Source organism: Ammospiza caudacuta, chromosome 6, assembly GCF_027887145.1.
Source record: "Ammospiza caudacuta isolate bAmmCau1 chromosome 6, bAmmCau1.pri, whole genome shotgun sequence".
In the NCBI taxonomy this organism is placed as follows: Eukaryota; Metazoa; Chordata; class Aves; order Passeriformes; family Passerellidae; genus Ammospiza; species Ammospiza caudacuta.
In genome coordinates, this window is record NC_080598.1 from 43,544,634 (window position 1) to 43,616,554 (window position 71,921).

General features: G+C 41.6%; 1 protein-coding gene across 1 annotated transcript; it reads left to right on the plus strand.

The window, feature by feature from the left end:
- Positions 1–5,873: 5,873 nt before the first annotated feature.
- On the plus strand, positions 5,874–45,239 carry GPATCH2L (G-patch domain containing 2 like). The gene is made up of 11 exons (XM_058807398.1): positions 5,874–5,898; positions 6,517–6,661; positions 6,767–7,437; positions 13,667–13,731; positions 17,060–17,236; positions 17,610–17,689; positions 19,778–19,845; positions 20,664–20,703; positions 22,845–22,930; positions 32,342–32,433; positions 37,396–45,239. The coding sequence occupies exons 3-11, from the start codon at positions 6,779–6,781 to the stop codon at positions 37,566–37,568; spliced, it is 1,440 nt and encodes a 479-aa protein (XP_058663381.1). The 5' UTR covers positions 5,874–5,898; positions 6,517–6,661; positions 6,767–6,778; the 3' UTR covers positions 37,569–45,239.
- Positions 45,240–71,921: the final 26,682 nt, after the last annotated feature.

Here is a 71,921-nt window from a genome sequence, read left to right on the forward strand (position 1 = left end):
GTAGGATTTGTATTGCTATTCAGTGCTCAGCACTCAGTACTGGAAGGAGGATTCGTACACACCAGGTCTCACAAACCCCCTGGCTCCCCTCACTTCAGCTCACTCTGTCTCCACCAGGCAGACTTTGTCGATCCACTGCCTCATGTGTGAAGGCAGGCACCAGTCCCAGAAGGTCCAGAGCATCTACTGGGGCAGAAAGGGTGGAGGAGGATTTGGTAGACCCTACTGGCCTTCCAGTGCAGGGGAGCAGTGTTAGACCAGAGAAGATCTGATTCAGTGAGTCTGAAGAAAAGATACATGTTTTAAAACACAAAATCAATTTGTTGTTGTACAGTGTGAAAAACTCTTCCTTTTGCTGGGTACAAGTGAAGTCTTTTGGCCTCATGTAGAGGTGCTGTGGGAAAACAATAAAACCAAAAATGCAGACCACATTTAATGGAACTAGGCTGACTCACTGCAAGATCAAAATACAACTTTTGCAGACAAGCCAGGCCCACTTTCTATATTACTTCATGTTCATAACTAGAAAGTTCTTTCAGACATCTCTGTGGAGTGTATGAGGGACACTGGAAATTAAACACAGGCATGTCAAAGGATGTTAGAACACAGGTCATCCCTAATCATCAGGACTATCAGGAAGCCTTAAAGTCCACATTAAATGGATACCAAAGATGCTGGCAGCCTAAATGTAGGCCTGAGTTTCACTTCACTGAACCTTTAAAGACACTTGGGAACCAGAGCATATTAGGAAAATACCACCTCATGCTTGTAGAACAATAACCAGAAATAAACTGACTCTGTCTGTTCCACAACTTCAGTTGGGCTTTTGGCCCGACATCGGGCAAGAATCCTGATGTTGGGCCAAAAGCAAGAGCTTTGACTGTAGAGAAGAAAGTATTTATGGCTGTGGTCTGTAAAAGAATGCAAACTGGATATTTGCCCTGCAAATGATACCAAAAAGAGAAAACATTTTTTTCCCCTACTGTCTCTCTCCACTTCTGTCCTGACTCCCTCAGCAGCTTGGTTTCTCACTCCCTTGTTTTCTGACTCCCTCAGCACCATTCCCAGTGCTGCCAAACAACTCCCTCAGATCAGCACACAGTGATATTGGTGGTGTTGGGGTAACCTGTGTCACAGGAGCATGTGGTGACTCATTTTTCCACGCCCATAGGAGTCATAAATTTGAACTGTTACTGGCTTCTTTGGCAACACCCATGGAATGATATGGGAATGTGAAGCTAGGATATGACCCACTCTGTAAGGGAAGGACACAGAGCTGTCTCTGAAATTGACTGATTTACTTGAGCTTCTGCATTGAAGTTCCTGGGTTCTCTGCATGTGGTTTGTTCCCTTCCCTCAGTGTTTCTCACTGTTGCCAAATTGATAATCCTCAGTGACATGGTGGAGCCACCTATCCTAGTGACAGTGGAATTCTTCCCCTTTTTCATCATATTTGGTAGTACTAAAATATTCTTAATTGATAGTGGCTTGCCCAGTTACTCAGAAAGAGCTACCATGAGGTCCACTATTAAAGCTATCACTAGATCAGTTTGCATGGCCTTCACTAGCAGAAGTTTGAATGAACCCAGTGGTATGAAACACCAGGAAAAGAAGCTGAGCTCTGTCAGTGTGTTTGGATTGTCCTCCCTAGCTATGTTCTTGGGGCTGGTATTCAGTGATTGTTGCCTTACACACATAGCCAGAGCCTCCATGACAGCCTCCTCCCCCTCCTTGCCATTTTCACCCAGCTTTTGACACTGAGCTGTCCATGCTGAGCCAGCCTGGCATCACCTCACACAAATGTTGGTGGACTGGCACCTCCAGATGGGAGCAATCCAAGGCAGACTGTATCAGCTCTTAGGGAGAAGTTCCTAGAAGGGTCTTGACATGTGCAGAACCTCCCAGATACCATTTCTGTCACTTTCTGGTGCTGTTTTAACTTGGACTTGGGAAAATGTGCTTTGAAGGCATCTGAGGGAGTGTTCTTCCAAGACAAGTAGACAGTGCTGGTTAGTCACACCAAGATGCTGGTGAGTGTTTGATGCACAGAGAAGGTCTCTCCCTCTGGCCAATGTACACCTATTTCTGGTAAGGACTGGATCTCTGAGAGTGGGTACATCCCAGCACACCCACACAGCTGGACCAAACTGACAGCCCAAGATTTTCCAGAGGGCAACTTGCAACTCGACTGCCAAAGTCTTCAGAAACTCCTTCCAGGTGGTGGAGCAGGAAGGAAGTGTGGCAGTACAGCCTTGTCCACCGTGCACTTCTCCCTCCCTCCCTCCCTCCCTCCCTCCCTCCCTCCCTCCCTTTCAGCCCTGTCCTTTCTCAATACCCAGGAAAGATTAACTCCTCTTCGCACACCAGAGAAAGTTATTATCATTAATGAAGAATTAAAAGAGAGTGATTAATAAAGGGCCCTTATCTGGCCATGAGGAGGAGGCTGGACAATGGAAGGAAGATGGAGAAAATGAAAAACAATAAATATGAAGCGTAAAAGGAGGCGAGCACTGCTCCCACTTGTTAGATCGCAGCTGCATCTCCTGAGGGGGGAAGGCTCCAAATTGCTAATTACTGCCTCTGAAAAGACCTCGCTCTGATATGTTTTCTGCTGAAAGGTTCCCATTAATGAAGCAGCGATGATGCCGTTTCCCTTTGACTTGCCTTCAATTCCCTCCCTGAGCTTCCTCCCAAGCCGGGAACAATGAGGCCCTGGGAGCTGGCGGCTCCCACAGGCCTCTCGGAGACTAGGCCGGGGGCAGCCGAGTGAGGGGAGCCGAGCTGGCTGTGAAATATGGAGGGGGGAGATAAGGCAAAGACAGAGGAAAGAGGCTCACTCCCAGGAGCCCAGGGAAAATTTGCAGTTATTATGAAGGAGATGAGACAGATTAAAAGCCCTTGTGTTCTGCGCTGCCCTTTTATTTAGTGGCTTCATCTCTGAGATGAAAGAAGTTGGAAATGACTTTCTCCGCATTTTGCTGCAAGAAGCTTCACGGCACATTTTTTGACTTTATTCCTCCCTTTGTCTCTTGTCCCCTTTCTGTCTCTCTTTTTCCTTTTAACCCCTGGAAGGTTTTGCTGTGAAATGTCATGGGACGAGGCAGAGCATTTGCTGGGGTAGAGCAATGACCCTGCTGCTCTCCCCATCCTACTGGGCTGAACGGCTCCTGCTGCCCAGCAAGGAGGGAGCTGGGCCAAGGTGCTGCCATGACAAGCAGAGAGCATCCAGCCAAGCTTCCTCTCCTGCTTGCCTCAGAAATGTCCCTCACCACTAACACACCCTCTCCTGCCTCCAGGCCCAGCAGCAGTTCAGCACAGGTGACGGCAGCCTCTGAGCAGGAAAAAAACCCACCCTTACAAAGCCCAGTGATGGATCCATGTGGGGTAAGAGTGCTGAACATTTTGTATCCCTGGAGCATTTAATGAGCAAAACTAGTGCTGACAAGTTGGGACAGTTCCCATTCAAGCAACTTACAAAGTGCACAGAGAGTAAACAATTTGCCAGGGATGTGGGATGAAGTTCAATGCAGACAAGGATTCAAAATTAACTTTTGCTGATCTATGTCAGGGTGAATCTTGTAAGATCGCACAAAAATACCATAAACTGCTCAAAACCAGATTATCCCAACTGCCTCATTATATTTCTTGAACTATTCCAAATTATAATCCTCATTAAATTTCTTGAACTTCTATTCCAAATTTTTTTCCACATCAGTGCTCCTTTGTGGTACCCATTTAGTTCTTGGGACCCTTGCAATTGCAAGAGCTTTTTCATCCTGTCTCTTGCTTTTGCCCTATCTCTCTCAAAGAAAACCGACCCCATGTGCCAGTATGTTGTCTTTACTCAGGCCAAATGCTGGCAATATCTGCAGAAATTTGGGTTTGAGTGTTGAATGTGGAAAAAAATAATGGACAAGTGAATTAAAATTTATACCAGTTGAAAAACATTTTGTTGACCTACAGAGAACAGAGAACTAGTTGGGAAATGAGGGGAAAATAAGAGAAATTAGAATGGGCATCTGCTGCCATCTCCCCAGGACATCTGAATACAGGATTTCTTGTACACAATTGTTTGTCTGGTTTGTCATCCTGCCTGGAACAGCAGCCAGTATTGAGTGCTTGAAATGAAGGGGTAAGAAGCTCTGAAGTGATGTTTACAGAATAACCTTCCCATCAGGGGAGTTTCTCTCTAACCCAGACATTTTGTAGCTGTTTTATATCCTGAAGCATGAAAAAGGATTGCAGCGGTGAAACAGGATTAGATTTTAGGAGGGATTTTCTCTCAGATCTGAGAGTAAAAAGAAAACCCCTGTATTGGAAATAGGAAACTGGCCAGGAAAACAAAATGCTGCTAACAAGTAAGGTGAGTTACTGCCCCAGAAAGGGTTAAAAAACCAAAAGGACACAATTTTTTACAGGCAAGTTTGTGCACATAAAGTAACTTTAATCAAGTCAGCTATTGGAAATGGGATAAAACAAAATCTACCTATTGGCTGCTTTTCTTTTTTTTTATATTTATTTTCCAAGGAAATAATAGAGAACTACAAGGAAATGAAAATGTTAACATGACAGCTCAGACTGGCACGAAGGACTGGTTAGATAAACATCAGGAAGAAAGTTCAGCAAAGCTAAATGAAGCTTGTCCTATTGGGGTGTAGGAATCAATGGCAAACTCAAGGATTCAGTTATTTTTGAAGTATCTTGACAAACTAGGGAGGGTGCCAGAGGACTGAGGAAGAACAAACACAGCACCAGTCTTTTGTGGTGGGAGTAGGCAGCAGTGGTCTTGGCAAATATCACCCTTTCAGAATAACTTCTGTTCCTGGCAACGTGATGGAATAAACAGAAAAGGGGGGGAAAGTAAGAATACAAAAGATAAAGAGATCTGTGAGCAATAGGCAGTAGTATATATTTCCAGAGAATAAATCACATCTAAATAAATCTGATTACTTTATTTTGATTTAATTTACAAAATTAGTGAAGAGAATAACTCAAACATAATATAGATATGGACTCTGGCAAAACTTTCAATATGCTGCACTGTAAAACATTACATGAAAAACGAGCCAGTATTGGCTTGAATGTGAGTGCAGCTATGTCAGTTAAGAAAACCCCAAACACCCTTCTGGGGAAAAAAACCCCAAAACCAATCAGAAAAACCAAAACCAAACAAAACCCCACTCTCAACCTCCATCCAAAACCAAACAAAAACAAACGAACAAAACCCCCAAACAAACAAACAAACAAACAAAACCAACAAACTCCAAAAACCACCCAAACAAAAAAATCCAGAAAAAAAATTCCCGAAAATAAACCAAAACAAAACGACGATGAAAAAAAATCCACTCCAAACCGCTGAAGAAGCATCATGAAAGCTGAGAAATAAACGGAATGTTATTCAAAACTGGATGGTGGCAGGTTCACACCTAGCTTTATTCTGATGGCTGCTGGTGATGTGTAAGCTGGCACGATGGGAAAAGAGATGCAAGCCTTAAGGAGAGGGGAGCAGCACTGTGAAGTTTAATTTAGGATGCACACAACTAGCGTGGCAGCAACGAAACGGAGGTGTTTGAGTACCAAGTTTATTTACTGTCCATTACAAATAAAATACGATAACCAAGCAGCTAAAGGTTACGTATAGGCAAGGGCGCCCGCTGGCAGGTGACGGCTCTGCAATGGCTCCACGGGCGGCACCAGCCAGGCGTCAGCGCACAGAGGAGCACGGACGCCGGCAGCGGGCCGCGCTCGGGGGCGGGCCGGGCGGCGGGGCGGCGCTGGCCCGGCCGGGCCGTCCGGGCTCGGCGGCGGCCCCGCCCGCGGGCGGGGCGGGCGGAGGAAGTGGCCCGGGGAGGCCGGAAGCGGCGCTGACGAGGGGCTGGCGGAGCGGGGCACTGGCCGGTGAGCGGGGTCGCGGGCAGGTCCGGCAGGAGGCTGCGCGTCCAGGGCGGTGGGGGCAGTTTTCCCGGCCTTTCCCGGTGAAGCTGGGGAGTATCGGGCAGAAGCAGCGGCGTCTCCGTAGAGAAGGGAGCCAGTGCGGCCGGGTCGCTGAGGAATAAGGGAGGCGGCCTGCGGCAGTGGGTAGTTCACCGGGCTGGAGGTGCGGGTGTTTCTGAGCCCGGTGGGAAGAGAATGCATAGGGAGAGGGGTGTTGTGAGATGAAGGATTTGGCCAGGACTTTAGGATTGGCACGCTGACAGCCCTGAGGTGTAGGGGTGGTATTTTCTGGCAGTAGGAGTTGGGGCTTGGTCTCATACACCCTGTTCTAAGGAGCCCAGCGTCCCGTGCGCCTTGCTTTACAGCTGAAGTGGTGCTGGCTTGCAAACTACGTGTTTTACTCCCAGCTTTGCTGCTTGTGTACTTTTTGGAAGACTCAATCTGTTTGTCAAGCAGGCTGATCCTTCTCTGTTGCTTTACTGATGCCGGTAGCAAAAACTAGTTGCCGGCTTCCATACCCTTTGGGATGTGTAATTAAGCATGCTGCTTCAACACAAAAGATGAACCTTAAGGCCTTTTCAGATACAGAGCACTCAACCCAACTGCTGCAGTAGAGAGACATCTGTGCCACCATGACTAGAAGAGGGATTTAATCCTTGCAGAAAGGATTTAACCCTGCCAAGAAGTGGCAGTTGTCCTGCATTGGGTCCTCCCAGGTAACTTCGAAGTAAGTGTCCAACTCCTTTAATGTTACAAAGGGTATAGCATACTACAGTCCAGAGATGTGTTGGTAACAGTATTTATCTTTGGTGCTAATTATTGTCATTTTTAGTAGGCATTGCCAATGGATGAACTGGTGCATGATTTGGCCTCCGCTTTAGAGCAGACTTCAGAGCAGAACAAACTGGATGAGCTATGGGAAGAGATGGCGCTAAGCCCACGGCAGCAGCGGCGTCAGCTTCGCAAGAGAAGGGGTCGTAAGCGACGGTCAGACTTCACACATCAGGCAGAACATGCCTGCTGCTACAGCGAGGCCTCAGAGTCGAGCTTGGACGAAGCTGTCAAGGATTGCCGTGAGGTGCTGACAGCTAATTTCAGTGACTCTGATGACATGGCAGTGGTCAAACGGCATCCAGCTCTTAGTGCCACCCTGAGGAGCAAGCAGCACTTGTGGCATGAGTCAGACTCCTTTACAGAGAATGCGCCCTGCCGACCTCTCAGGCGCCGACGGAAAGTCAAACGTGTGACATCAGAGGTAGCTGCCAGTCTTCAGCAAAAGCTCAGGGTGTCAGAGTGGAACTATGAGAGGGGCTGCAGGTTCAAGTCTGCCAAGAAACAGCGTCTTTCACGCTGGAAAGAGAATGCCCCTTGGACATCATCCAGTCATGGCCTTTGCGAGTCAGGAGAGAACAGGCCCTTTCTCAGCAACGGGGGAAGGAAGGAGCGGATGGAGTGTGAAGCCGATGATCAGAAACAGGGTTCAGATGAAAACATGTCGGAATGGTGAGATCTCAGTTTCTTCCCTGTGCTAGTCAGATGGCTGCCTTGCTTGCAGCTGCTTGTAAATGCTGTGCCTTGCTTTTTGAAGTTCTTAAAATTAATCAATGCTGCTCTTTTTGTGAGGATGAGAAATATCTCAGCTGCTTCTAAAATGTAGATTTGTTCAGAATCTTTCCTGTCAGTATTGTATGATGACCCAGAATGCTTCCTTGAGAAGTTGGCAAGCTGATAGGTTTCTGGCTCCTGTTACACAAAGAGTCCTCTGAAATGTCAGTGGCCTTGCAACGTGCTTGTGGCCAGTGGTTCTGGGAGTAAACCCCCAAATGGCACTTGTGTTGCATGATTGGTACGAGCTGATCTCAGTTTCTTATTTTCAGCATTTAAGTAGTGGTAGATTACAGATCAGATCTCCCATCATTACTGCTGGCCCTCTGTGCAGGTGCTGTGTGAACCTCAGTCTAACCTTCCTTGCAGTTCTACATTTCTGCTCTTGATCTGATTGTTAAAGCCTAGCTATGGGGAGAATGTGGTGAGAGGATGAAGAAGTTGAGGGCAACTTATGTTACTTACAGGTTAAACACTGTGCATCAGTGGAGTCTGATGTCTTGGTGTCCAGTTTTGGAGAACTTTGATGAATTTGTGGCAGAATCACATACAAGGGATTAAAATAAATCATGTAAATGTCGTGGTCTAAATTTGTGTTGCCCTTGGGAATTTTTTTCTCCAACTGTGACTTTTATGCTCTCTGTCTAAGGTTTAGGATCATAAAACTGCTTCTGTCAGAAGAGATTTTTCAGGTTAGAAAAGAGGCAGCTGCTGAGAATTAAATGGAGGAAATTTCTTAATGAATGGCATACAAAAAGCACATGTGATCACTGATTTTCTAATTATCATTGTGTAAGAACAACAGACATTGAGGAGACATTTAAAACAAACAAAAAGCATTCTTTTTCATGAAACATGAGGTCTGGAACGCTCTACTGCAGGACATTTTAGAGGTCAAAATTTAAATACGTTCAAAAGGGAGATGTGGAGCATTAGGCATATCAGGGGCTGTTAAACATTACAGCCCAGATGAAAGATGCCACTCAGGAAGTCCTTAAGCTGCTGACTTCTAAAAGCTACAGGAACGTACAGAGAAGTCTGTGTTTGTCATGTTGTCATGTTCTTTTCTCAAGCACTGTAGTAGTCGCTATCAGAGAAGAGTGGATTTGGAAAGTCTAACTCTTTGATACAGTATGATTGTTCATATGTTGAGGTTCAATTAAGTGTTGTGACAGTCTAGCTCCTGCAGTTTGTCAGAGTGGATAGATGGCACTTCATTATTATGGCTTTGTGGATAATAGCTGGAATTGCAGACTTCTCAGTGCTGTTTTCTGGGACCCTGTGAAAATCTTAGGTTATAGTAAGTCCTCACTGTGGTCTGGGAACCACTATTGAATTTTTACTGTGATTTGTAGCATATCACTCTTGCAGAGTGGTCACTTTTTTCTTTTAAGAGTGGCTGTTGTTCCTAAAAAGTGGGTGTGAGATGGGGTTTTACAAGAAACTTGTGGATGTAAACCTTTTGTTGCTAGTTGTTAGAGTAGTTTTATCTTCTTAGAGCTGTTTGCTAGTAGTCCAGGAAAAGAAGTGTGCTAAGTAGCTCCTGAATAGTGCATGTCAGTGGTGATGGACTGAGAGATACCCTTACTAGATGTGGCAGTGATGGACAGTGTTCCTTGAGTTGATTTTTTAAACACCAGTCAGAGTCTGTTCCATCATGTCAGACTTGAACTTAAACCAGCAGGCTTTCATCCAGCCTTTATTTGTGCCAGCCTTGGAAAGAGTAAATAAAGAGCTATGTCAGCTATGTCCAGACTGTTACTTGAGGACCATGCTGGGAGATGGCTTTGTTCTGTCTCAGTTGTCCCTTGCTCTCAGACTAATTATTGTGCAAGTATATGCATCAAATGACACTTACCATCTGCTGCCAAATCCTTGGGATTCTCTCTGGAAAGCTAGTGCTTGGAATATTTAACCTCTCCAACACCACATGTGTGATCTGTGCTGTGACTCACTAGGGAGGGCCACAGTTGGAGGGAGTAATATATACAGCCCTCTTCACTGCAGAGTATCCCTCACAGCAGTGAAGGATCATGCTTTGGTCTCTGCTGCTCTAAATGTAGCCCTTTGCTGTGAAACTGGCTGTGTCTGCCTCACTCCCACTGTGCTCTAGCTGTTTTTTCTGGTACAGTAAGGGAAGTACTTTTCACAGATGTATGACAAGGGCATATCCTGAGGAAAGGAGAAGAAAATTGGATGCCTGGGAGAGCAAATGGTGTGGTTGTCATCACAAGCTGATGGGATGAAAGGTGACTGATGCTGCTTGTGGGACTTGTAAGCAATCTGTGGTGATCTGGTGATTTACAAAACTTTCATACTGAACTGGTTCCACTACTGTTCACTCCTCTAACAATATGTAATGTGACAAAACGAAGTGGGTTTTCAGGCAAACTAAGTTCTGTATTCAGAATGGGTGTTTTTTTAATCTCATTTTTCCTCCCCTACACTGACAATTTTTTGGTTTAGGAATGAATCTGTAAATGCTGAAATATCCTGTATTTTCTCTGCTTTCTACAAGGCTTTCTATCCTAAGTCAGGTCAAATACCTGTTTATTCAGTTGATGAACTCCCATTTGCTGAAAAAGTCTTGGATATGGGTTCTTAACAAGGAAAAGGGTTTTTTTCTAGTCTGCTTGTAGGACTATGCCCAGTCCTTTCCTGGAGGAAGATGAGCTGCAGTATTGTGATCCAAGTGTACATATAATGAAATCTTTTGCCAAACACAGCAAGAGATGAACATAAATTCAGAGAAGGATGGATGTGCAGGAACACAGTAAGGAAATTATGGTGGTTCTGAATTGGGTAATGACGTTACCCAATGCCTAATCTATAAATAACTGTGGAAACAACAAAGGAAACAAGTTTTAGTTTAAGCAGTCATTTGTGTAAAGGTGACAATTAGCTGCTAAGACTGTTAGAAGTAATATGCCTTTCTGTCCCTAAATGTTTTGAGATTCCCTGCAGCCATAATAAAACAAAGGCAAATTATATATTGAGTGCTGAAGTTTTTTCTCTTTTTGATCTAAACTGAGTGCTTCCAGAATGTTCTGGGTTTGGTTTGAGGGCAGAACAAACCATAGTACAAGAGCTGTCTAAAAATCACTTTGAGTAGTGTGTTTACTTGGGAAAAAGTATGCAGTTGGTCTCATCTGTTTTCAAGAACCAAAACTCTGTGACTTTTTCAAGTGACTTTTTCAACTTGGGATTCTACTGACCCACCAATGCTGTGAGATTTCACTGGCTTAATGCTGATGTATTGGTTGTGGTTTAACCTGGATAGGCAGCTCAGCTCCATAAAGCCACCTGCTCACTCCCCTACAGGGATGAGGGAGAAAAATGGAAGACTAAAAGTGAAAAAACTCTTCAGCTTTAGGTAAAGTTGATTTATTACTTAAAGCAAAAGCTACAGTGTGCAAGCAAAGCAAAAGAAGGAATTCACTATTTCCTATCAGCAGGCAGGTGTTCAGCCATCTCCAAGAATGCAGAACTCCATCATTTGTAACATTATTTGGGAAGACAAACACCACAACTCCAAATGTCCCTGGCTTCATTCTTCTTTTTCCCAGCTTTTATTGCTAAGCATGACATTAGATGATGTAGGATATCAGTGTGGTCAGCCAGGGTCAGTTGTCCAGCCTGTGTACCTCCCAGCTTCTTGTGCACTCCCAGTCTGCTCACTGGCAGGGCAGTGTGAGAAAGCCTTGGCACTGTGTAAGCACTGCTCAGCAATAACTAAAACATCCCTGTGTTATCAACACTGATCACAAATCCAAAACATAGAACCAAAGTGCTGCTATGAGAAAAATTTAACTCTGTGCCAGCCAAAACCAGTACAATGTTCTGGCCTGAGAATGTGACCATTGCTCATCCTGAATGTGCAGTTATATTGCTTTACCCTTTGGAAGGGAGCTGCTTTGATGACAGTCTGCAGTTGCATTCATGAGTCTGGCTAAGCTGATGAATTGGAGGCCAGTCTCTCCATAAAAAAAAAAAAAAAAAAAAAAAAAATTCCTATCTTGGAAGGCAAGTGACAAAGACAGAGTGTTCCGCTTCCCCTCCTTTTCCAGCCCAGCCTGACCTTCTGCAGCCCCTCGGTGCCTCTTGTTTTCTTATTTTTATAGAAAATCAATATCCCTCCTGACACAAACAATAGCTCAGGCAAAAGAATAAATGGGGGAAACCTGAGATCTCTGTCCATCACCTCTCAGTTTAACTCCCCCAAACTATTTAATTATAAGCATGCTTTGCTTCAGGTGTTTGCGACAGTGAAATTGCTAAATGAGGACCATTTTAACCAAAGATTGGGTGATCAATAACCCTCTATAGCAGTAGCTTGTCGGATCAATAGCATTCATTATTTCATGGTTAAGGTAAGTAGCCTCCTTTGCAAGTGGAGGTCATTAATCAGTACTTACTGGACCTACAGAAAGGCCTGCATAGGAGTCTGGTTCATGTTCAGCCCTGCAGTGTAAAAGGGGTAGTGAAGAGGGTGAAATCCCTAAAAGTTTGTTCGTGTAAAGCACTGGCAGTGATGCTTATCTGTTAGGAACTAAAGAGCTCTCAGTGCAACACGATGCTTATAAAGTAGAGTTAATATGACCTGGATGCTTGTCAGTGCTTTTTCCTTTCTCAGGCACCTTTCCTCTGAGGATGCTAGAAACCTTATGAAGCAGTCACTCGGTCCTCACATCTGCAGCTTGTGAAGATTGTTTATCCAAGCTATCAAAAGGGAAAGCAGGCACTCTAAGGGATTGGCCCAGGGTCATACAGTCAGGTGGTAGGAGAGCTTGGGATGAAACAATTAATTCGTGGTTCTCAGTCCTTGGCCTTAATTGCTGTGGTGTATATGTGGGAGGATGAATGCATGGCTTGGCTTTGTAATGGATTAATTTGGAATTTGATATTAACTTCCATGCTGTAAGGTGAGCATGCTGTATAGATTGTTCATCTTTTAAGTATAAATGGCCTTTATAAATTGATGAAGATACAGAATTTTAGATGTCCAGCATGATGAGTTGACTTGACTATACTTTAGAGTGTGTTTCCTAAGACCAACAATATGCTCTCAAAATAGAGTTTTATTCTGTGCCTGCAGTTCTTTGGAGTGACGTATTTTGTGGTCCCTCATTATTCAGCCTTGTAAATCAGGGGTTTCTGGTATGATCTCTAGTATGATCCAGTTTCCCTGGAAGAGTGGCATCCAAAGATACTTTCAAAGAGCATTCCCTGATTGGAGACTGATTCTAGTGCTGACTTACACCTGGTGTTCACATCTAAGGTTTTAGTGCTCAGGGAGGAGGCAGTAAGTAGTTTCTGCTTGTCCTGGTATCTCTCAGCTAAATCAGAGGAAGTACTGCCTGAAGTGTCCGAGGAATGAGTTCCAGTCAGCATTAAAGCTTTCAGATGCTTGGCTCTGACATGAGCAGGTACTTCTGCTACAAATATTTGTCTAGCTTTGCAGTCAATTAATAGCTTTCTACATTTTAATTTCTAGCTCTATTCTTTTGTTCAAGAATTAAATCTTCTCTAACTGCTTCAGGAAATGCAAAGCAATGCAAAATGCTATGACAAGGTTGTGTTGATCAAGGTTGATCCAAGCAGGATCAAGTCATGCTGTGCTAAGGTATTTAGCTGGAGATTTGTAAATGTTGCAGCTGCTCTTACTCCACATAAAATACAAGTTGGTGGGGGAGGAGGCTGTGTGATAGTGTAACATTTTTGAGGAAAAGGAATCTGAAATAGAAAACTTAGGAGGGTTTTCAGTTAAGTGACCCAAGGACAGTGTTTTTAACTGCACTTAATTTCTTGGTGAGTATTCCACATGATGCCATAGTTAGGTTCTTAATTCTAGTACCTGAGGCAAATGCCATTTTATTAATTACTTCTTGATAACTTAGAACTAAACTAGATACAGGATTCTACTCTTTTTCAAGTGATGCAGCATTGATATGTTTTAACAGAAAGAAAGCAGTTATGTTCTAGAGCCAGTCATGTGTCTGAAATTCAATTTTTGTGAGACATGTAAAACATTTTGGTCTTGGAGAAGCTAGTAAGATGTAGTAGAGTGGTTTTTGTATTGTGCCTGTTGCAACTGTAACCATGTTTTTTTTCTCTGTTTTTGTTCCAGTGAAACCAGCAGTGTTTGCAGCAGCAGTGATACTGGCCTCTTTACCAATGATGAAGGCCGCCAAGGTAACAGGTGTCCTGTGATTTTCCTCATGTGCTGCTAGGGAGTTCCTTACTTTCTTTACAAGTGCAAAGAAAGATCTATGGTTGAAGGGAGACAGAGCCAGTGGCAGGGAGCAGCTAGAAGTTAACCAATGAGATGAGGGCTACAAATGTTTGATTTTCTTAACACTACACTTTCTCTGATGAAATACTTTGTGTATCAGATCCATAATATTTGCAATATAAGAAGCTATTGTTGTGGAAAGGCACAGACATGCAAGAGGAATTTGAGAGCTCTTCATAATGAAAAAGCACAGCTTATGATTTGTTTCTGTAGGTGTTTTAATGGTTGTCTACATACCATTAGTGCCTGAAATCTTAGTTGTTTTTTCTATGGGCAGGAAGAGAAGATGGGAAAAAAATTACTTAATGCTGACAAGTTACCTAATAGACTATGCTGAGAAGATGATGGTGATATGTGATAGTTCTCATTTCTTTAAATATGTGTTCTTTCCTTGCTCTTGTGGGCATTAGTTGAATGTTGTATTTTCAATGTCTGTTGTAGAAATAGTATCTTAGGAATTTTGAGTGTGAAGTGCAATCTGGTTTTATTTATCAATCACAGCACAGTGTTCAGTTGATGGGGGATAGGGCAGCAGTGTGAAATAGGTTGTAGTAGAAGCACTGGCATTGAGGACTATTACTTTTGGAGCACGTGGAATGTGACCCTAGAGACCTGCAATTCTGTGCACTCTGATTCTGTCACATTTCACAAGCTAAGATTTGGATGAGGTCTCCTCTGGGAATATATGAGTGCTAAAGGAAGTAGCACCAGTCGCTCAATAGGATATACTGCTTCCACTAGCTTGTTAATGGCCCGGGTACCTGTGTGAAGCAACACAATGATAGCAAACATGCTTATGTGGTTTCTGATGGTATTTTAGGCTGTAGGACCAGTCTGTGTTCTTAGGGGAGTATAATACTTTGCTTAAGAGTAGGGATTTCAAATACCAGCTTTAACTGTTGCTGAAAAATAACTGTTTCTAGACTCTGGTTCTTCAAAGGCAAGAGAAAAGTAGAATCTTTTGCCCTCTCTTTTTGTTGATAATTGTTCAGGGGGAGCTGAAATTAGTGAGCACTTGTATATTAGATGACAAAGCAGAGTGGTGACTGAAGTGTTTTACTTCATCACCTGAGACAAGATTGATGGAGACTGGATAGTGTATATATATACTTGTCTATATGCTTGCCCTATATACTTGCCCTGATTTTGTACCCTGTTGTAGACATTAACTTTTGGCTGCTGCTGGAAGTAGGGTGCTCAATATACAGGAACATGTAGAAATATGACCTAGATGAATTAATAAAGTCCAATTACAGCCTTCCCTGTCTAGGTAAGAGAAGAGGTTTGGCATCTTTGCCATCAGGTCTCTCTCTGTTCAAAGAGTTGATACTGTGATAGCTTTCTGGCCAAGATGTTTTAGATTACAGTTACATTAAAAAAGTTAAAAATATTGTTGCACTTTCAGACTAAATAAAAAATATCTCCTTTTCCTTTTTTTTCTTAACAATTCTTAGTCATAAAGTAAATAAAAAACCAACAGCTTTCCATGTCAGTAAGATGGAGAGAGCACAAAATTTTTTTTGTCACAGATCATCACCTTATAAATAGTTTTCCAGCACAATTACAGGCTGAATAATGGGAAACCTAATCTGGCAGCATTCTTAAATAAATGCAGGGTTTTTCCCTCCTTATTTTGAAGTTGCATCATGTAAAATTTGTGCTGTTGCTAATTAAATAAATCATCTTTTCAACTGCACATACCAGCGCACTTCTATGAGCAGAGAATGATTCTAGTTCATCATTTGATTGTAAGGTGGGTTTTTTATTTTTATATTTGTTACATGCATTGGGATCTCTCACAGTAAAAATGACTGAATATTAGCATATGATGCTGATGGTTAAAGTTTGTCTTGTGGAAACAGTGGTTTGAGGTAGACAGGGCACTATGCCCAAATTTCTAGGAGTAGTTTTGCACAAATTAAGATCTCTTAGGAGAACTATTCAACATTACTTAGTTTTAATTTGCTGTGAAGTGGAGATGGGATTTTTATACTTTAAGATAAAACTGGTAGGTCAACTTGGTGCATGGCAGAAAAAACAATGTCAGATCTTTGGGATAAAGTGTTCTGGCTGTCCTCCCTGTTGCTGATCAGGGTTGGTTTTGTGTGTTGCTTCTTCTGTTATGTGCAAGATTGCAGCATTCTTATTAGGATGAGTTTTTTTTACTTTCTTGTATTCTTTTTTTTTTTTTCTTTCTTTTTTACTTTTTTTTTCCCAGCCAGATGTGTGAGTAGGCGTAATGGACTTCGGTCAGGAATAATGTAAGTCAGTGAGGAGAGGAGAGTTAGTGGGGGTGCTTGAGTTGAGGCTTAGTGGTAGGCAAATGAGAATTTTCCCTAAGGTAGGTGTGTTAGCTTTTTAAGGCAAGATGAAGGACATAGGAATTACATGGGACTATTTGTGAGTTGGGCCACTGAAATGCTACATGTGTCAGGTTCTTTGCTCTCCTTCTGCTTTTTTTTCATACGCTGCTCATGTGCTACTGGTCTCAGGGAATTTCTGGCCACATTTGCTATGAACAGTGTCTGATGCAGTTCAGTTTTAGATTGCAACGGCATTAACTACAGCAGCCCGGCTCCATGGAGACTTCGGTCATGACTTCTGTTGCTGCTGCCTTAGTTTTCCAAAGGGTTTGTAGTTCTTAGAGATTCTAAGAAGTTGATTGAGAGCAACTCACAGCATGGTTAGTACTTACACTCAGAGTGACCATTTCTGATAATTACGTGTTTTTGTCTTAGCTGCTGTCTTAGGAGACTAGGGGTCTTTCTCATCAGTATGTTTCTTTTGCTTACTCTGTGAGCCTGGTCTTCTCTTGTGAAATTTCTCCTGTGACAGCCTATAGCATGTGCCAAATGATTGGCCTCTACCAGTGTTGCAGTAATTACTTCAGAGAAAGAGTTCTGCATAAGACATCACACAACATTGAACTAAGGTTGATGAGATGCAGTTGGTACAGAGTGCTAAACCTGCCCTAGGCAGGTCTATAAAGAGGCTTTGTTCTATAGGGAAGTTTTGGAGACTGATGAGTTGGATAGTTTGAAGTGTTTAGTGAGGCCCCGTAGTTACTGAGGATCATTGAAGCAGAATACAAATATAAGGCTCTCCAAGAATGAATTCTTAATGAGACTTCAACTGTTTCACATTCAGATATGCCTACTCGTAGTATTTTGAGGAACTGTCCCAGGGCACTTGATGTTATTTGTGGCTAATTCCATCCTGTTTCTTTAGGAGATGATGAGCAAAGTGATTGGTTTTATGAAGGAGAGTGTGTTCCAGGATTCACTGTCTCGAACCTTCTTCCCAAGTGGGGAGCGGATCACCGATCTGAAGTGGAGAGGATTGACTCAGGCCTGGACAAGCTCTCTGTTTCCACCTTCCTTTTGCCCTCACAGCCAGCTCAGAGAGGTGAGGTCCAAAGGAATTGTATTTGAGAACTTGTGATGTGATGGCAAGAGTAGATTCTTTTCGTAGGTGTTGCATTTAAGCTGGTATTGGTGATCTGATTTTTTTTTTTTTTTTTAAATCCAGTTAAGAAAAAGCTGCACAATTGGCGAGTTTACTGAAATAGTTGTACCAGCTGCCCATTGGCAGTCTTCCTTTTCTTAAATGTAAGGACTTTATTTGATTTGTGAATAAATTGGCATATCTACATCTTCAAAACTGAAAAACAAGAGACAGAGGATCTGATTTGATTACTGAACTAAGGAGTTTTCCTGGTGGCTTTGTCAGGAAGAATCTTCTATGTTCATTGCTCAATTTTTCTGCATTTGGTTTTCAGGATTTCATGCTCGCCTGAATCGCCTTCCAGGAGCTGCTGCCCGTTGCCTCCGTAAAGGTCGGAGGAGGCTGGTTGGCAAGGTATGACCTTTTGAAAGGTGATCATTTTGTATTTCAAATTCTGGTCAGCCCTGAAGTACTATTCTAAGATACTATGTAAATTGTTTTCTGCAGAATGTGGTCCTGTAAATTTTTTGTTTCATGTGTTGTTTGATTTGTTTAACTGCTTTGACTGTCAGAATATGATTGAGTGACTAAGTGGATTTTAAGGCACATTTGGAGTGGCAAAGGCAGCTGATCAACACTGAAAGCGGTATGAGAGGAGGCCTGAAGAAAAATGTCAGGGAGCATAAATATCAAGAAGATTTAGACAGAATGTAGGGGAAAATGATGATGGTATGAGACTTGTGCATGCTCATCTGAGACTACAAGGGCAGAGAGGTGCCTCAAACGTGAAGGAAGGCCAAATTTTATATAGGGAAGAAGACTGATATGAATGGCAGCAAAGGAAGGTGGTTTCAGCAGTTGCATTTTAGTGGGAAGAGAGGAGAGTAAAAAGGTATATGCAGTAAATGCAGACAAAGCTGCCCAAAGCTGTTGAGTAGTTTTAATATACTAGGGCATACACCAAACAACATATCAGTCCTTCTTCTAATAGAACAAACAATACTTTGCAGATGTCTGCCTACTTTGCGGATGTCTGTCTAAAAGAGAGGGGTACACCTGGTTGGGTCTGCATCATGGAATATTGAGCACTGCTGTTTGTTATAAAAGATGGTTCTGAAAAGGAAGGTGTTGGCTGTGTTTGGCTTTTCTTTTTATTGTGGTGTGCTCTGTGCTTTTGAGAACATTGGCATAAGTTCTGAGCTGGCTGCTGTAGTCTGCTAACAAGGTGTGTTAGGGGGGCCTGGAGTCTAGATGGGTGCGACAGCTGCCTTCTGTTCAGTCATACTTGAAAGATCCTTGTCTGCCCCTTCTTTCTTCCACTCACCTTGCTTAATTGTAACCGGCATTCAAAATCTGAATCCTCAGCTGGCAAGAAACTGACTTTACGCAGGGTTCCCGAGGCCACCTGCAAGTGACTGGGCCTGGCGGCACACCTCTAATGATCCAAATGAGAAGGATAATATTTACTTGTTTAATTCATCTTCATCACCTTAAAGGGATCTTTGTCATTTGCAATGGAGGTCACTGCTCCCCCTTCCCCATCTCTCTCGAAATTGTAATCATAAATAATGAGTTTCATTCAGAGCTCCCCGGCAGCGAGCTGCTAATTACCAAAAGTACAGCTTGTAATTTACACAGTAATAAACTGTAAATTTAAACATTATAGCACTTTAAGTTAATAATTTTCCTGCTGTAGCAAATAGCCCATCTTTCACCCCTGCTGCTACAGCTGCCCCCAAACTTTGAGTGTGTTTTGCCTATATACCTGGCACAAACAAACCTTACCTGGGGACGACTTTTGCCCTCATCTTCAGCCCCTTGCTGAAAAGCATACTTCTTTCTTGGAGGCAGTTGCTATGCAGATGTGAACAGCTGGTGCTTCAGGCTGTGCATGTACGTGTATGCCAGCGTCGAGCATATACACAGCGCTGCATCTTGCAGGAAGCAACAAGCTCCCACAGCAAGTCCTTTCTCCTAGGACCTGCCTTTCTTCCGTTGCTGGAGGTCCTGCTGCTGAACTGCTGTTTTCAGAAATGGTAAAAGCATTCTGCTTTTACTCCTTAATTTATTAATTGCTGGTTGGTGAATGTCCACTGTTAATAGAATGTTGTAGTGTCCTATCTCAGCCTGTTTCTAGCCCAACTGACCCCAGTAACATGGAAAGAAGCATTTCCCAGCCGTCTCCCCCACTCTCATGCATCCTTTTGCTGCATACTTTGCTCTAGTTCAGTTTGTGGTGTGCCTCTCTGCAAGCAAATATCTTCACTAAAAATGAAAAAACAAGTCTCATAAATAAAATTGAATTATTTTCTGCTATTCTAATTAGTTAAATCATCTCAGGTGAAGTTCTAAAAGGAAGGAGTAAACATGTTTAGCTGAGAGTGGGCTGGTAAGGAAAGGATGTGACCCAGGGGAGTAATATCTGTTTTTGCTGGCAGCAGCAAGCTATTTTCTGCTCACTGTGTGAGGGTTTGCAACCTTTTGCCTGTCTTTGTGTTTCAGGAGACCTCCATGAGCACTCTGGGCACCGAGAGGCTAAGTCACATTGTTAGTGATCCACGCCAGAAAGAGTAAGGCTCTTAACTGTTGTTGTATAGAACTTTGGGAAGGGAAGAAGAGCTACAGGATCCTCTTCCCTTTCAGGGGGTGAAGAACATGAAGAGCTGGGTGGACAATTAAGCATAACCTGTGGAATGGGAGACAGTATTCTACTGATAGTTGCTCTGTTTTCTTACTTGTAATTGCTGACTTCCCCTTTGTTATATGTATATGTTTATATAAGGCTGCCCCAGTGTGTGGATGCTACTCAAATGCTCGTTTTTACAGTCAGCTTTTTTTTTTATCCTCCCTTATAGTGTGCCATTGCAGTAATTGCGGATCTTTTGGACATTAAGAGAAGACTGAGCCCCATGTGTTCATTTTTTTAAATGCTTCTTTGTGGAGCTGTACTATGGGTGCATACCCAGACTGCAGAAATGATGCTGACAAGGCAGCTGTGAAATTACTTCTTCTTTCTTTGGTGTTATGTCTCCTTCCACAATTAGTGCATTTAAATTGTAGTCAGCGGTGGAAATAGTCTTGGTGTTTATCCTTTAGCATCTCCCTAATGCTGTTCTGGGGAATGGGTAGGTAAGGATGGCACGTCTTGACTGTAGTGCAGTGGGTCCAGCCTTCACCAGCTGTTAATACCTTATTTTCTTCCTTGGATATGAAATTCATTGTTTTTAATATGACTCCTGATGATGTTTAATCTTTTTCCTTCTCTCTCCATCTTTGTTCTTCCTTTCCCCTTCTTTTCTTATCCCAAACCCTCCCAAATCCCTTTTCCCCTCCATGTTCATTCCTTGGCATTGTGCCCACCTGTCCTTGAAACTCTGCCTCCTTCCAGTTTTTGGTTACCATCCATGGGGAAGAGAGACCGCAACCAGGTAAGGACACTCTGCTTTTCCTTTATTTTCTTGGTTCCCTTCTCTCTAGGAAGGACACAGTGCTGGCTTCTGATTTCTCACACACTGTGGCCTGTGTACTTGAGGTAAGGCAGTCCTGTCCCTTCTCATTTTGTTAACTTTTTGGACTTTGAACACAACCCATTTCCTGGGCGTTGTATTGACTATTTAAACTGAATAGCCCAGTTTATACTTTTAATTATCTCCCTGTTTCAGGTTAGTGTTTGCCATCCTTTCTGGCAGTGAGTGGGAGGGAAGATGCCTCTTGACAGGAGGAGCTTAGGCCTCTCAAAATTCCATAAGAATTGGAACCTTATTCTCTTTTTAAATGCTTTGTTTTGTCTTGTTTGGCTCAGGCTTCTACCTGAGAGTCTCGTCCACAGAGAAGGGAAAAAATGGTGAGCTTAAATTTTGTAGTTAAATAGCTGTAAAATGTAGTTAAATAGCAGGAAAATGTAAGAGGTGATAAGCAAGAAAAATAGGCATTCTTGTAACTGAAACTCTTGTGTGTGCACTTTGATATTCTCCAGTAAGTCTTTCTCAGCTTCAGTGGTAGGAGATTTTTTTTTACTTTTAAGATATAAAAGCTCAGGTTCTTGATAACAAAGAGCAAAAAAAACATTCTTCCATTTGAGCAGTCATATTGTAGCAGTGCTCTTGGCCATGCACACTCCTTTCTATTCCTATATGAGTTGTTTTATGGTTGGTGAGCGGTAGGACTGATTTTTTTCCCTTTCAGGTGACTAAAAATGCATATATGGCAAGAAATAATTTTCAAACCTTTGTGCAATTGCATGTTTTCCATTAGTGAGAACGTTTTACAGATTGCTTTCATATTGTTGTAATTATACTCTTATCTAAAGATAAGAGTAACTACATAAGTTTTAAAATGACCAAAAGTAACTTTTGTTTTTCTTAAATGAACTTGAATGAGCCATTCCAGTAACAGAGGGTTCCTGGTGATTCTCCCTGCTGTGCAGTTGCAGTGTTGCTGACAGTAAACAAGCAGTCCCACTTCAGGAGGAGCTCCCTGTTAGCAGCAGCTTTGTGGTTCATCTTCTTTCTCAGGAAGGTGGGGGGTAAAGGCCTAGTACTGAGTTCTGAAGTTGCAGACAGCTTGTATGAGGAGTCCAGCTATAGGTGTGGATTGTTCCTTTTTCCTTAATTAAAAATGCATCAGTAATGCTAGTAATACAAGAAAACTGTTCTGGAGATTGGTGTAGCACTTTTCAAAGCAGATGGAAATTAATTTTGTGCTTGAGGTGTGAATTATAAATAAAGAGGAAATAGTAAATGGAAATATAAAGCAGGTACCTCAGAGAGACTACCAGTCTAAAGCTTCTGTTTACATGTTGAGTAAAGTTTGTTCCATGCATTGATTGACCAGATTATTCCATTTCTGTCCTGACCATTAAAAATCCTGACCACTGCATTTTGTACAAGCTGTCCTGCACAGGTTTGATGCCCTCAAGGTTTGTCTAGTGTATGTCTAATGGAGTAGCTTAGAGTAGCCTGACCATGCATTGTTTCAAAAATTTGTTTTAAGCAGTTTACAAAAACAGCTTGTGAGGTTGGAGGAGAGTGAACGAGCAACTCACTTGCCATGGAATGAATTGGGTGCTCATTGTGAGCTTAACCTGGTGGACCTGAGTCTTCTAGAGGTCTGTTTCAGTGATACACACAACCCCTGGGGATACAGGAACTGCTCTGTGCTTGCACAATTCATAACAGTGACTTTTTTCTCTGCAATGTGAAGGCAGACAAGAGGCTGTCTGAAAGAGAAGCAGATTTTTTTTCTCACGGTGTGCAGCAATAGAGCACTTATGCTCTTAATCAACCAGCATTTTTAATAATGCAAGCTGGAAGAGGAGTGTGCTGAGGCTGTCTGTTGTGAGAAGGTGGTTATGAGATTTGCTGTTTCACTCTTTGTGCTAGCCTTTTGTCTGAACTGTGAGTCTGTTCTCATCTAGTCTTACCTGTTGAGGTGCCAGAAAGGTCTCCTTCTACTATGTGGACAGCTGAAAGTCTCCTTATACTTTGTGAACAGAACAGATCTGAGGAGCTTTATCTGGACACTTATTTCTTTTAATGCTTTGCTTAAATAAAATCTCTTGACTTTCCAGTTCAATCCATTATCTCCTCTCTACTCTCTGGATGTGCTTGCTGATGCTTCCCACCGAAGATGCTCACCAGCACACTGCACTGCCAGGTAACTCCCTTACTCTGCTTTCTTGGGGTTGTCTCACTTCCCTCTCCTGGACGTCTTCGGTAGTACTGTGTGATCTGAACAGGAATGGACCTTTAACTTAATACACTTTTCCCTGGGAAGTCCAGGTCCAAACTTAGCACAAAATGTAGCAATGCACTTTACTTGAGAATTTCAATGAACCAAGTGCTTACAGTATATGAAACAGTGTATGACAGACAGGCAGAACATACTGTTCCTTTAGAAATAACTGCAATGTCTTTTGAAATGTGCAATGAGTTGCTGTAAGTCTGTTATATAGGTACAAATGGACATAGTATCATTGCCCACTATTAAAATTGGAACAAGATGAGAGGGAAAATGCTGACAAACTGGTGTAGGTGACATGCTGAAGCATTTTGCTATCTTAGGTGTCTAAAATAGACCCTCTGAGCAGATTAAGAACTCACCTGAGGTGACCTCTAAAGCTTGATACCTCTCTGTAGGAATAGCTGAAATTTAGATCTGGTTTGGCCAGATTATTTGAGTCTGCATGGTTTGGGTTAATATACTGTTCAGGCACCTTCTGCTGACTAATCTTAAATTAAATTCAAGTGTTGGCCTTAGAGGTGACTCCTGGTTTTGTGCTGCAGGTGACTGTCTAAAGGTAAGGTGCCCTTGAGCTCTTTTTCCTGTGCAAGTAGAGAAGGCCTTGCTTTGGACACAATTCTGCTTATGTACTTGTACCAGGGGCCCAATCTGAAAGAAATGTCTGGACTTTCAGCTTCATGGCTTTCTTTCCCTTGTTAATTAGCAAATAGAGCATGAAAAATGTACTAAGGTTGTATGTGTCTGAACAGAAGCTTGGCACCCACCCAGCAAAGCCTCTCTTCCACTGGCTTCTGCAGGGAATTCTGCGATGTCGCACCATGACCTCATGCTGCTGTAGCCAGCATGTTAAAGCTGGAAAAGGGGAGGGAGGAAGAAATCAGCTCTTAAATGTTCAACTGGATGAGAATGAAAGGAATTCAGAAGATTGTGCATCAGCAAATTGATTCCTTTCTGTGCTTTTGCCCCACTCTGGGGATGTTTTCTGCCTGGGAAGCAAGAAGATTGAATGGTCTCTTAATTTTCAGCTAGGATAGCCTTTCTTTTGTCTCCAGTGTTTTAATTGGTGCTTTATAGAAGTTTGTCTTTCAGAAAGGTGAGCTGGACAAATCCTGCTTGCAAATTCAAACTGGGCAAAATTTCTACCTCTGTGATGGTCAGTGAAGGCCCTTTCCAAAGCCAAGCTCTTTTTAAGGGATTTCTAAACCTTGAGGGATTGTGTTTGCTAGGTTTTTCTGAGTGTATAGCCTAGGTAACCCGTTAATATATATGCTTGGTTCCCTCCTTTAATGAACAGATGGCTGGTGTCCTGACAAACATAATCACTGATGAATTGTTACTGAGTTGACAGAGAAATTGTGCCATCCCAGATGCAATCATGTTTTTAAATGCCTGGAATTTGAGAAAGTAGTTCCTATTTTAGTGTGAGATGTACTCAAGAACCTTTATAGGAGAAAGAAATGTGAAAAGAATGAATGTGTTTTGTGGCCCCACGTATGTGGCAAGGATTGAACGCTTTGGTACAAGGAACTTCCTTTATGTAAAGATGCTGCTAAGGGCACAGAAGGAGATTGTTCCTTCAGAGAAACATCTTAATAGTAGTTCTTCTTTAGCTTTACATGCCAAACATACATGTTAGTAGTCCAATTTCTTACAGGAGGTTCAGCTGATCTCTCTAAGCTCTAGTAAGCTATTGCCCCAGTTAACATCTGCTTTTGCCATGTTTGGGATCAATTTCAGTAGTTTGTTCTTCAGGAAGCTTCTAACAGCTTACACCTCATCCTGGAGAAATTCTGCTCTGAAACTTGTTAGAATGGGATGTGCGTGTGTGTGGGAAGCAAATTCTCTCAAATAATATGAAACATATTGGAAAAGAAATGGTCTTGATGTTGTGGCCATCCAGTCTCTTCAACCTGATGCCTGCTGTGCCATGCAAAATCTCCTTTCACTGCTTGGTTTTTGCTATGACAGAGTGTGTCCAGTGGAGTATATTTAGAATGGAGTCTTTTCTCTGCTATGGAGCTGTTTTCTTTGTCTCACTAGTAGATTTTGGTGCAGTTTATCTGGAAGACTGGTAACCCAGTATTTTTCTTTAAGCAGAGCTGAAGGCCAGAATACTGAGTGCAGCTGTGGATTGTGAAGGAACCTCCTCCTTGACACTGACAAGCCCATGTGGAAGGTTCCTTGGGAAGTCTTATTTGAAAGGCAGTATAAATCATACACTACCTATCTTGATTTATGTCTGTGATGAGAAGAGCTTTCATTCAAAGTGTATGCACAGCACTGGGAATTTCACACCCATCATTAGAAGCAGTTTTGTGTGTGTGGTGACTGTTATCATTAGTGGTATAATTTTATTTTGTGAAGCAAGGAGAGTTTTCTGCTTTCTTGCAGTCTTCCCAAGGGATGGCTGGTATATTAATTTGCTGTATTGCCTCCTGGCTGTTCCCAGACTGTTTTTCCTCTTCATCATGGAATTTTTAATGGCCCGGCTGCCTCTCGGGAGGCATGCAAGGAAGAGTACCTCAGGGATCTCTTCTTTTTTCACATGCCTATAATTACTCTCCTTTAAGAGCACAAAACGTTTGCTAATCATGTCTTGTCTGTTAAGGTTTCGACTTCATGATGCAGACTGCTAAAAGCAAGCAAGTAGAGACTTACACAGGCAACTCAAGGGATCCTTCCCTCTTTCCCCTCTGCTCGTTTCCCTCTCTGGGAGGAGCGGTCTGAGCAGAATTTTGTTGTTGAGCTTCTTCTACTTAAGAGGATTTTGTATAGGCTGAAGCTGAATATTTTATTAGATGTTGGTTATTCAATATTCTGTAGCTGAGAAGATATTGTAGGTTGTTGGTTGATGGAATGCTATTCCTTTGAGGCAGGATAAGAGTTTCAGAAGAGCCTAGAACCGATGTTCCCTTTAATTTGAATAGCAGGCAGAATAAGAGAGAAAGGTAGAAGATAAATTGTCCCTAATGCCATTTATTATTTGCCTAGCCTTGAAAATAGGATTATGAGTGAAAAAAAGCAATTAAATGTTCCCACTGGAGGTCATAGGAAAAGTGGACCTTGGATGGCAGGCAGATGTTGAAGGTGGAGACTTGAAGAATTGTATTAGACCTTTGAACAGCACATATAAAGAAATGCTTTGCATATACTCTGTTAATACTAACTGTAAATCTAGAGTTTAATTTGATTTAGAAGCAAGTCTGTCATCTTGCCTGGAACATGGGATAAAGATGTAAAGGCATGCGTGATCTCCTCATTTACTGCCCGTGGCTCCATACTCTGGATTTAGTGGTGCTGTTAAATTGAACAGACTTGAATGTCTCAAATTCTAGTTCTGGCTCTAGAAATACTCTTGTGAAAACAAATATTGTTCTGTCACTTCTGTATGTGTACCCAGAGATCTTGATATTTCTGCTTCTTACCCCTGAGCATGTGGAAATACAGGGATTGCCTGCAAGGTCAGGCCTTTTCTGAGGCAGCCAGAGTGAACAGATGTCCACAATTTCGTACTTTTCCCACTTGAGCAAAACAGTATCCAGTTCATTCTAGGCAACCCTTCTCCCTGTTTTTTTACTCATTTTCCATTTAGCTGGAGGATTTTCATGTCTTCCTTTGCTAAAGCCTGGCTAATATTGCAGTTGGGAATATAACTGAATTCTTCTGACAGGCATGCAATGAACAGCAGCTATCAACCTAGTGTCACATGCAGTTGACTGGGGCCTAATATTCCCATTTGGATGAATCCTAATTCTCTGGAGTGAAAAATAAATTCCCCTTGGCTTCAGAATTTTTTTGTTTTATTTGCTATTTCAAATCTATGTACTCAGCAGATCTGGCAAACAGTAGGAGTCTTTCTGGCACAGTTACAGTGTGATTCAGTGTGAAAATAGGGAATATAATATATGGGATCACATCTCTGCTTAGAGTGCTTACATGGAAAACAAGAAGAAAATGCATTCACTTGCATTTGCCACATGCAGACTTTTAGGAATGAAATTGCCACATCATTATAATGCTTACTTGGGGAACAGACTGCTGCTGTTGAAGATCTATGATATTTGGATGATTGAAGAAGTAAGTTGACCTATTAGAGATTTTGGAATCTGCAAATGTGCTCTAGAAGCCTTCCCATGAGGCTCTGCAGGGCATAGGAGACTGCTGTGCATCAGGAATATCTACACTGGGATGTGATAGCAAGAACCACTTGTGCATGTGGGAGGTTTGCATGCAGATAGGATGAGTGACTTGTATTGATTTACACATGTTATGTGCAGATTAGACTGGTGCCCAGCTGGCTCTGTAGTCAAAGAGGAGGAAGAAGTCTGCTTTTACTATTAATTTTGTGAAGCCACCATCAACAGCCTCAGGTAACACCTCAGGGCTTAGAGAAAGAGCCTTTCATTTGGCTTGTGTTTGCTCTGAATAAAGCATCACAACAGCAACAGCTGGGTTGTGTGGAGATTTAGTAGCAGTATCTTTGTTAAAAGGCAGTCTCTATTAACATTCACTTTAACATGAGGATAATAACATCCCTTGTTTTTCTAGTAGTAGACTAATGACTGCCTCTCACTGTATAATGCCTTGCTTCTTCTGAGGATAGGGTTAGAATAAAGAGTGTAAGCAGACAAGCTGGATGATGTGAGATGACAGTGAGAGGCATACACCCCCAAGTCTGCAGTGTGCCTCTTGCCTGCAAGAAGGCCGCAGGTTGTGATATTTACCGCTGTATGGCCTTTTCAGAGACCTTTGTAGCAAGATTGAGCTGGTTTTTATCCTGAAGTTTCAAAGAGTGGATTTCATGCTACAATTTAGATTTCACAGATGGTGAAGTTTTCAGGGTCCTGATGCTGTCTTGTAAGATTCTTTGTGCTATGGTATCTGCTTCTGCTCTGTATTGTCTCCCACAGATTATATTGCCAATCCTAATTTTCTGTTGAAATACTGTGGTAGATGTGAAATAGTGACAAGCTCCCACGCATGGTCATCTCAAACTGCAGAAGTGAGATGGGAATCCTGTGTATGCAAGCACTGATCATTAAAAATCATGTAAATAAAGTCATAGAATAAGTATGTGGAAAAAAAATGAAAGGAAGCATTACTTCTGACACATTAGAGACTACCATGAATTTAATCTTTCTGCATAACAAAGCCTGTTTTTTCTCCAGCATAATCTGCATGCAGATTTGAGTACCATAAGTGCTATGTTAAAAACAAAAGACAAAAAGTATTTCCTGAATAATTCCTTTAGTTTGTCATTACAAAAAATATTATCACTGTCAAAAAGACACTATAGACTTTTCATATTGTTGAAAGCCATTTTTCCTATATATGTGTAATTTTTCATTCACTAACTCCTGGCAGTGACTGCTGTGTGAGTTGAATATATTGCAGCCAACAAAACAGCCACATTTTTGATCCTGATTTGTTTCTCTAAGTGTGTTCTCCTTTTTCTCTTCCAGCGTTAGAATTTCTGTTATCTCTAGATTGTAAACTACATTTTCATGTTAGTCTCTGGTCACCTGGCAGATCCATCTGTGACTAAGCACTGCAACTTTGTTTTTTTCTTATGATAAATCTGTCATAGTCCAAAAGAAACCAGGGAATTATTTTTTCATTACTGTTTATGCAGAATTGAAGAAAGCATGGATGCCTAGCAGAAGAGAGTGAAGACTAGTAAGGACAGTGTAACTTCTGTTTTACTTTGTAGATTTAGGCCCAAATCTTTCATCTCACAAAATTCTGGTCTCAAACTTCTTCACAGAAGGCTGTGACAATGCACAAATATGCATTTTCTGTCAGCCTTTACTGTTCTAGTCTGCTTTAGAGTAATTTTTAATTGTTCAGAAGAGTTGTTAAAATTCAGCTTTGGAAGGAGAATTAATTCATCATTGCAATTTGTGATATTTTCATGTCTTATAGTTCAGCCTATCACTGCTATGGTGGGTGCTGTGCATATCCATGACTTGATTTTCCTAGTGGTGGTGTTTGTAGCAGTCTATAGGAGTCCGCTTTTAAACTGAGATGCATGAATTCTGTTACTTCACTGATGTAGACCTTCATGCAAGCTAGTGATTAGAAATTTACATTGAAAAGTGTGCTATCTACCAAAAATCTCCATATTTCATAAGTTATACCTCAGACATCCTTTCTGTCCAGGCCTTAATGAGGACTAGCATCCCTGAATGCAATCTTCTGCTCTTCTCTCTCCCAAGGTACTTACTACCTGGAGATTCCCTGCAGATTTATGGTGCCTGTAAAGTGCACCAGCCTCTTGAAATGACACTTTTACCACTGGGTCAGTCAGAGCCAGTGAATAATCAATAGGTTCCTGATTTACTAACTGAAGTGTGGGTGATCAGTAAGGGATAAACCTGGAAGAAAAACATGTTATAGAGACAATTTATGACCTCTGAGCCTTTGTATCTTACTAGATACAGCTACTAGATAGAGCCTTCTTGCTAGTAATCTTCTGCTGAAGTATGATTTGTCTTTATGTGCACTAAAGAAGGGATTTTAAGATTCTTCTGTTTTCATTTTTCTTTTTTTTACCCCTTGTGTAATCATCAGGTAAGGGTAGATGTTAAAATATGTAGCAGAGAGCAAAATCTAGCTGTAGCATTTGTGAGCTGGGAAAAATTGCATAAAGTCTCTTGGAAATGATAGTACATACTCCTCCTAGGATCAACTGGTTAATGTTGGTATAAGTTCAAAAAATTAAAAAGGGAACATTTAAAATTTATTTTTGTTGTTACATTATTTAAAATTATTTGGATTATTACGTACAATTATATAATAGTCTTGCAGTTAGTAATCTAATGCTGTGTCACTGATGCAAAATAAAAAACGGAATCTTTTCTTCAGGCTATGTGTGTTTAGATGTTTCAGAATACATGGTTAAAAGCTATGTTAAAACACTCTATAGCCACTATTATAGTCATGTACAAAAGCAGTTTTTAGCATTCACTGAGTTACTTAGAGGTAAGTCACTTTGGTGTACAGACATGAGATTTGAATGTGCATTCTGTAGATGAGCCACTATTTTTGAAAGCTTTTTTACCTCCAGGGAAGGTTTCTTTAACCACCTCCCTAGGCAGCTCATTCCAATGTTTGACAGCCCTTTCCTTGGAGAAAGTCCTCCTGATATCCAACCTGAACCTCCCCTGGTGCAGCACGAGACTTTGTCTTCTCATTCTTCTGCCAGTTGACTGGGAGAAGAGATTGACCCCCACCTGGCTACACCCTCCTATTAGGTAGTTGTAGAGAGCAATATGATCTTCCCTGAGCTTTCTTTCCTCCGGGCTAAACAATCCCAGCTTCCTCAGCTGCTCCTCACAGGGCTTGTGCTCTGGACCCTTCACCAGCTCCATTGCCCTTCTCTGGACACGCTCCAGCACCTCAGTGTCCTTTGTAGTGAGGGGCCCAGAACTGAACACAGGACTTGAGGTGCGACCTCACCAAGTACAGGGGAATGACCCCTTCCCAGGTTCAACTGGCCACAATATTCTTGATCCAAGCAGTGATGCCACTGGGCACACACTGGCTCATGTTCAGCCACTGTTGATCAGCACCCCCAGGCCCTTTTCCTCTGGGCCATTTTCCAACCACCCTTCCCCCAGCCTGCAGTGATGAATGGGGTTGTTGTGGCCAAAGTGAAGGACCCAGCCCTTGGTCTTGGTGAGTTTACTGAGAGTACATTCAGGAGACTTTGTCTGCTTGTATTCATATGTGCTTCCATATTTGAAAAATTAGCTGGCTGTGAAACGTAGCGCTATTTTAAAATTTTTGAAGCTGTTCTTCAATGTCAGATTTAGAGGACAGATCTTATAGACTTCTTGTAGAACTTTTGAATTTTAGTTGAGAAGATGGAACAGTAGGTGTTATCTTTTTTTTTTTTTTTTTTTGTGGTTGCACCTTTTTTTTTCAGGTAAATAGATAGATCAGGCAGCATTCAAACAATTTATAAACTGGACTAGTATAGGAATTTCCTTGTGGTCCCTGCACTGTTCTGTAAAGATACAAAAGCACAATTTGGTTTTGCATAAATGCAGCATCTAAAATGATACATATTGTAAATATGTGGGTTTGGTTTTTTTAATAGATTTTTGTCATGAAAATAAAACCCGTTGTTTGTCCTTTTTTTTTATATTTCAAAGGCTTTAGTATGTGATAAAAGTGTTTGTTAAACTTTCAGGATTTTTTTTAAAGTCAAAGTAACAAGCTTTGAGGACACTGAAGTTTTTCAGCACTTAGTCATCAAAACTTGTAGGGTTACGAATTTTACATCATGTAAGCTCCTCATAGTCTTTAACTGATTTTATTTGCACTGTAGTTCTGCATTTTGCACATCAGATCTCATGATAAGAGTGGCCAAGGAACTTGCCAAAGGAAGTCTGTTGTACTGGACAAAGAAGGGATTTGAACCCAATGTCATTGTTAAATTATGCCTTTATATCCATTATGGATAGTATTTGAGGAAGTTCTCTAAGTCTGCTGCAAAGGCTGTTATTTCTGAATTAAATTTCTCTGCTTCCTGCAGGTACGTGACTTGGAGGAGTTCTCAGCTCAAGTCAGTTCCACCCATACAGATTTATTCTTAATTGGCAAATAGCTACTTCTTAATTGGCAAATGATTAAACTGAAATGGCCGTCAGTAGGCTTCAGACTTAACAGTTGATGTTAACAGAACAGATTAAACGTTTGAGCCAGTTTAGGGGTGCAGCAAGGCTGCCATAAGTCAGATTCAGCTGTTTGCACAGCGCTTTAATAAGGAAATAATGATTTTAAAAACACATGAGACAGCTTTGTGTTCCTAACTTTATGAACTTACTACTGTAATGGAAACAACTTGTGTGGATATTTGGCATTATATGTACATTCTAAGATGACTCTACAGTACCAAATAGATTGCAAAATAATTTCTGACTAAGGAGCAAATATTACACAGTTTACATAAAGAGCAATCTTGCAGACATTTGTTATTGTTCCATAGAAGTGATGGTAGGACACATATCACATCACTGCTTGGTTACGTCTTTATATATGCAAGGAGTTAGTTTGGAATTAATACAGAACCAAAAGGTTGAAGGCTTTAAAGGCTAAGGAATAATTATTCTTCTGAGAAGTTTATGTGTGAGCTCTTAAAGGAAATGGGGGCATAATTTATATTGACAAAGAATGTGAGCAAAACTCCCTGAGAAACTTTTGGGTTGTGATACTTACTAGTTAAGAAGCTGAAGGGAAGGTAGGAGCTGGAGGTGACTGGTCAGTCTTACAGAAATATGATATGGGAACTGAGTTTAATTTGTTTTATTTTCTCCATAGGCAAGCAAATGTCCATCTGGGACCACCATGTTCAAGGGACATCAAGAGGAAACGAAAGCCAGCTGCAGCCTCCATGTCTAGCCCAACATCAGGTAACCTCCAGCATTTTTATAGCCATGCCCCTTTTTAGTGAAGCACCACAGGCAAAGGTAGCATTACTTTGGTTTGAAACTAATCAAGTGTGTTGAGAGGGCATATTGTGTTTTTGCATAGCATCAAAAGCTGCCTACTGAACAATTTTTTGGCAGTGTAGCAGTGGTAAGTTAATTTGCAGTGCTTTACCTTACCGTGAATAGTAATCTGCTTCTTCGTAAGGTGTTATTTCCATTGTCCTAAAATATGGAGTTCATAATAGGCAGTTGATCAGTATGCACAGAGTATTGGGCTGGCATTAGCTGGTGTCTCTGATGTCCTTTATCAGGGTATTTGTAGACAATTTCACAGGAGCAAAAATCTGGCAATTTTTGTGTAATCATTGGGTGAAACCACTTACTCCTTGGGGGTTGTCTTATTCTTTTGGATGAAAATAGTTTTTTCTTGTTATGGGGATGTAGTCCTTAAAATACTGGTCTATTTTCATGTGGCAGATTTCTGAAAAGTCATTGATTAGTCATCAGAATATGAAAAAGCTTTAATCTGGTGAACACAATGGGTTTTAGCATGTTCCTTTCTGTCCTTTGACCTTACCCTATCTTGCGACTATCCTCTGATACATGTTCTTCCAACTAGTTTATTAATAACTCTTGTAATCCAGTAACAAGGTAGTGGGTAACATGATGGAAAAAATAGAGGTGTAAAAACAGTGGGGAAGACCAAATGAACTGATGATTAATAGAGGGAAGTTTGTGTTTCTTCCTTGGGCTGGTGGATAGACAGAATAATGAAGTAGGGAAGAAAGCTGAGCTTTCTCTCCAGGCCACTGATCTGGATTGCAAACTGTTGGAAAGGTTCTTTACTAAAAAAATAAAGAGAAAAGAACATTATTAATCTGTTTTTCAGCAAAAGTCTCATCTATTATTGATTATTTATTTAGGTTATTCTTTCCTGGCCTTTGAGTATTCCATTTTGAGATGTTTGAACTTCTGTAGTAAAAGGGATAGTATCTGAAACCACAGAATCTTAGTGCTGGAATACTAGATTTTTGTGATATGAGTGCTAATGTCTCACTGTCCCCTGTTACCTGTCCATTTATTTATTATTCAGAGAGCTTCTGTTTCTATGCCTACATGTTTCAAAGTACTGTTTAAGTTGTACTTACCTGATTAGGCAAATTGTATAGTGAACAGTTTTTGAAGAGTTGAGAGTGCATCTGAAGTGGAACTTAGCTCTGGAAATAGCACAGGGGCTTGGAAAGCTTTCTTACTATGGATGAGGGAGAGAGGATTGTTATGTACTACAAAATAAGGAAGAAGTGTAGTTAGTAGAGTGTGGGCAGCATGCTTAGGCTGATCATCAAGAGACAAGGTCTGCAAAGTCCTTAATGGTCAGAAATGGCAAAGATCCCTTCCTGAGATCCTGTTTAGAAATATCCTCAGCCAAGTGAACAGCTATGGGAAGGGTTTGCTGCAATACTGACTTGTAGAAAGAAATTTTTGTGATTGGGTAACTGAAGTTGTGTCCTAAATGATGTTCTACTACAGATTCATAACTACAGCTGAAGCACAACCTGGACAAATAACTTGGAAACTTCTGGAATCTGGTCTTATTTCTGTCAAAGGAGATTTTGTTATGGAATTACTAATGTCTAAAAAGATACATAGTATCATTCTGCCATAATGTAGAATTAGTTGGACACTCTTACGTTTGTTGGATACTGATAAGATAAAGATTTTTCTCCCTTGCCACGTATCTACTCACCCCCATGTAAATGTCATATACTGGGGTTCACATGAGGAGTGCCTGAGGAGTCAGGGCAGTCTCATTTTTTTCACTTCTGAGGCTTTTTATGTTTGTGGCATTTTACTTCTGCTAAAGGTGGAGCACTGGTAAATCAGAATACGGGCCCGTGCCTGTCATGCAGACACAGAGTGCTGGATTTCTTCACCTTTAAATAGCTCCTTCACTGAGTCCAACTGCTCTCGTCTCACTTGTTGACCAGGTCCTGCTTCAGTGATCTCCTTTTTTGCAACCTGAGTGCCCCGTGGAGGTGAAGGACACAGCCTGAGCTGGCTTCATCAGTCAGCAGAACAAATGGGCTTGCTGTGCCGAACATCGGGCCATCTCGGATTCCACCTCTTTTATAGAGATGAGTGATGAAGAGGGGCTCGTTCCGCTTTGCCGCTGTATTAATACACATCAGGGGCCAGCTCCCGGCACTAAATCACGCTACTGCATACATCTGTTATCGGACTCCTCACCAGTGTGATGAACAAGACTGCAGATAGAGGCTTCCTCGTGTCATTCTTTATAGGATTTTCCTAAAAGAATAAATAGCTCAAATCTCTGCCAACACTATCCCCTGTCATTGTGATGAATTTAGCTTCTTTCTTAAACATGCAGCTACAAATCTTCCGCTGTCGCCTCACCCCCCCACCATCCACAGAAAGTTTTGAGTTGAATTTGGCTGAAATCAGAAGATGCTAATAAAAGGCAGATGAGATGTCGATGCTGTTTCCCTCCTCAGTGCAGGAATGAGAAAAGGCAGCTAGAGATAATATTTATTTGGGAACCAAGCAACTAAATTTATTCCATGTCTTCTCACGTACTTTCAAGACTGTGAGTATTTATGAGTTCTGGTAAAGTATCTTTTCCCAGAGACCCTTGCATGAACATCAAAAAACTACATTACTGTAGAAGTGCCTTGGGTCTCTGTTGTATTGCTATAGTATTAAAGTTCTGGTATTAATCCTGCTCTTTGAGGCTAACTGGCCTAAATACCATAACTGAGCTGTTGAGAACAACAAAACATGGGTAGAAAATTCAGAATTAACTTGCACTTTAGGAAATGACTTTTATCAAAATTAAGTTGGGCAAACTTATGCAAATATTTAGAGAGACTGAAAATTAATGTTTTCCACACGACACAATTGAACAGTGTGAGCCCTAAAGCATGAGGCCTTTACCTGATAAGAGCAAAAATCTGGCAGTAGAATAAGGAAATCTGGAGGAAGTTAAGGTTGACTGTACTGGATTAGACCAGAATTTCATCCAACTCAGTGACCAATAGCCAGTGCCTAGGGAGAAAGATGATTTGTGGTGGTAAAGGTCCTTTGACCTTTCAGTGATCTGAGACTTGGAAGGCATGGATAGTGTCCTTGTGTTTAGTTAATTTCCACTGCAGTACAGTCGATTTGGAATAATATCCCCAGTGGCACAGTAGAGCTTGTCTGAGAAATACTGCATAAAATATTATTCTCATGGAAGTTATTCTCTGGTTTGAAAGGAATCTGATGAAGATTGTCACGTCTGTCTTTGTTTTGTCAGAATAGACCACAAGTACAGATGGTTGTGTCATAAATGGTGAACAACTAACAGTCTTTACACTGTTGTTTTTAGTGTTTATATGGTTTAATCCTCTGTGTATGTATGTAGCAGTGCACATGGTAACTGGCATCCTAATCAGCTATTACAGTGAGTCTAGGGTAAAAATCTACATAAATAGATTTTTGTCTGCTTTGGCATATATTCACACTAGCTTGTAAAAAAGGTGACAGCAGCCTGTGAAACTGCTTATCAGAGAGCAGTCTGATGAATAGTAGCAATTTGGTGAATTTTCCTTCTTCTATTTCTTGCTAATTATTCACTCTTTGCCATACCCAGAAACAATAAGCCAGTTTCAGTCTTTTCTTTTTCTCTTTTTATGAGGAAAGATGGAGAGCCTGAGTGTGGAGGCTGCTAGCAAGGGGCACATAGTGTGATTGTGAGTTTAAGGACTGACAGTTGTTGGGGTTTTTTTCACATTTCATATGACCTTCAGATGGAGGAAGATGATGGGCTAGATCTAAAATTGCAAGGTACTTTTGTCAGCTGTGTTGTAGCTGTATGGGAATGACTCACTGTTTTGGATTTACAGAAGCAGCATTGTTGGGGTTCCAGATCTACTGAATGTGGAACCTCAAGCATTGAACTGACTTTTTATTTAAACTTCAAAGCAATCTTTCCTCTAGTTGAGGCTTGCTGTGGCCTCTTTATCCTTCATCCACTACAGAGCAGCAGATGCCACTTGTAATTAAAACACACAAACAACTGTTATCTGTTGTGAGACTACAATGAAGAAATGCATTTTGTATTGAAGTAGTTACTTGTTTAAAAAATTCTGTTTGCTCCAAAGACTCCTATGGCAATTACTCTTCTTTACCCGATGCTGTTCTGCTTGTGAGGATTGACTTGGTTCAGTATCTCAGGATACTGAGAAATGGAGTAAACTCTCATATCTCTAGGTTTTTGGCACTCCTTCTGGAAATTTGGGTGACTGTTGGGTTGAGCTATGGATCTGCAAATCTCTCTGGCTATTATAGCCTGTCCCATTTTGAAGCAGTGGTTGTATTGAGAAAATGAGAATGAATTTCAACCTAGTTTGGCAAGTAGTTTCTTGTCATAGTACGCTGATTTACCATTTTGGATATATGTGTAGGTTCATGGTACTGCCCTTACTGGGTGAAGAGAAGTATGTTTTCCTCTTTAGATGAGCTCAGCAACCTGAAATTTACCACAGCTTCAGAGACTTTGAAAGTCTCAAGTAGAGAGTTAATTGAGTCTTTGCAAGGAGTCTTAAGTTATTTTAAGATGAATGATTGTGAATTGATTCACATTAAATATGAGAGAGCTAAAACTTTTGGTTTTCAACAGGAACTCTGACTAAGGGAACTAGTTAGTGGACTGCGAACTTAGAGTTTTGAATGTGTGAATCGTTAGAGCAAAATTGTTAATGCTATCAAGAGCCTCTGTTTCAGAGGAATTTGGATGAAGAACTTTTAGAAATTCAATAAATAATATCCTCATAAATGAAATTATATATATGAGGAGTTTGCCATGAAGTTAGTTGTTCTAACATTTTTTATTGCCCTTTCTTACTGTCTTCCTCTGTTCCCCTTTCCTGCAATTTTATATTTCAGCAACTTTATCTGTCCACATGGATGCAGCAGAATCAGAGCTACCAGCAGCACCATCCTTGAGATGCCAGAACTCTGAGTGGACTGGGAAAACACCAGCAGCTGAGAAATCTACTATTGCTGCCTCCAGTAACTTTTTTAAAATGCCACCAGAGAAGAGCCCTGGATACAGCTAAAAGGGAAGCACTGCAACTGTAAAGGCTTGCTCGACTTTGGAAGTGTTTGATTCTGGTGTTTGTCTGCACCAAACATCTTGTTTGGCTGTGTGGTATCTTCAGTATTGGTGCGTGGTGCGTGCCATCATCCAGGCTGGTCTGTGTGCCTCACACACCTAAATCATGTTTGTGAATCTATGTTTAAGAAAGGTAATCAGTGTGGGGACTGCAGTGGCTTTTAGAAATTTTCCTGCTATCACTGTATTTATTATGAATTCATCTCTTTCCCTGATTCCAACTCATATGTATGGGTCATGTACAGGTTTTCTTTTGGGTTTTCAGATCCTTATTCACCCTCTGGACATGTTGCTTGTTTGTGTACTTGGCATTTTCAGGGTGAAAGTCCCACTGCCATTCATGGAGGCAGGAGTCTCCCTCTGCTTGCTTCCAGACCAGAAGGATTTCTTGGCTGGGGAATGAGGAGGGAGTGCTAACACATTGAAACATGGAACCTGAATCCTGTATTAGCAGAATGTTTTCTGGCCATGTGCTAACAGACTCAAATCATGTTGCTTCTGGCAAAGCAAATATGGTGCTTGTCTTTGTAGAAATTGCCATTAACACGCTGGCAGCATTGTCCATTCAACCTTTTCCTTCTCCCTCGTTCTGAATGTCTTCAGTCTTTATTGCATATTGCATGTTCATTCCTAAACCTCCTACTGGATAAGGATTTGGGAGAGCTACTTGGACTAAATGTGCAAGCTGGTGTCCTGGATGGAAACCCAGAGCCTTGAATATTGTTGCAGTGTGGTAGAAGATTATACAAAACATCCATATCTCAGTATATAATTTAAAAAATGTCTGTTAGTGTTTCTAAAGGATGCTTGTTGAAGTTAACATGCCATTGAAGAAAAAAGCCATTTAAAGTGTCACCTGAGTTCAGAGCATTATAGGTATAGATCAGACTCCTTCTGTATCATGCTTCCTCTTCCTTCAAAAGCATTGTCTGCTACACCTACTGGAGGTGTCTCCACCTGCTGATAATTGCACATTACACTGCAGTGTACACTAAAGAGATTCTCTTCACAGAATGTCTACTTGGTCTGCTGTTACCTCCTGTGTTGCAGAATATATGGACAGGGATTTCTTCTCTCTCTGTAATAACCCTGGAGCTTGTCTTCAACTATGTTTTCAGAATATGTACTTGTATAGCATGTACCAAGGAACAGGTGGCCTCACAGCTTCTTAAGTCCTTTAAGTCCTGTTTGTATGAATAGAACTTTTTGCTTTCCTTGTGTGGAGCTTTCAGACAGGACTGTTTAAACTTGTAAAATCTGTTTTGATTGTGGCAGTTCATCTAGCACTCTTAAGCAGACAGCAAAATTTGTGTGATTTTACTGATTTTGCAGTGTTCTGTTCTCTTATGAATCAAATGACTGAGGGACAGATTTGATTGGGTGAATATGAAGCAGTGATTTATATTAGCTGTGTGTTAAAATGGGAAATGGTCATAATACACACAAAACAAACTGAATGACTGTAAATCATGATTGACAGATATAGTTAGTTATACTACATGCACACTGTGTCTGATCCCCTAATACCTACTTATTCTTGGGGAGACATCCAAATTGGATTTATATTTTGCAGCACAAGCAAACTGACAGATCTGTCACTATAAATCCTTCTCAAAACTCCTTTTTTTCTTTCTTTTTTTTTTTAATTTTTTTTTTATTTGCGTGGTACATTTAAGAAGTAATTAGAATGGGGAAACCCTTTTTACCTTAATGATGGAATACAGAAGTCCATTTGGATTACAGGACAAGCTGTAATAGTTTATAAAGGAAGTTTTAAAGTTGTCATGGCTTTTTCTTATTTGTAGCTATTTTGAACAACGATGCCTAAGGGGTAACACAGGAAGTTTCAGCACTGGAGGGCCTGTAATCTAAAACATCTGAAGAGAAGGTAAAACTAAAGAGTAGTAGTTTGACTATCTAGTACTCATGAATACAGTGAATGGGAAAGGTGATAATGTTCTCCTGACAACTTGCAGATAAAATTTAGGATTTGAAGCCTTGTAATCTAAGCTGCATGCTGCTCTAATGATAATGAATGGTTCCCTGAAAGAGCATTTGTGAAATTGACTGGTTTTGATCTTGTGGAGTATCCTCCACAACCTCTCTTAGAGGTTCAAGAGATTTACTCAGATTACTGACCATTCAGCTTTATGCAAGAAATACAATTTATTTTATTTACATACAATTTTAGCCATTGTATTCCTTTTAAAAATCAGTTGTGATATATCTTGCTACATTCTAAGTATTGTCCAAATAGTTTTTTTCTCTTCTGTGATGTCAGGATGACTTAAAAGCTTTTTCAAGAAAGGTGTTAGGGAATCAAGAGCTTTCATCTCATTGTGGTGGTGAGGGGTGGGTTGCAATGCTTCATGTGATTTTTTCTGGGTGCAGGGAAAGAGAATTTATCATATTTTCCTATTGAGGTCAGTAGCACTGTTATCTGATTAAGCCCTTACTTAGGTTGTAAGCTCCTAGGAGGTATTTCTTGTCTTTAAAGGCAGATTGTACCCGTGGCAGTACTGAAGAGCAACTGTGGCAGTGTCTTGACAAGCCATACTTCCTGCCATGGCAACTTTCTGGAAGTTCCAGGAGACTCCAATTATTGCAGCTGCCCTGTCTTTTCTATTTCAAGGTTAGAATCCATTTACAAATAAGTCAGATTCTCAACCAAATTCTCCTGAGTGGTAAGCAACCTAAATGGATCGTGTATCTTGTTACTCTAGGGTATTTATCAAAATATATCTTCAGACTTCAGTAACTTGATACATATTTTAGTACCTACAGCATTATTAGATGAATAAAATAAGTCTATTGATTTGCCTCTTTTTTTTCATCTAAGGCAGATTTCTTAGAACTCACTCTGCTCACACAGTACTCAGTGTGAAGGATACTGCTTCCCATGTGGATTACTTGAGTAGAAAGGAGTAATAACATGCCTTGCTTTAGTTGCTGTGCTTCTGCCAAGATGGTCCAGTATGTGATTATTGCTCCAAAGATACTCAGCTCACTCATATTTCACTTTTTGTGCACCAGGACGTCCCAGTCTTTTTTCAGTTTTGTCTTTTCTCTAGTTGTCTTCCTCCTTGTCATTATGGGACACTTCAACTTTGCAGACAGGACCTGGGAATACCATACTACAGTGACAAGCAAGACTGGGAAATTGCTGAAGTATGTTGAAGATAATTTATAGTCACAAGTACTCAGCCAACTAGGAAAGATCCCATCCTAAACCTGTTATTTATTAATGAAGAAGGATTTTTGAGAGATATGATGGTAGGTGGCTGCCTTTGCCACAGGATCGTGAAATGGGTCGTTTTAAAATCTTTGATGTAATGAGAAAAATGGTCAGCAAGGTTCCTACCCTGAATGTCAACAGAGCTGACTTTAGGCAACTCAGTGAGCTAGTTACTAGTGTGCTGTTCCTTGAGTCTGGTCAGTTTTTTAGGAATCACCTTTTAAAAGCACAAGAGCAGGTGATCTCTGTGTTCAAAGTCAAACACGCCATGCAGAAGACCAGCTTAACAGGGAACTCCTCTTGAATCTCAGGAAGAGAAGGATTCTATGATCTCTGGAAGCAAGGTCAGGCTTCACAGAAAAATTACAGAGCTGTAGTTCACATATGCAGGGAGAAGATATTAAAGACCAAAACTTAATTAGAGTTGAAACTGGCCAGAATTGTTGTGTTAGACAAGCAAGGGTTTTTGAAGTACATAAATAGCAAGAGGAGGTCTAAGGAAAACATTGGACTGATATTTGTTGTGAATGATCACCTGACAAATTGGAGTGAAGAAAAGGTGGGGGGCATTCAGTACTTTTTTTTGCCTTGGTCTCATTATAATACTGACAGACCTTGGGCTGCTCTGTCTTCTGATTTGGAGGATCGTTACTGTGGGAATAGTGACTTTGTGCACATGGAGATTGTAAGAGACCAGCTGAATGTTTGTAAGTCTATAAAGCCAGGTGGGATTCATCCCAAAGTACTGAAGGAGCTAGTGGTTGTTGTAGCGTGACCTCTCTCAATCCCTACTGAAGTCTGGGAAAGGTCTATCTTTGGGAATCTGGGAAAGGTTTATCCTGACTGAAATCTACGCAGTGTTATTCTAGTTTACAAGAAGGGCATGAAGTGAGACCCAAGGAACACAGACCTGCTAGTCTAGCCCCAGTACCTGGAAAAATTGTAGAGGAGATCATACTGGGTGCTACTGAAAGGCAATTAAAGTCCTTTAAATGATAGAATCATAGAATATCCTGAGTTGGAAGGGACCCAAGGGATCATCAAGCCCAATCTAACAGGTCTGGTGAGTGATGTGGTGGTTGATGGTGAAGCTGATGATACATACCCCTTCTTGTCTCTGGGGACCTCGTGCAATTGCAACAGGTTTTTCACAGATGGCAGTGACCAATCTTAAAATGACACACTTCTGTTTATAGGGAGAAGATGGACAGAAAGAGAAATCAAAAACTGAGAGAAGCACATTTCCTAGTTGTTCTTTGCACATTCCGGTAGTTCAGTGAACTCTAGTCAGGATTAATGCCAAGCTTGCTAAGTCCTGGAGAAGACTGAACTAAAAGAATGTAGTTTCTGTCATGATGGATTTATGATTTTAAGGTACAGTAACAAGTGGAGAAAGCAGCAAAACAGGAGCTGGAGAGAAACTTGTTAGAGGCTGGGACTAGTGCTACTGGATGATAGATTAGCTTTGTGATTGTGGTATGCAGAGGTGTGTCTTGCCAGCATCATTCTTGAATAATGACATTGAGTAGGTTAGTGCTGTCCTTCAAACTGTAGATGCTCTTGCTGTTATATTCTGGATGTTGTAGAGATCTGCTTAGTGGGCAGAGGATGAGAAGGGAAATTGTAGGAAGGGCAACAAGAAACATGATGGAGTGCCTCTTTTATTGTAACCCCTTCTGTACTGAAGAAGGAAGATGCTACAAAAACCATGTGTGCCTAGATACATACAAAAAGTATGTGTGCCTAGATATGGAAAAGAAATTATGTTAAGTGGATAGGAACTTTGCTTTGTTGTCTTGAGGAACAGTTTGTAACCAGAGAATTTTTCAGTAAAGGGAAAGTGAAGGATACTACATTTGTTCAGAAAATGTATTTTAATGGTCTGTTAGGAAACCATCAAAGGAAGATGAACTTATGTTCTCATTGTTTTACTTCATTTTTGTGTTTTTGTTTCCTGTATTCTGTTCCAGTTTGTGTTTTGTGATTGCGACATCCTTTTGTACCATCAAGTGGAGGAAAAATTCTTTACAGTAATGCTTCTTAAGGCATGAAGCATAAGGGGACACTTGCTATACAAGAGGTAAAAGATTATCTTAGGCCATTAACTTTACTCAGTACAAGGCTTGAACTCAGCACAGAGGACATAATGGCTTAATTGTACCAAAGCATCTCTTTTTAAGTGAGTGAATAGTGCCACAGGCAAGTGCCACAGTGCCACAGGCAGGTCAACTAAACTGGCAGCAGTGCCTGCAGACCCATGTGTGGCTGGGCCTCAGTCATTTGACATCTAGTACAGATTTACATTGTAGAGACAGAAGGAACTTTCAACATCGTTCTCAACTTTAATGTGGTGAGAATGCCTTCCCATGCAAGCATGGCTGTCACTGTGAGTCCAGCAAGCTGAAAAGGTGTGCTCACTGGCTTGCTATGTCAAAAGAATTCTTGTACCAGCTTCAAGAATTGGTAAAACTGGAAAATGGACTGGTACAGCCTGTTATATCAGAGAAAGATGCAAAATACATATACTTGCAGACAATAATCAAGAAAAGTATTGCTGAGTCCTGGATGTTATGAGCTAGAGTATTCAATGTCCTAAAGCAGAGATGCCAGTATTAGGATGATCAGGGTTGTGCAAAGCTGCCCTCTTGTCCTTATAAACTCTGAAGGAATTGGGATGAACAGCCTGAAAAATGCTGTACTGTGTCAGACCAAAGGTCTGCTTGTCTTGGTAGTCTGTCTCTCACAGTGACCTGGTTTGCCTACCTGGGGGGTACTGTAAAGATAAAGCAGTAATATAGGGATACTTTTTTTAAGTGTTCTCTTAGCCCAGTGTCCTGCCTCAAAAAAGATGTACAAATTTTTTTTGAGGCTGGAGAAAACATTTTTGAACTTTTGTTTATTGTATTTATCCTGCAATGGGATTTAAATATATTTTTACAAGGACACATCCTGATGATGAAAACATCAAGTAAGGATTAGCATATCTTTTTTTGTAGTCAGTTTTCTTATTAATTACTGTCTTTATAAGTAAATAGCATCTTCTCTTGGAATATTTTTTTCCTAATATCAACATCCTGACATTGCTTCTTACCATGCTTTTTTTTCAGCAAGGGTGAAAAATTTTGTTCTTTCTTTTCAATGATGCTTTTTTGACATGTATTTGTATGCCCAGTCAACAAGTCCTATGTAATCCACTAACCCATATAAATCATTTTTCCTAAGCTTCATACTGTAAAACTTGTCATTTAACCTTTAATTGTGTTCCTGCATCAAAATCCCCAGTATTCCACATCCATATGCATTCAGTTCTAGTGTCTATACTTAAAGTATTCTTCAGAGTTACAGAGTAACTGTTAAGAGTCACTTGTGGTACTTCTCATAGAGTGTTCTGATATTGCTATTCAGGCTTCCTATACTCATATACCCAAATATGCTGCCAGTCTTTGCTGCCCAAACACTGCTGTAACACTACCGTAGGAGGTGGTATTCAGGCAGTTGAACCTAAAATTCTTACCACCGCTTTTCAGTGTACAAGGTCCTAGAAAGTAAGAATTATTTTTTTCATTCAAAAATCTATTGCATTTCTTTTAGCAGTATTTTAGTGCAATTTTGTACCAATCGTATTTATAGTTTGCAATACTTAAGAGCTCAGTCTGTTTAGTTTTATCAGAAGAAAATCAAAGGTGTCATGCCTGTGTGGTAGAAAACCTTTATGGCATTGGAAATTCTAAGTAATAAAGCATCTTTTTTCTTGCAGGTGGCATATAAATTAACTCGGAGCTAAACCTAGGCTGCCTAGATTGGTGCATGTGAGATTTCATTTCTGGAGGCATTTCTAAGAGGCCCATGATCTGAGACTGGTCTGGTCTGACCAGAGTCCTTGGGCACTGCTGAAGTCCTTGAATTTTCCCTCAGGTTTTGACAACACCAGATAGTGAGCCAAAGCTACCATCAGTTGCATTTCAGCTTCCTCCTGCTGTCAAAGAGGGCTCTCCTAGAGATAGCTCACAAAAAGGTCTACTCAGAGTCTGTGAAGAGCTGCCTTGTGCATGTCCCACATATTTTATGAGGTCATAAGATTTAGCTGTTTGATAGGGGTTGGACTCTGGGTTCTTGGGACTTTATTTTAAGGGTAACATGTAAATAAGAAAGATTCCTGCTTGTATTCCTCTGCTTTAAATAAGATGTGTATTCTCTGAATGAGGCTCTTGCAGAATCTCTGTTCTGATTATAGAAACTGGAAATAAATCAATATATGAAAGAAGTGTTTTATCTGATATAAAGGAACTGAGTTGAGATGGGGGAAGAGGGGTTTTGCTGACATTTGCCTAGATTTACAGTATTGGGCTCTCCATTAATCTGCATGCTTCCTTGACCGTTTCCGTAAGTATAAACTGTAATCTGAAGGTCTATAGGGAGTTACTGTGCTTTTCTTGCTTTGAATTGCAAACCTGAGTGAAGGATTTGAGGTAATTTATCATGTCCATTCTTTGGAGGTTTTTTGTAATGATTTTGTTTCCAAGTTTGTCAGGACATTGTCTCTAGACAAGTGAGATGCTCCCTGTTTGGAATTTGAAACAATTCCAGAGTTTCTTAAATAGCCTTTCATTTCTAAGGCACTGCTTCAGATCTGCCCAGTTCCAAATGGGATGTCATTTAAATGAGCAGGTCAGTTTCAGTTGATAGTTTAATGGATATCAATTCATTTTGCCAACACCAACATCCTTTTAAGATAGATTGGCATCATTCTTTTTTACCATGGTAACACGACTTCAAAGATCAAATGAACAGAGGACTTCTAATTTTCTTTTGCCTATGCCTGTGTCCCAGTATTAATAGCTATGCATATTTGTGGTAGGAGCAACATAGGAATCCCTTTACCTTAACTGTTCCAGTGAATAAACTGTAAAAATTAGATCCCAAGTGGACTAAATGTTTTTAAACAAAAAGATCAAGATCCTTTGGAAATGGCTTCAAGCTTTTAACACCATATTGGCAGTAGAGGGTTGTCCCGTTTTTAAAAGTGGTTATTTTCCTCTCTCATCTACAAGCTGCACCTGTGAGAATTGTGAAATGTTCCCTGTGAAATATGCTGATTTTTTTTTTTTTAGGTATAAGTAGTTGGAACAAGGAGCAATAGATTGTCTTATGGGAAGGACTTAGATTTGGCAAACTACTGGTAATGTCAAAAATTTCAGATGTCTAAAAATTAGCTGTTTCAATCTTACACCTACTTGCAATTTTGGAATTTTTAAATTTTAGTAATTAAGCATTTTATCTGATAATTGGATTAATTTCTATTTAAAAAGGAAAAACTGAATGGTGCTTTTTTACATGTGCTTAATTTTACATCCCAGGGCTGAGAATTTTCTCAGTTCAGTTTCAATAACTGGTGGTAAGTTTGATAACAGGGCTATGATGGCATTCATCAATTTTGATATTTTTAAGCCATGAAACCTTTCTTCGTGCTTTTTCAGCTCATAAAAATCAACTGAAACTACAGATGAATGCAAGTAGACTTGCTATGTTCTAAAGGAGAACTTCTCACATATAAATAAAAGGGTATTTCCAATCTGGGGTACAAATTTTGTTCTCTACTGGCATAGAGTAATTTCCCAGTAAGAACAGATACATACATTCTTTTTTAATGAAATATAGTATAGGTTTTCAAAGTGGTAAACTATATTAATTTAATTCATTTTTGGTGGGGGAGTGTCAGAGAGGTGTCTAATTATGAGAATGTGAGCAGATCTTAGGAGTTGCTGCAATAGGGCAGATGTTGCACACAGAGTTTTCAAAACACACTTTAAAAATTGTACTGGAGATTGGAGAATTGTACCTAAAGATTGGAGAAATCTTCCTCTGAGAAGTATCATCACTCACAGACTGCCTGCAGGTGCAGTGATGGCAGACCAGTGGTTCTGATAAACTAATGCCAGCACTGACACTGATGTTTCCCTTGTAATTTTGACACCAGCTTCCTGAGAGGTTCGCCAGTGTTGCCTTAGGGCTCTTCATCCTGCTTCACAAAATAATTTGCAAATGCTTGGACTCACCTAGCCCTCCTCCATGGGGAAACACACGTTCCCATTTTGAGCCAGACACTCCTGCTGCTGAATGTTGTATGGTGAGTGAAAGAAGTCCTGTGTTTTCTTTCTTGGTCATCCAGTGAACAGCAAGGGGAGCTTTCCTGAATCTTTTGTCCCTTACTGCTCCTTTCAGATACTGTGGAGATAGGAAGGAGGGAATTACACATGCAGGGTTTGATTCCTGGGTGGGGAGAGGGGGCCATGAGGTGTGGCTGTTGTTCTGCACTCAAACAATGCAGGAGCTGCCTGGGGAAGGTGACATTTCACCCTTGTCCCCACACTGATAGGCTGCATGACTCTAAACCATGGGCTTCATCTGCTTACATATGTATTTAGACATTTAAATAAGAATCTTCTGCAGCACCCCCACCCACCCCTCAAGTAACAAATAAACCAGAACATTTGTGCTCTGATGACAAAGCTGCAATTTGAGTGGCCCATGTTGCTGTAATCAGTGCCCTTCTGCATGTGCAGTGCAATGCAATCAGGCACTTACTTGCATGATAGGTTTGAGGGTTGTGTGTCTCAGTCTGTCCATCTGCCCCCTTCACACGGGGCCCTTAGGGTAGGACAGTTGAGACTCTCTGAATGAACAGCTGCTGGCTTGGATTTTTTTTTTCTCCCCCTTACTTAGGCTGACTTCAAGCTTTATTTACTGCACAGCATCCAGACTCCACTCTGAAGAAGAAAGATATTTGTTAGTATCTTCAGGGTATCTCCTGCTATGACAGCTTAGACTGTTAATGATTTTGTGTGCTGAGCATTTGGATGTTACTGTCACCCTTATTGCCTAAGTGAGGAATTTGAGACTGAAGCAAAACCCTTTTTTTTTTTTTTTTTTTTTTGTAATTTGAAGGGCCTAAGATGAGATACACAGGCAGTGGCAATTTGCAGGGACTGACTTTGTACCCTTTTGTGGGTTCAAATCACATTTCTTACAAACTTCCTTATCACCTGTAAGTGCTCAGAGATTCTTCACATCCAGCCACAATTACTGATGAGGTGAGGAGCACTGTCCTTATTGCTGAAGTCTTTCTATGGCTTCTCAGCTAAGAAGGAGATGGTAGCAGGCAGGCATCTCTCCAGGGCTGATGGTCAGTTGCTTTCATCATGAGAACCCAGACAGCATCCTGCTTTGTCCTTTTTGTCATTGGGTCTGACTCATTTGTGCTCATCTCCTTCAGTTCTTGCTCTTCACCTCTCTGGAGGCATGCCTTCTATGGCTCTGTATAAAAAGTCTCAAAAATAAACTCTGTAATAATTTGATTTAGCATTACTGTAAAGGGTATGGACCAAGGGACAACTTAGGATGGCAGAAAAGAGATTTCTACCTTTTTGAGTATTTTTATCTGTAACCAGATGTATGTATATCTGTGTGTATATATTTTATTTATTTTTGAGCTAGGACTTGGTATGCATTCACTTTGTATTGGAGTTTCCTTATAAAGGTATTTTAACTTCCCCAAATATGTTTTGTCTCTGGAAATACTATGATTCCTGGACTTCAAAGGAACTGAAAGATCAGCCCCAAATGCATAATATTGTAGAGAATCTGCTGTGAAGTAACTTGTCTACTACATCTCAAGAAAGAGAATATGTAGGTGAAAACTTGCTATGGAACAATCACACTTCATATACTTTTACCTGAACATCATAGGATGACATGAATTTTAACTCATGTCTGGCAGAGATATTTCAGTATTGTCCTCTTGATTATTTTCTCTAAACTACAGAGTAATGATTGTCTAGTGAAGTAAACCTCACTATTGTTTAACAAATGATAGGCTGCCTTCTAATGCCCAATTCAGCAAAGTTTTAAAAGATGTCTTAGTGTATATTTTGGGAGGAATGCCCTTGGAACCAGAATCAATCATCTGACTGAGCTGTATTAGAAAAAAGGAAAAGGTTACAAAGAGAAAATGATACTAACTATTGTCTTTATTATCCTAAGTCTTGTTCTGTTCTCTCCATGGACTCTTGGTTTACATCTTGTAGAGAAATTAGTGCACCTTGAAAAAAACCAAAAAGACAAAGACAAACAACCTCCCTCTACAAGCTTTTTTTGTGTTCATTTGTTAGATGTGGGTTAGCAGGTTCTGTTTGCAAGCTGAATACCCATTTTCTTATTTAAAGAGATTCCATTAAGCTGAAAGATGAAAATCAAAATGTTTGAATTTCTATTAATACTATTTTGGGACTGGACAGATTACTGCAAGGATAAGAAAATCACAATTGCAGCTAAGTACTGCAGTCCACATAGTTCCTTGCTCCCACATTGCACCTCACACCTGTGCTAAGTGGGCATTTTGTGAGGAAAGTGCACTGTTTGCTCAACAGAAGCATAAAAGATGACACATGGTAAGTTGCTGCACACCTTATCTTCTCTCTGCTAATCGCTGTGGATAAAGTGATGATGGTGCGCTACCATATGACTCAGAAACAACTGCTGAAAACCACAAATTTATTTCAGGTGAGTTACATCCCATGTGTATGTATACTTAAATGTAACTGTGTATTTGTCCCTGGGAAGAACCCAAAAGCTTGTCACAAATAACTGACAACTGGAAGAATCAGAGCTGGTCTATTTAGAATATATCTACTCTGTCATTCTGCAAGTACCTCAAGTGTTTAGGATATGGATGAGTACAACTTCTACTGCTTGTCACTGAACTACTGCTGGTAATTGAAAATTGGAATGCAGTGTTCCCTGGAGAGTTTGTCATGGAGCTCAAGAGGTTAATATGTAGTTATGTGATGATACTATAATTTTATATGCATCTGCAGATACTGCTAATAGACATTAAAGTGGGCATTTACATCCTTATTATGGGTCAGTACTTGATGTCATAATAAAAAAGTCACATCAGAAAAGTACAGGATAAAAATCTGATTATGCACATTTTGGAATGTAAATGGCTTTAAAATTCAAATTGTCACCTGGTGGGAGGATCAGGAAGGAGTCAGAACAAGGGCAAAGGGGCAAAGCTGTGAGACACAAGGGGCAAGATAAAGGAGGAAGAAGAGACAGGCAGGAGTAGGCCTTTGCTTGGATAGTTTATATCCATGTGAATACTATACCCCATTACTTAAGCCCTTCATGTCATCTCATTAAACATAAGCTTGAGTGAAAAGTGGACTTTGTAATGGAGTGTGAAGGTCAGTAAACTCCAGATCTTCTGTCTTTCTACAGGTTTCAAATCTGCTCAGTGTTGTTAAGGCTAAAACATCATGTAGGTTAATGCAGGGTGTGCATTTATAAAGTATCATCAAAGCTAATGAAGTTTTCAAGGCACAACGACAGCTGAAACTCTCTCATAAGTTTGCCCTAAGTAAATATATGGGAAAGCTGTAACTACTGGCCCCAGAGCTTGAGGAGGGGAGGGTACTGAAGAGACAGACTTTGAGTTCTGAAGGGCTGTGTAGCTTAAAATCAGCGGAGAAGTACCATGAGGACTAGAGTAGCATGTGTGATGTATGTGCAGCTGGACACATCAGGATACAGTGAGTTCAGTTGCACTCAAAGGGTTTCCTACATCTCCTTGAGTGTCTGTGGGAGCTGAAACCCTAAAGCATGTAAAAATTTGGAAGGGTGTTGACATTCTATTTCTGCACTAGTTTTTCATCCAAGCACATCCTAAAGCACTCTAAAAAGTCTGCAGTTGACTGAAATGTTAGGAATTTTTTTGTTGGAAATACAGGATGCAAGGCCATGAAGTGGGGTAAAGGGTTTATGACTGATGGAAGGAAAAGATTTGTCCTTCCATCTCCACTGCATTGTTTCTTCATGCTTGGCTGTAAGCTCCTGCTCTTTGCCTTTCCCTCCTTTGAACCCTCTGAGTCACATAAACCACTTCAACTGCAAAAATTGACTTGGTTTCTGCTGTTTTATTCAGTTGATTTGGCTTGATTGATGTGCACAAGGAATGCTAGAGGCAGCCCAGGGCATGATGGCAGGACGGGGACTGGGGGCTTGGATGGGCTGGGCTGGGAGAAAGTCCTGGGAATAATGGTTTGAATGAGGAAACTCAGACAACTGGCAAGCACTAAGGTTTTAACTTTGGCTCAGTTGTTTACAGATCTGTGCCAACCACCCCATGGTCTCCAGGGATTCAGCAGCTCTGAGGAAATCCACACAGTGCAAGGCTGCAAGAGGGACTTTGAGGGGGTGCTAAAGTCACATGGCCATAAACTGCATATACCTCTTCTCCCAGGTGCTCCTTAAGGGTTTTGACACGCTCTTTAGCTGAGGAGGGAAGAGACATTTCCTGTGACATAACTGCATATGCTTCCTAAATAGGGATTATGGCTGAAAGGGTCTGCTCTAGAGAGCCCAAAGTGTAGTTTACATGGCTGTCTTCTCTTTTGGGATCTGATTTATCTATGAAGCACAATGAATGATGGGGGAAAATTATTGAAAATACTTGGTCTCTCTACGCCATGTTGCTTGTGATGAGAACCAGCTTTTCTGGTAAAAGAAAATTTTGTTAAAAATGCAATCTATTGTTTGCAGCAGCTTTCAGTAAAAATACTGAAATGTTGAGGCCCACAACAGTTCTGTATTGGTATCTGATACAAGACAATGTTTTGAGATCTGATATAAGGCAATTTTCTCAGGAAATGGGAGGCACAGAGAGAAGTTAAAATTTTGCGAGGATTATAGGGCAGATCTGTAGCAGACCTGAAAGGCTTTGGAAATTGCATGGCTAGAGGCCTTGTATTTCTGTGTGCCTACACTAATGAGGTGGAATAAAACTCCAACTCCACTCCATTCAGTGGATCAGTGAGACACCAAGCAGGCTGGTGGCAGTCAGTCAGCTACTGAGTCATTTAGTGATTAATGGATCCTTTTTTGTGAATGGGCATGTCCCTTGGCTGAGATTGCTTTAGGCTGCTGAGAGAACAGGAATGGAGAAGTACATCCCCCTGTTTGCAATTAGTGTTTGTTATTAAATGCTGACAGTGTGTTCTCTCCTCTCATGTATCTCATCTTTGTTTATGTACTGGATGTTGGCACAGGCTTCTGTGCTGTAATGTCTTGAATTAGCTGCTGCTGAAAGGAGTCCAAGGAGCAGTGTGCTCTGAGGAGGACAGGAGGGTGGGAGAGTGGCTTGGCACCAAAAGAGCAGGAGCAGTTCTCAGGGAAGGATGAAAATGGATTTAGTTAAGTGGGAGGCTGGCAAGGAGCAGCAATGAGTCCGTGCACATCTCTGCTCTCATATGTGAGGCCAAACACTTTGATGGGAATAAGGAGCTGCATAGGAAGTGTAACCAATGGCAGGAAGGGGACATAGCCTTGGAAATGGTTTGGTAGAAGGGGATTTTGGCAGACATGGTATCTTTGGGGAGATAGATGGTGCTTGAGTTAGGAAGCATGGGATCTAAGAGGGGGAGACTGCAATCACTGGAGATTACCATAGGGATAGAAATATATAGAGAAGTAGTAACAAAACTCAAGCTGTCTGTGGAGGATGAGGAAGACACTAAAAGCAGAGAGAAGAATGGAGAAAAAAATACTGTCATCTCTGAACCCTCAGCTGATTTGAAGGGCATCACTAGGTGTATAGGACACCAGAGTGGCATCAGCCCTCTGAGTGGGACAGCAGACTTATTCCAATCTGTGGGTTTGACACAGCACCTAGGAGGTTTAAGATGCAACATCTGGGCTAAATGCTAAGGCAAGTGCAATGGCTGAAGCTCTCTGCCCTTCCCTATGATGCTGCAGCAGTGTGTGGCATAACAAGCAGAATTGGCCATTTTGTAAGTCAGGACTTTCATGTGTTTGTGTGATAAGAAAAAATGTAGCAGGATCTACAAGGAAGAGGTATAGTTTGGTTACAAGAGGCCAGGACTTTGAGCTCTGTCTCCTGCAGCCCATCTGCTCAGAGTGGCTACAACAGGTTATTTTAAGATGAGAGGTAAAGCCAAAGTGAGATGATTTTTCTGGCTCTAGGATTAGATACCATCTCTGCCACTCCTCTCCTGCTTTCTTCAATAGGGGGATGAAATGTTAAATAGGAATAAACAATTTTTATTGTTGGAGTGCTACTTGATTATAACACATACCATGTTTCTTTGCACAGTGGGAATAGACAGGGGAGGTAGCATGAGGCCAGGTTTGCCTCCATTGGATGCATTCACTCACTGTCAGCCTGTGACCTGACTGGTTACAGATTTGTTTGGTCCATCTGAGTCACATTCCTAAAATCCAGGTAGCTTTGGCAGTTGTGCCAACTAGAGCCTTGATGGTCACTGGTCACCTGGAGTGGAGTGGGACAAACACTGGTTTATTGATCACCAGGTGATCTGTGTGTAACTGCCCCTCTATGTTTTGTGGTTTTGTCCTCTGAATATTTTGCTCTAGTCTCTGCAAACTTTGCTCCAGAGTATCTTGGACAGCACAACTGACTGCTTCTAGTTACTTCAGATATTTTGGATGCACAGCTCTGTTTAATCCAGAGCTCATTTGTTGGAGCAAATTGAGGTCCACATCACCAGAAGGATACCTTGCTCCAATCAGTACTCACCTAGCCCAATTGGAGTGAGCATCTTTACCTTTTCCTATCTCTTACTTAGTCTTTCCTGGTTTTCCCATCCCTCTGATGCTGCTCTGCCACTGCTTCTCCCCCATAGCCCACATTCAGGTGTGGCTCTTTAAAAGCAATCTCTGTCAATATTTGTCATTAATCTGTTTCCATTTTTATTTATAAAAGAAAGAGAGAGAGTGAGAACAGAACAGCAGCAGTAGCAGGGCAATTGCAGATGAATAATGAAAGGATTCATCACAGCCATACCAGGATATATATATTTTTTGCAGCCAAGCGAGACGGATTCCCATCACAGCTCGGGGACTCGTTCCACACAACCACTCATCTTTCATGCTGGGGGGAAGGGAAAGGTGGAGACAGTATCATTATGGATGTAACAGGGCTCTGAAGTGACTGGTCAAGGTTGCTGCTTCAGTCACAAGGAATCTGCTTACAGGAATTTTTTTTCCAGCAGGTGTTACTGCTTGGTAAAGTGGCCTTCTACAGCAGCCTGCCACTCGTGAAAGGGAGGCTTAGGCTTTGCTAAAGGGGATGCTTGCTAAGTGTTCGAGTCACCAAGGAAGGACACAATGTCCAAGTGAGGATTTCACAGGAGTAACACACTTGTCTTGTGGAGGGATAGAATGTAAGAAAATAAAGATAGTGCAAAAGGTAGTCTCACACCCGAGGAGTTGCAGCTGTACTAATCACCAAAGATTAGGAACAGGCCTGCCCTTAATAGGCCACAGCTGAGTTCAATAAGAAGAAGAGTGCTACAAAAGGGTGGGTTAGCTGGGTGAGGAGAGAGTGGCAGTTTGTTGGCTGTGCTGTGAGGAAGAAGGAGTTAGTGCTGTGAGGAGATGTCCATGAGAAATCACCAAGAAGGTATGGAACTCTTGAAAGAAGATGACAACATTGTCTGAGACCGAATGAGAGACATACTGGGCAATGCAGGAGTCTCTCATGTTTTTGTCACTTGAGCCCACTGTCAAGTTCTCTGTCATATCAGCAAACATCTCTCAGCTTGCCCTGTACCAACTTTACAAATCCATCTGTCCTGTTGAGCACAAATGTTTTGTTCTTCTTAGCAGGTTAGGTAGATGAAAATTTGTCAGATGGGAGTGTTGAAGAATTCTGGGGTCTGGAAGTACTCTGTGAAGCCAGAGGGGAAAGAACTGCCATTTAATAAATGGTGAAAAAACCCAATAACAACCAAACATCCAAGCCCAAAAAACTACCCCACAAACAACAAATGCCTGAAATATGTCTGATTGATTGGGGTGTGCACTCAAATCCAGAAAGGTCTCTGTTTTCTTCCATCTCCCAGGTCTGGGGCAGCAGTGTCACTGCTTCAGCGCTGTTTGACTCTGTGTGCCTGGGTGCACACAGGTGTAGTGGTTATATTCTTCCACAGCTGAAGAGATCATCTGACTCTCCAGCCCTCTTGTGCTTGTAGTGAGGCAATCCAGGCAATGCAATTGCCATTCTGAGGCAGAAATGAGCTGTGCTGACTAATTCTCAGATGCAGAGGTGCAATTACTGTCTGCTCTTGGGGCTTGGAGGGTCTGAGTTTAAGGAAAGAGCATAACATGTGACTATATTTTTCCATCTAGGAAAGCATAAAGCAGGTTGATTTAAAGAGCGGGATGGCCTTATTTTCAGATGCTGCAATAACATGTATTGCTGGTCATCAGTTCTACCTTTGGAGACTGCTTCAGCCCATAAAAAGCACAAAAGACCTTGTCCCAAGGGACTGTATATTTGTCAGGGCTCTTGGCATCCTGGAGCGCTTCATGCATCTCTGAAAAGGCTTTAACATAAGAGTATTCCTGTATTAAATACTATTTCTTCTTAATTAAAGCTATTGGAGGCAATCCCAGTTAGAAGGGAGGGTCCAATGAAATGCTACAGCTGAAGTGATCCTTGAAAGAGTAAGACAAGCAAATATGGTGCTTTGGTGGACCCTTAGGACTGTCGTCTTGGCAGGGAGAAGAGTTGTGACCCATTCTATTCCAGACCCTGCTAGTGCTCAGTTTTTCCTGTATAAAATCATAGCTTTGCCTGCTGTAGGGGGATCAGGGAAAACTGACCTACTTGTCAGGTAGCCCCTTTATTTCCCTTTTGTACCCAGGGAATGCAATGCAGTGCTTAGACTCAGTTTATAGGTTTTACCATTTTGGCTCTAACATGCGTCTCCCTTTGGGAAACCATTTGGTCCACTTCCCCATATTCTGGGACAGCTTTATGACATGTTATTATGAACTGGATATCATTCACTTTGGCTACATGATCTAGCTCCATTTATACATCCTACTAGGTCTCCATTTCCATCCCTAGATAAGGGCTCTTGGTTGCATCAGGGCTCAGCATTGAGAAAGATTTTCTGTTGAATATGGAAATTCTCAGGCTATACAAGGGGACAAAACCTCTATATGGGCAGTTTCCTTATTTAAAAAAAAAAGGCGAAAAGAGTGCTTCTCACATGATAGGTCTCGTTGTACAGCTGCAGAAGTAGGCGCTTTTTTTGTGAGGTTTTTTTTTCTTTTTTGAGGTGTTTGTTTTTGTTTGTTGGTTTGGTTTTTTTTGTTTTTTTTTTTTTTTAATCCCCATAGGATCAGGTCCCTGAAAGCAGTTAAGAAGCTGTTATTGCTCATGGTCACCTCCTGACCTTGGCTGGATATAGCCAAGTGTTTGGACATTAAGGGAAAACAAAAACACTCATCAGCTTACTTGTGCTTGCAAAAACTGGGTTTCATGGGCAGGTGAGAATCTTGAGTAGTTCTGGAAATGCTGTGCTCCTTCTGTTTTCTTGGTGGCATTATGGATATTAGAAAGCTTGCTTTGTCACAGCCTGGGAGATTGCCTTGCTTCTAACTGGTGCTTTCCAGTTAGGTATAAACTTCCAGGTAGATATCAACTTGATGTGCAATAAATGAGTAGTAACATGTTTGTGGAGGAGAAGGTTCTCTTCTGATTCCTACCAGTGGATTGTTTATGGCATCTCATCCCTCTGGTCCCTTTGTCCCAGTGACACTCTGACTGAATTCTTTTGTTTCAAGTTTTTAGTGACTCCATGCAGTGACTAACTTAGGGAATTCATTATTTGGTCTCCATGTCTATTCTGTCTAGACCCCTTCTCTTCCTCCGAACACTCCCAACCAAACCAACAAACAAGTAGCTGGTGACTGCATTCTGTTGAAGGTCCCAGTTTCCAGGGCTTCTTGCTGTGTACCCACTGACACAGACAGCAGCACCGTGGCACAAGGTGATGACCAATTCTCTGTTGCAGGGTATCACTGAGCTCTATGTCACTATTTTGCATTTAAGTAACAAAGACAGATTTTCTTTAGCCTTGAACAATCTGTAAAATAATGCATGTAAGAAAATTGTCTTGCCAAAGGCTTGTGGTGCAGCAGCACACAGTTTTTTTACTGGAGATGTCTCCTCCCAGACATGTAGGCTCTTCTCAATTGGAAATATTTAACACCCTATTAGTTTCTGATGTGTGCTTTAATATATTGGTGATCTCAATGTTCCCTGAGAGGCTTCAAATTATGAGGCTATAACAGGTGCAGGTTTGCATAACCTTCTTTGAAATGCTTCACTCCATCTGATCCAAACTTAGGTTATTTTAGTGTGAGGGTGCTGAAAAATCTGCACGGTATCATGTCAGTGGTGGACAAAGAGTTCTAAACTCCTCCAAAAAGGGTTGTATAAAGAAAATTGACCAGGTAGTCTTCTGGAAAAAGCAGTACTTCAAAGAATCTGAGGACCAACGTGCCCTGAGCTACTGCTGTAACCTGTGGGATCTGTGTAAACTCAGTCTTTCCTTTCTTTCTGTACTCCTATAGTCCCTAGAAGGTTTTGGTCAATATTGAAGTCCGTCTTCCTCCAAGGCTCTACAGACTTTGAATAGGAGCATTTACTGTTTAGAGAACATACTGTCCAAGCAGAGAAGGATGTGGGTGTAGGCCACAAGTGGTAAAGGTGAGGAAGGGCAGGATGATACATGATCTGTTATGACATCGGTGGGAAATGAAATGGCAAAAAAGAGATGCTGCTGAACTCTTGATTGCTGAATTAGTTTTCTTTAACCTTCGGGACTAGAGCCAGGGCATCTCAGGATGCTAGCTAAAGCACAATGGAAGTCATCAGGGAAGATACATGTATGAAGGTATGTGCAGGCAGGAAGAAGAACCAAGATAAGAGGTAGATGTGTTTTAAATAGAGATCTAGCTGGAACTCACATTTTGGAGATGTTAATGGAGAAATATGGTTTGGGTTGAAAGCTGAGCAATTTTTTGTACCTTATATCTTAACCTATTGTCAACCTTCTTTGTATTTTTTAATTTTGAAAGCCAGACTGCCCTGCTGACTGTGTGCATGCATTTAATTCTGTGTATGCCCTACCAATGCAGTGGGAGCCAGCTAGAGAATGGTGTGTGCCTGTCCCCAGGCTTCCTTCTTTGTGTTCTTTCTTTCTGGTGAAGGAGGCACAAGAGGAGACGCAGGCTCAGTATAGATCCTTCTCAGGTTTGAGGCCTGAGCTGGGAAGGTGCTTTGCTGGTGACAGTGCCATGGTGATAAGTGCCCTTCTGTTTTCTGCAGTCTCCATTATTTGCATTTCACAACTGCTTTCAATGAAAAGGTGCCTCTTTCTAAGTGCAGTGTTAGAGGCCAAACTGTTAGCTGTGGGAATAGTATTTTCTGGGCCTGTGCTATTGAGTGGCAGCAGCTCAGCAGTGTCTTCCCTGAAGAGGTTGGTCACCCCAGCTGTTGCTTTGCCAGGGCTGCTCTCAGGTGATTCCTTCTTGTGTCTGATGGCGTGAAGGCAAAGCAAATCTTCTCTTGCTGATTCCTGCAGTAGTGGGAAGAATTGAGGAGTTGTAATGATTTCAGCCAGTTTCTGCTGTATATTTCTGGTTAAGGACCTAAAGGCAGTGCTGGCATCAAGGGCATGAAGCTGTTGAATCCCACTCTGTCTGGGTCTGAAAAGTTGTGAAACAATGAAAAGGGCTGTTTCAGCTGTTCTTGTCTGCAACAGCTATGGTGGGTGATGGGCTCAGCTTAGCTAGGGCAGAGACTTTGGGTTCTATCTGAGGAAGCATTTGAACTCAAGAAGCTTTATAAGGACTGAAAGTCTGGCAAATGGGCCAGGCCCTCCCAGACTGTTTTATGTCTTATTCAAGTGCAGATATCCCAGGTGCAGAGATAGGTTTTTTTCAAACAAGTTACCAAGAAAACACAGACAGCTTTTTTAATACTTTGAAAGTGAATACACAACATCAAAGCAATGTTAGCACCTCAATTCAGAAAGTCAAGGAGAGATCAAAAGCTATTTTTTCCCCAATTGCTATTAATGGAAGTTACCCTTGTTCATTACCCCTTTCCTCTTGCAAATCACTGGAGTAAAGAAGATGATTCAGTGGCAGGCTTCTGGATGTCTCATCAAAAGCCAAATCATGACTGGGACAGTGAGACTGGATCATCCTAGCACAAGATGAAGAGCTACTCAAAGGTGTCTGATCTGTGTCCCTTTTGAGGATAGGTAGAGTTTCACCCTTTGTATTTGGAATTTTTCAGAGGTGCTAAATTTCCATTGAAATTGCAGGGAACACAGATGTCTTTTGTAGACTCAAGTGTCTTACCAAATACTCTAGCTCTCCTAAATAAGACTGCTGTCTTGCTGATCTGTGCCCAGGACCAGAGGCTGCAAGGAGCATGTGTAAACAAAGTGTCCCAATGTGTTACATGTCAGTCCCTGAATTTCTATGTTTGCCTCGGGAAAGTGGTGAAGAGAAGCAGGGCTGCTCAATTTGACCTTGCTTTTTAGTTTTTTCCCTGTTTTTTGGTTTGTTTGTGTGTGTGTGGTTCTGGTTTTTGTTTGTTTTTCTCTTTGCACGTGCCTCTAATTGATCTTGAAAAGAAGGGACAGTTAAAGAAGACGTTAAGGTGAAATGAAGCCATAACTGTGACTGGAGACTTTTATTAAGTGTGGCAAAATTCCCTGGGCTGCGAATAAATTGTTTATTGATTTTGGTATGGCTGGATGCTCTGGAGTAATCGCCTGCAGAACCACTAGAGAGCGAGCAGAGAGGAGAGGGCTTTGCTAAGTCTCTGCTGCTTCCTGCCCCTGTCTGCTCTTCCTCCTGCCTGTGCTGGTGGTCTCCTCTTTAACCTGTAAATGAGCAGCCCCAGCTGGATGACTCTTGCAGTCCAGAGTGGGGCTCTGCCCTGCTGTTCCAGAAATGGCCGGTGAAAGAATATAGAAAGGGAAGAGATGGCTTTGAAGCATGCATCATACAAGTAATGATATTGCTGAGGCTTAAACTGCCTCTTGGCTCTTCCACCAAGCTGTTGGTTGTTACAGAGGGAAACCTATCTGTGATACTCAGCAAGGTCAGTCATCTCTGGGCCTGCCTAACCATGGGGCAGGTCAGTTTTGTGACAAGGCAGAGATGAACATATTCATGTTTTGCAGTTGTTTCAGTGCTGTCAAATTTTGCCCCAGTACCCCCTGCTTGCTCTCACGTGCCCTTCTCCTCTGCCAAAGCTGCAGGATGCTGCGTGCAGTGAGCCAGCCTGCCTCCCCTGTGCCAGTCTGCAAGGCCAGGAAAACTTCAGCCCCTCCTGATTTTTCCTTTGCTTTTGCTACAACATTAGGGTGGTTGTACTGCTCTATTTCAGTAAACTACTTTATACAGAGATTTTTCTCATCCCATCTGAGAAGCTGTCCTGGTAGAACTGGAGTTTCTGTTTTGTTTATTTCCCATGGAGGTGCTGCACACTTTCCATGTTACTTTTGTGCAAAGGCAATGAAGTCCTTAACTGATCCTTATCCAGAGTGCTATGGCTAATGTGTATTCCTCAAATATACTGTCTCTTCAGATTCCAAGGACGATATAGAAATGGAAGCAATTTTTTTTTTTTATATTTGATTGGGAAAGTGAGTGAATTTTCTGACACCTGTTGCAGAGTTGATACCCCCATCTTCTTCTACAGGCAAGGTACTGGTCGTTGGTGGGAGGTTTTATCTTCTGTCTCTGTCATTCAGAGTCCATATTTTTATCACCTGGTAGCATAGATTGGTTTAATTTCCTTTCTTTTGTGGAGGAAGGACTTCTGAGGCCTGTAGTACTGTGGCCATTAAGTGAATGATACTCAGATATAAGTCTCTCTGTGGAGAGAAGAAAAAATACTTTTCCACCTGTTAGGCCCCTTAAAGTTGGCTGAGCTTTAGTACAAGTGTCAGAAATTCTGTTTTTAGAACATGCAGTAACAAACTCTGTTCCTTTCTTAATCATCTAATCTATATATGAAAGTGGGAATATGAAGCCAGAGTAAAGGTAAGATCCTCTTTTGTGTTACTGGGCAAAATTTTCAGGAGATCATGTAGATTCGATAAAGAAATGTTGTTTTGCTTTGCATGTACATAATGTTTCTTTAATGAAAGAGAAGGGTAAATGTGTATTAGTTTAAAATTTCATTTTCTGGAGGGCATAATGTTAATGGAAGGGAAAATATCTCTGAAGTGTTGGCAATTTAACTCTAAGGTTTTGAAATGGGATAAAATAATCTAAATAAAAATTTGCATCTACCTAGAGAGTTCTCTGACAAAACCAGCACATGAACATTAGTGCTAGGAAGAGCAGTAACTGCTTCAACTCTGATATTTTTCATTTTTTTTTTACGCCTGTAATAAAGGTCAAAATTTTAACATACTGTCAGATAAGGACAGTGATTTATGCTGATGTTGGTCAGTATACTTTGGCTAGGAGATGTGGATGCTGTAACTGCATCTGCATTAATCTGCACTGGTATTTCAAAGCATTTACTGTGTATGTACATCACGTAAAGTTTTGTAATGCTTAGTTGCTTGAATGAACTAAGATGATTGATTTATTCCCTCTCACAGAAAAAACCCCTCATAGTTAAAGCTGCAAAACTTTTTGCCATGGCTTGTGTTCCCTGACTACAAGGTCTTGCTCACAACTGCTGTAGATTTCTGATTCAGTTGCTTGTCTTGGTGATTTTTGAACCCCCACCCTTGGGAAGAACAGCCTGGCTTTAAATTCCTCAATCCTGTGCTTCAGACTGAAGGAGTTATTTTTAACCTGTCTTGACCTCTGCCTGAGCAAGAATAAAATAGGGATTGGGCAGAATATGACACAAATCAATAGGTTATCCCAACAGATATGATCTTTGGCACCGTTTTGCCTTGGACACTTGCTGCAGTAACAAAGATAAATGGTGATTTGTTAACATTGTGATCTAGGGACTGGGTGGCTCAGTGGATCGTGTGGTAGCCTCTGACCTCTGGGTCTCCAAGCTCTGAACATCAAGATAAAATCTCATTCTGATAGTAGGAAGGAAAAAATGGTCCACAAGGGTTGGCAATTTTGGTTCAGAGCTGATCACAGTGCTCCAGAAAACATCCCAACAAGGACTGAATAGACAATACCTCCTGACAAAAGGGAATATGGGGAAATAGGATGGGAACTGTTGCAACAGAGAGCTAGTGATCAGTTACTGCAGGCTAAGACTTTCAGTGTTTTATGGAGTGGTACTAGAGCACTCAAAGCTACTTTGTCTCCTTGCCTACCTTTCAAAGAGGACTTGCATCACAGACAATTTGTGATGACTTCAAGTAAAAATTAAATTTGTTTTATGAAACAGCTTTCATTTAATTTTCTGAGACAGGATCTGCATGTCCTTTGATTACTGAAGGCTAGTGATGAGGGGTCTTTTGGGGACCTGAAGTATTGGAAACCTCAGATACAGTTGTGATCCAGTCATGTCTCTACTAATCTTGTGTGATCTGTTCCATATCTCTAGAGTCCTGTTGCAGGTCCTCTGTTGATAGCTGGCTTTTAATATGTTCTCAGATGCACACAGTTTGTCTTTCAGCAGTCCAAGATATTGTATTCTCATCAGGTGAAAATAGAGTCCTGCAACAGAATTTCTTCCAGGACATCTGCAAGGGTTGGTAAGCAGTGTCTGAAGACTATTCTATGTTGTAACTTATCTCATATAAACAGGTGGAAGCCACAGAAAAGTTGAGTTAGTTCTCTTCTCCTTTGGCTGATGCATAATTCCCCCTGCCATTAGGAGGCACTATGGCAGTATTTCATTCTGAACCGAATCCAGCAGCTTCAGCCTTTTGGCTCTCTATCTCTTTACAGTTCTTTCTACAAGACTGGCACTGTGCTCTCAGGTGCTTTACCATGGCAAGCACATTCTCTCAGTCTTGACTAGTCAAGGGGACAAAAAGCTTGCACCATGGGGGACAAGAGCTCTAGCAACTGCCTCATTGAGGTAAGCAAGATGTTTCATAGTGCTTTTAATCTTTCCCATGTTGTAGATCCTAGGGTTACATGAGAGCTCATGCTGTGCTTGGGAGCCCCAAATTTATCTCTGTGATAGCCCCCTGTGGCATCTGTCCCTCCACCTTTGTATTTTACCCTGGATTGTGCATTGCTGGGTTATAGAGAATGATGTGAGTCTTGTCATTGAGAGCAGCCTCTTTTCCATGTTTTAACCCACCCCATCTATTTGTAGTAGTACCAATACCAACAATGAGCTGGAATTGCAATGGGTCAGTGCAGACCTCTGCTCCTGTGTGTAATGTCATCCTACTGTTGGCAACTGCTCTTGAATGTCAAATGGGGAGCCTGTTTTTAATCCATGGATTACATACCCCTATAGGTTGCTTGCATTCATTACTTGAGGTGTCACAGAAGGAAGTTTGAGACAAAGAATCTGGTCCTACATGTTCCTCTCCTCATGAGGTTCCTGAAAACTCAGCCGAGTGTCTTCCTTGTCCCAGACCAAGGCATATTTTTGTATCCTGCCCACGTTCCTGTTCTGTGTCACATTGCTCCAAGTCTGTCATGACACTTGTTTCTCCGAGACAGGGGCTGCAGCCTGCCCATAACCAGAAACCTCCAGCTCAATCCTTTCCTTCCATGGGAACATAGATTGCCCTGCCATTCTTGCCTGTCAGTCTTTGACTGAGTGCTCTGCTGCTGTCTCCTGCAGCCCAGCCCAGAGCCTGTCAGGCTCCAGGATGTGCAGAGCAAAGTGCACTGAGCAGGCTGAGTGAAAGCAGCACGTCCAGGGCTTTCCCCTGCAGTGCCACTGCCACTACTGCCTTCCTATGTACAGAGGACAGTTGGGGCTGAGCTTGGTGCATGCACTGAACAGGGTGGCTTTTGGGCCAGGAATATGTTAGGACCTGCATAATGCATTGAAGTTACACCTGAAGTGGCCATGGCTGTAGCCTTGCTGTAGATATCCAGGTATTCTGCATTAGCACAGCTGTCTTTGCCTACCAGGCCTGCATTAATGGTAAAAAAAAAAAAAAAGGTGGGGAAAAACCCAACCAACAAAAAAAAGAAAGCCTCTCTCTCCAGTTCTAACAGCCTAGCAAGACGTACTTTTCACTATATTTTTAGCCTCTGATTTTATTTTTCCCAGTATAATTCTGGGTTAACTGTTTTGTTGTTTGTCCAGGTTGAGATCAAGTTTAACTGATCTAGAATTCTCTGACACAATCCCCTTCATCCTTTTCAAAATACAGGATTTTCCCTATCATCATTACTTCAGTCATGTTTCATCTTGGGTGTTTTTTTTGGTTTTGTTTTTACAAAGGCATTAAGTGACATCACTGGTGAGTTCTTGGAAGTTCTCTGAGTTGTTCCAATTGAAAGTTTTACTTTCAAAAGATATTTCCTCATGTCTTGAATATATAAAAAAAAGATGGCTTGAGCCATCTTGTGTTCTTTGGGTTTTAGAGAGAATTAGTAGTTACAGGCTTCTGCCATCTCTCCAACTATCTTGGCCTAGACAAGGATATTCTTTCTACCACAATATCTGGTTTTATAAGGAGACAGGTCTGTGTGTGTGTTGCTGGGAAATAACATTTTTTTAAAGATGTGAAGGTAAGAAATAAACTGTTCAAACTTCTTTCTGATGCAGCTCTGGCCGAGGCCCAGTTTACTTTGCCCTCATGGAAATAGCTTCGCATATTTCTTGGTACAAATAGCCTTTTAGGAGTTTTCTTCTGAAAGATTTTTATTTTATGGGGAAGTTGATACTTGTACAGCATGCTGCATTCAGACCACTGCTGTTGCTGGCAGAGTGGTCAGTGGTGCCTCTGATGAGGATGGGCCAGTCCCTCACTGGAGCTAGAAAAGCTGGCTGTAGTTTGATGGGTTTGGGAGTGGCCAGGGTCAGGTCATCATTTCAGAGCAGCTCAGCTGTTTTCCTCTCTGGTCCTGGCCCATCTATTCATGGGTGCCATGAGAAGAGCTGGTGTCCAGAGGCAGTAATTGCAGAGGTGGTGGGAAGTAGCAGGCAGGTCATGTTGCTTCCTTACCTGCTCCTACTCCAGAAACACCTCTGCAACAAATTAATGTCTTCTGCAATCTGTTTGTAGAATCATTGAATTACAAAATAATTCAGATTAGAAGAGATTTCAGGACATTTCTGATACAGTCCCTTGCTTAAGGCAGGATCAACACTGAAATTCAGACTTGGTTGCTCAGGTCTTTATGGAGTTAGATCATGAAAGCCTACAAAAATTAATGTTGTACAGCCTGTCTGTGCAGCTCATTTCAATGCTTGGTTGACCTCATGCTGGAAAAGCTTTTTCTTCTGTTCAGTTTAAACCTCTCCTGTTTCCATTTGTATTTGTTATGTACTGCCAGTGCAGGACCCACTGTAAAGAGCCTGTGTTCTTGATAAGGTGCTTATTGAAAGCTTTCTCCAGGCTCAACAAACCTGGGTCTCTCAGTCTCTCATCACAGGGCAAATGCTCTGAACTGCTGATCCCCTCGCTCACCCTCCATTTCTTGGACCATTTTATCAATCTTTCTCTTGTAATGGGGTATCTAATCTAGACAACATATTCTAGATGGAGTCTGGCAAGTGCCAGGAGAAGTGGAATAACCACATCCCTGGGACCTGTGTGGCCATGGTCCTGTGAGTACCATGCAGGGCTGTTTTTGCTGCCAGGGTGCACTGATGGCTCATATTCAGTTTAAGACCCATCAGGCCCCCAGGTTCTCTTCAGCAGAGCTGCTACCCAGGCAGGCAGACCCTAGTATGCACTGTCACAGTGGATTATTTCTTCCAAGTTATAGGGTTTTTGCATTTGTCCTTGCTGAATTTTGTAAGGTTCATGTTAGCCCTGCAGCCTCTCTAGGGCATTTTGGATGGCAACCCTGCCTTAAGCATATCAGGTGGTCTCCCCAGTTTGGTGTCAAGTGCAAGTTTGATAAGAGTGTGCTTTGTTGTGTCCTCTAGGTCATGGATACAGATGTTAAACAGGACAGGTCTCCTGCATGTATCTTGTTACTGGCCTACAGGTAGGGTATAAACATGGCCCTCTGAGCTGCATCATCCAACCTGTTTTTAACTCATCTGATAGTCCACTCATAATGGTTTACTGTCAGTCTTGAGGCCTTCTGGGAAACAGTGCTGAATGTTTTGCTGAAGTCAAGGTAAATGCCTTCCATGCCTCTCCCCTTGTCCACAAGTGCTATCATTTTATCATAGGAGAGAATCAGGTTGGTCAGGCATGATTTATGCTTGGAATATCTACTCTGACTGTTCCTAATCACCTTCTTCTCCTTTGTGTGCCCAAAATACATTCTGAGGGGACTAACTACATGATTTTCCCAAGGACACACATGAGGGCGATTGACCCTAATTTATTGAATTTTGGACCTCTTGAAAATGGATCAGAAGGAAATTATAGGTCAGAGAGAAACCCATAGTGTGTAAAGTCAGCTACTTCCAGCTGCTTTTTCCTTGGTCAGCTCACAGCCAGCACAGATTTTCCATTCACCATCTTCATGGCCCTCCTTTGGACACTCTCTAATAGCTTTGTATCCTTCTTATATTGTGGCACCCAGAACTGCCCCCAGCCCTGGAGGTGAGGCTGCCCCAGTGCAGAGCAGAGCAGGACAATCCCCTCCCTTGCCTGGCTGCTGATGCTGTGCCTGATGCACCCCAGGGCAGGGCTGGCCCTCCTGGCTGCCAGGGCACTGCTGGCTCAGGTTCTACTTGCCATCAACCAGGGCCCCTGGTCCCTTTCTGCAGCACTGCTTTTCAGCAGCTCATTCTCCAGTCTGTACTTACATCCAGGGTGGCCCTGTCCCAGGTGCAGAACCTGGCATTTGTCTCTGTTAAACTTTGTGTGGCTGATGATTGCCCATCTCCATCAATTTCAAGGTCTCTTTGCAGAGCCTCTACCTTCAAGGGAGTCAACAGTTCCTCCCAGTCCTGTACCTTCAGCATTCTGAAGATGTCAAAGAACTGGACCAAGGATGAAGCCCTGTGAAACACCACTAGTGACCAGTCACCAGTCTGATGTCATCTCATTTGCCATAACCCTTTATGGTTCACCCATGAACCAGTTGTTTACCCGTCTTGTCACTTGTTTATCCAGCTGTGTGCTAGACATTTTGTCCAGGAGGATACTGTGAGAGACAGTATCTAAAACTTTACTGAAATCCAAAAACATTACATGGAGTGGCTTCCCTTGATCAACTAGGTAGGTTGCCTCTTCATAAAAGGAAATCAGATCTGGCAAGCAGGACTTTCCTCTCATGAAGCCATGCTGGCTGTGACCAATGACTGCATTGTATTTCAGGTGGTTTTCAGCACTTTCCAGAATAATATTCTCCATAATTTTACCAGTCACTGCAGTGAGACTGTCAGACCTGTAGTTTCCACCATCATCCTCTTTGCCCTACTTAAAAATTGCTATGATGTTAGCCAGCTTCCAGTCAACTGGAAGATTCCCAAGATCATTCAAAAATCATTGAGAGAGGCTCTGCAATGGCATCAAGCTGCTGTTTGAGTATTCTCAATGAATCCTGTCAGGCCCCATAGACTTACAGGGATACAGCTAGAACAGCAGATCCCACACAAGGTCAAGGTCAGCTGGACGTTGATTGTTCTCACAGTCATGGTTCTCCAACTCAGGGCACTGTGTCTCCCTTAGCCCATCATCAGTGCTGAAGACAAGCAAAAAAGGACTTGAACACCTCTGTCTTGTCTCTGTCCCTGTTTGTGGGGTGACCATCCTCATCCTGTAATTATTCAGTGTTATTTGTGCTCTGCCTTTTGTAATTTACATACTTTGAAAACCTTTTTATTTTCACCCCCAGTAAGAGAACATCCACAAGACAAATGGGTTCAAGAGAGGTTAGATAGGGGATAGGGATCACTGATAAGGTGGTAGAAAGATTTAGGACTTGTAGTGGAGGTATCTCCTTGTAAACTGAAGTGTAAAAGAAATAGGAATAATGTGGAACACCTTGGGGGGAGGTAATAGCATCTGCAAAGATAGCATGGAGAGCAAACTACATTGGGAAAGTGCTCTTGGCTTTCAGGTGTTGTTGCTTATTCATGCTTTCATTTACTAATACTTTACAGGAATCTGATCACTGGTGAAGCATTTGATTCAACTATATGAAACCTCATTAGCAATATGTGGGTGTTCTCCAGATAGGAGGAGGAATAGGGACTTAAAACTGATCCAAGTATGATGATGGTTGTATAGAATTATATAAGCTTGAGATAGAAAGAGCTGGTCTTTGCCATTGCAAAGCTGGCTGGTCAGTGAGGTGGGACAGGAATCACCATTCAAGCTGGTATGATTAATCCTTTTGATTAGGTACACAGGAGAGGTGGTAAGGTGACCATTAATTAAATGTGCAGGATACTAAATTAAAGGATACTACATTTGGAGCATTGTAACCAATGCCTACAGTGTGGAGATGCTAAGGGATTTGAAATTAGAAGCAAAAGAAAAGAAAGGTCCCTGCTGCCAGGACACACGGAATTAAAAGAAAACCACATTGAACATGGTGTGTGGACATGAGAAACCAAAAAAACCATGGTAGCAGAAGATGATGCAGCTATGTCAGAGTATTTATTTGGTGTCTGGAAGCTGGTAAGTTGCTGTCCATTGGAGGAAATCTGAGTCTGTGCTCCATGGAGAGAGAAAGGCCTCATTATTTGAGGAAGACAATGGAAAACCTCCCAGAAGTTTGGTTATGGCCTGTAGACTGTGTCTGAGTGCTGATGACTGAGCCAGTGGGAGAGTGCTCAGAAACACTGTGTGCACCCAACTGAGTCTGCTCTGCATCAGGGGACCCATGTCCTTTATAAAAACAGCCACACCTGTAGGGTGTCCAAGGGGAAAGTGCCTAATCACAGAGTCAGAAGGGATCTGAATGGGAGGCAGAAGTAGGAGCAGAAGGATTTTGCTACAATGCAGGAGCTGAATGATGAGGAAGAAAATGAGTGAGATCAATGGTCAAGTGCACTTTAACCAACTTGTTCTGGCCTTCTCCAGTGCTCCCCTCCCAGCATCTCCAGGGAGGTGTGCAAGCATGGCTTCCTAGTCAATATTGTACCCAGGGTAACCTTTGGTGGAGAAGCAGAGGAGCAGGGAAGTAATGAGATAAATAGCAGGGAGCTATTTGTGTGGAGCCAAACTCAGGCCTGGCAGTCCCAGGATTTTGTTGTGGCATTAGAGTATCATTCTCTGTGTTTTGTCCATTTATCATTTGAGAGAGAAAAGAGAACAGTATAGATCTTGGAGGTTAGTTTTCACCCTTTATGTTGGAGAATCTGCCTCATTGTCAGCCTAGACTGCTTTGAGCCATTGCTGCAGGATGTTCTCCCTTATGTCCCTGACTTTCCTGTTCAGCAGGGACACATCGTAAACATGCTCCTACATCTCCCACCAGCTGCAGGTGGCAGATTGGGTCAGTTAGGTAGGTGATGTGAAAGGACTCTGAAAATTCACCCCTTGAAGAACAATTCTGCATGTCTCTCTCTGATGGCTGGGTGCCTTGAGTGCTCTGCATATCTGTGTGTTGGCTTTCCTGTGAGCAGTGTCATGGATGCTCCCAGAGGTGCTCACAGCAGTGATAAAATCTCTATATAGCCTTTGTAGTGCTCAGGAGAGGCTGACAGAGGCTGAGTGGAAGCAAATGAACTTTCCTTGGGATTAGTTGTACCATGCCCCTTACCAGTCTTGACAGCTTCTGCTGTAGAGCAGGAAGAAGTGAGAAGATTAAATAGAATATATATTAAAACTGTTTTGTAGGGTAGCATTGATCCTGACAGACTCAAAAACCACATTTACAAAAAGCTTTGAATGAAGTATTGCTGCTCAGTTTAGATGCTGAAACTGGCTGATCCTGGGCTCCTACAGAATGTGGGAAATGCTCTCTGCAGGAGGGGGATTTCAGCATTGGGTTGCCAGTCTGTAAACGTCATGGAAGGGTGAGGCAGAGATGGGAAATGTAACAAGGGGAGTTTATAAATTTTGCCTTTGATGGCTCTTTCTTCCCTGCAGTGCTTTCCAGCCTGACCTCTGCAAGTGGTTCTGGTGGCCAGTACAGTGGTTCTGCCTCTGGGTAACGTGGCAGACTTACCCTGCCACACCTTTCTCCTCCTCTGGAGAGACAAAAGAGGGAGGTCTAGATATGAGAAGGTGCAGAGCAGTTTCACAGAAAGAGCCATCCAGCACTTGACATAAAGCTAGGTGGGGTGACATGTACAGGTATGGAAGTTATCATGCCAATTTGCACCAATTATCTCCCTGCTCCTGAGTCCTGTTTCCCAGCCTGGCTGATGCTTCAGAAGAGTCCACTTTGGGGGAAAGGTGTTTTCCTCTGTCTGCTGGTCACAGGTTGACTTCAGTCTCCAATTTTGGATTTGTTTTTTGGCTTTTTTCCAAGAAGGTGGGTCCAGCTGGTGGCACATTGGCAAGGTCAGAGGACAGCTTTGTATGTTCTCATCTCTTTTTGTAAGAACTTAGATATAGAAACAGCTAATGTCAGTACACAAATCACCACTTGAGTCAAAGAGCTGCCCCCCCAATTTATCAATAAAGTTTATAGAATATTCCCTCAGGTGGCATCCAGTCCCTGATGTGGGCTTGGGTGCAGTGTTACTGATGTTCAGAGGTTTACCAGCTCATGAGTTTTATCTGAATCTCTGACTGTCATGATGATAATTTTATGTGAAGAGGCAGATTGTTCTAAACTACTATGATGTTCTTGCTGCAAGTTTTGGCTGCTGTCAGTGAGGAGGACTGAAGAACCTGTATATATCACACTATAATTCAAATACCTGTCTGATACAATTTTTAATCCTGCCTAAACTGTGCTGCTTAACTCACTGCTACTGGGTGGGGTAAGTCCCATGAGTTAATGTGGTTTCATATGTTCTATATTCTCCAGAAACTTTTCTCTCTCAGCTTTGCATTCTTGTTTCTGCTCTCTTCCAGAGAAGAGATGAGAGAACAGAAGAAACTTTGCTGTTCTCCAACAGGACTGAGAACAGCAATGTTTCCCCTGAGAGATTCCCCATGCATACTACTGGGGACAGTGCTACTGTACTGCACAGAACACAGGGACAAAAATTCCTGTCTGTTATCACTCAGTATTTCCTTCCTGGTGTATCTGAATAAGTGGTGGATTTTTTCCCTGCTCTTTTTTTTCCCCTTGCCACCAATGTGGAGTGAAAGGCCATTTCCATCTAACTCTCTATGTTTCCTGTGTTCCTTTGGAGCTTCCAGGCATATTGAAGTGCTCTCTGAGGGCAGTCAGCATTGCCTGTTTTTGGCAGATGCTGGATTTCACCAACAGTTTTCTGCTTTTCTATCCAGCTTTGTCACTCTGAGGTTCTTCTTGGTCCACTTTTATTTTGATTAATTTAAATGGATCTGTCCTCTGCATTTTTCTACCACCTGTTTGTCTCAGTTTCCAGGTCACACACAATATACCTCAGTAGCTCTAGCACAGACACTGGTGTGACTAAGTTTTTGAGCTGTACACATTCTGAAGAGTATATTTTCATTCTATACTAACTTTTTCAGTTTAATCCATTTTCTCATTTGTGAGATGTTAGCTTTCCAAGAATGCCTCTGAAAAAGTGATACCTGAAGGTCGAGTTTGTCAGCTGGTTACCTCTCAAAGATGTTGCAGAGGTACTTTTAAAGAAGTCCACTAAACAAAGGACCAACTCTAGTTCAGGAGTGAGAGCACTGACTAAATTAGTACTGTAAGTTAATTATTTATATAGTGTTGTGTATAGTTTATGCAGTTTTAATTCTTTAAGCTCATAATTCTAACTCAAATTTCTGTGGACATAGGGATCAGACCATTGAATCAGGGAATCGGGGAGTTTCCTTCCAATGTGGATTTACTCTTCCCTCACATCCTTCATGGGTGAGCTCAGTCCTTTGTTGTAGAGAGTCATTCAGGGACTCGCTGGGAAAGGTGTGACATACAGAGAAATGGCAAATTCTTCTTGAGCATTAAGTCATGTTCAGATGCTCTGACACCAGTCATAGTGAAGTCAGAGGCTGATGGGATGTGAAAAATGACACTGGGTGGTTATTGAAGAGAGTTACCTTT

Coding starts and splice junctions, on each gene's coding strand:
- GPATCH2L (XM_058807398.1), top strand. CDS start 6,779: ATGGATGAACTGGTGCATGATTTGGCCTCCGCTTTAGAGCAGACTTCA. Junction 19,846..20,663: donor AGTGATCCACGCCAGAAAGA/GTAAGGCTCTTA, acceptor GCCTCCTTCCAG/TTTTTGGTTACCATCCATGG. Junction 32,434..37,395: donor CATGTCTAGCCCAACATCAG/GTAACCTCCAGC, acceptor TTTATATTTCAG/CAACTTTATCTGTCCACATG.